At 36.1% G+C, this 61,630-nt stretch overlaps 3 protein-coding genes and 1 long non-coding RNA gene across 9 annotated transcripts in view; 1 reads left to right on the top strand and 3 right to left on the bottom strand.

Moving 5' to 3' along the window:
* Positions 1 to 9,837: 9,837 nt before the first annotated feature.
* On the bottom strand, positions 9,838 to 43,265 carry LOC127975870 (antimicrobial peptide NK-lysin). 6 transcript variants are annotated; one of them, XM_052579890.1, is made up of 5 exons: positions 43,140 to 43,262; positions 10,679 to 10,743; positions 10,342 to 10,440; positions 10,104 to 10,261; positions 9,838 to 9,980 (listed from the first exon to the last, which is right to left on the bottom strand). In XM_052579890.1, the coding sequence occupies exons 1-5, from the start codon at positions 43,180 to 43,182 to the stop codon at positions 9,920 to 9,922; spliced, it is 426 nt and encodes a 141-aa protein (XP_052435850.1). In that variant the 5' UTR covers positions 43,183 to 43,262; the 3' UTR covers positions 9,838 to 9,919. The 6 variants fall into 6 exon arrangements, with proteins under 6 accessions (XP_052435850.1, XP_052435849.1, XP_052435848.1 ...); XM_052579889.1 differs by lacking the exon at positions 43,140 to 43,262 and adding an exon at positions 22,923 to 23,064; XM_052579888.1 differs by lacking the exon at positions 43,140 to 43,262 and adding an exon at positions 10,873 to 11,016.
* Positions 43,266 to 48,848: 5,583 nt separating this feature from the next.
* Positions 48,849 to 50,365, bottom strand: LOC127976666 (uncharacterized). Its single transcript, XR_008157906.1, has 3 exons — positions 49,932 to 50,365; positions 49,564 to 49,656; positions 48,849 to 49,314 (listed from the first exon to the last, which is right to left on the bottom strand). It is a non-coding gene; the product is annotated as an uncharacterized LOC127976666 (long non-coding RNA).
* A 121-nt stretch (positions 50,366 to 50,486) lies between these two features.
* Positions 50,487 to 57,862, top strand: psmc1a (proteasome 26S subunit, ATPase 1a). The gene is made up of 11 exons (XM_052581006.1): positions 50,487 to 50,594; positions 51,219 to 51,272; positions 51,502 to 51,598; positions 52,818 to 52,942; positions 53,066 to 53,251; positions 53,476 to 53,604; positions 54,303 to 54,399; positions 54,490 to 54,679; positions 55,771 to 55,922; positions 56,649 to 56,803; positions 57,558 to 57,862. The coding sequence occupies exons 1-11, from the start codon at positions 50,592 to 50,594 to the stop codon at positions 57,690 to 57,692; spliced, it is 1,323 nt and encodes a 440-aa protein (XP_052436966.1). The 5' UTR covers positions 50,487 to 50,591; the 3' UTR covers positions 57,693 to 57,862.
* Positions 57,863 to 59,004: 1,142 nt separating this feature from the next.
* LOC127976424 (ubiquitin thioesterase zranb1-B) overlaps positions 59,005 to 61,630 on the bottom strand; it is a 12,229-nt gene continuing 9,603 nt past the window's right edge. The window contains exons 9-10 of the mRNA XM_052580830.1: positions 61,452 to 61,630; positions 59,005 to 60,408 (exon numbers count right to left, since the gene is read on the bottom strand). The exon at positions 61,452 to 61,630 is cut by the window's right edge and continues 51 nt beyond it. Coding sequence (XP_052436790.1) covers positions 60,190 to 60,408; positions 61,452 to 61,630 — 398 coding nt within the window. The 3' untranslated portion in view covers positions 59,005 to 60,189. The remainder of the gene's footprint in view (positions 60,409 to 61,451) is intronic.

The following is a 61,630-nucleotide window of genomic DNA, read 5'->3' as shown; positions in this document are numbered from 1 at the left end:
TGCCCCGTTACATCTGGGGTGAATCCAGCACAGCATTTCATAAAAAGAACATCATACCAACAGTCAAACATTGTGGTGGAGGTGTGATGGTCTGGGGCTGCTATACAGCTTCAGGACTTGGACGACTTTACATAATTGATGGAATCATGAACTCTGCACTCTATCAGAAAATCCTGCAGGAGAATGATCTGAAACACACCAGCAAGTCCACCTCTGAATGGCTCAAGAAAAACAAAATGAAGGTTTTGAAGTGGATCAAAGACCAGAGTAAAACATTATTTATTTATTTTTTTGCTTAAATTTTGATGATTAGAGCTTACAGCTCGTGAATGTTAAAAATCCAGTATCTCAAAATAATTACAATATTTCAACCAAAAAGTGCAAAACAGAAAGTTATTTAAAATATGTTCATTTATGCACTCAATACTTGGTCAGGCTCCTTTAACATTGCAATATAGTGGACATTTTTTGTAAATTTAGTAATTTAAGTAAGAATCAAACATTTAATGTGTCCAATATATTACATTTAATAATAATGTAGATGGTTTAAAAGCAGCTGTCTCCTGAATCTAAATGAGGTGAGCTCTGAGCATTTGATTTGTGTGATTAACTACCCAAACAGAAACAAAGCAGGAGGAGTTTGAAAATAAAGACACAAGACATAAAAGCTGTTGGGAAGTTTAGTTGGAAAGAAACTTTTCAACATTTTTGTCTTAATAAATCTGTAAATAAATAAAACATATCTTTGTTAGGAAACTTGTAAATTTATGCATGACTGTATAAATAGTTTCTGTTAATAACTTAATTGCTGTTAATATCTTCTCATTCACTGCAACAATTCTACAAACTATAGTATTAAATTAAGTCTGAGTGGCCAAAAAAAACAAACAAAACAAAAAAAAAATATCAAAGCACATTACACAATCAGAGAAGGTAACAGACCGGTTAAATGCCATTCTTTACTTCCTCCTATATTGTAATATTTCCAATGAACCACAGTGGTCAAACCAGCTTGAGAATGGTAACTGTTCTCATGCACGTACATAAAAAAAAAAAAAAAAAAAAAGGAAGTGTAACACTAAACAACTCTCTTACCTCAACAAGTTGTCAACATGTACATTAAAAAAGTAACCATAACACTAAACAAACCTTCCTTACCTCAACTAGTTGTTAAATTTTTTAAGATATGTATGAGTAGGCTCTTAATAATTACATTTACATAACAAGGATACAAAAAGATAATGAAGATAATTTAATGCCGGTCTTTTCTTCTTCATTTAATTGTTGTCTACCACATATGAAACCATAGACCAAGGTGGTAAAACTAACTTGAGGATGGCAAATGTTCCCACTCATATACATATATACACAGATCAGGCATAACATTATGACTACTGACAGGTGAAGTGAATAACACTGATTGTCTCTTTATCATGGCACCTGTTAGTGTGTGGGATAGATTTGGCATCGAGTGCAGATTTTGTCCTCAAAGTTAGGGGGTAAAAACAGGATTTGTAAGTGTAAGGATTTGAATGAGTTTGACAAGGGCCAAATTGAGATGGCTAGATGACTGTATTGGAGCAACTCTAAAACTGCAACTCTTGTGGGGTGTTCCTGATCTGCAGTGGTTAGTATCTATCAAAAGTGGTCAAAGGAAGGAACAGAAGTGAACTGGTGACATGGTCATGGTTCACTGATGCACGTGGAGAGTGAAGGAGGGCCCATGTGGTCTGATCCAACAGTTGAGCTAGGTTTGTTTGGTGTGTTCCTCTTGTTGGACTCATATTGGCTGGGGTTTGCCCGATTAAGCATGTTGAATTGGCATGGGGAAAGTGTGTTCAAGTGCAGCTTTTTGATCCGACACTGCTGACGCAAGGCGGCAACTCCATCTGCTTTCGTCACCACTAGTTAGTTGAAGTTGGCTTAGTGTGTCCTGGCCAGCAGATGTACTATAGCAAGCCAGTGGAGGCATTGTGATGCTTTGGGCAATGTTCTGCTGAGAAATCTTGGTTCCTGCCATCCATCCACTTTGACACATATCATCTACCTAAGCGTTGCTACAGACCATGTACACCCTTTCATGGAAACAGTATTCCCTGGTGGCTGTGGCCTTTTTAAATAGATAGATAGATAGATACTTTATTAATCCCAAAGGAAAATTGAAAAATCCAGTAGCAACATTAAAAACAGACACTCAACGGATGATGGACATTGTCCAAGATGGACAATAACTTGCTAAGAATCCTTTTCTCAGCTACCGATGTTAAGCCTAGCTCAACACCCACCACCCGACCACACTTTCTCACCAATTTATCCAGCTGTGTGACAACGCTTTTTCTAATGCTGCTCTCCTGTCAGAATGACTGAGTGGATTTAGGCGCCAGACTCATGAAGTTTCGTCCTTCTCAGTTGATGAGGTTTCTGGTCTCCAAATGGAGACGTGGGTTCAAATCTCATCCCCTTCACTAAGTTCCCTCATTATGAACTGCATCCAGTGATAGTTTCATGTCATGCCACACCTCCCTTATGCTGTTTTTTCTGTAACTTCTACTTCACTTTCCTTTTGTATTTATATTTAGCTTTTTTTAGCTGGACTTTGAGATTTCTTTGTAATCTTTCTTTGTAAGAAAATAAGAGACATAACTATTTGAAATTTAACAGCCAATTTCTTTTGAAAAACATTTATCTGAATTGATTTGCTTTGAATTCACCCCCTTTTAAATTATTTTACTTTGGAAACCATGTATCTGAATTTATTTGATGAATTTTTTTTCATTGCTAACAAATTCAGATAAAAAAAAATCTACTTACAGAATTTCAGATAAAATACATTCAAGTTGATCAAATTTGATTGCTCAAATTCAGATCTCAAATTTCAAGTTAATATTTTTCAAAGGAAACATCAGTCTTATTCGACTGCTCAAATTCAGGTAAAAAATTTCAAGTTAAATATTCACATGGTAACAAAAGGTTACCCAGTTGAGTGCCCATCAGAGCACGATGATCATGTGCGCAAGGTATACAGTAGGTGGCGGTAATACTCCTAATCAGTGAACGGACATGAATAATGTTTGGAACACAAAGCTATGGTTTGTGTGACTCGTCTCTATGTAGGTAAGTCAAATAGGCAACAATACATGTTTTCTTATGCAATGCTGGAATATGTTGTGTATGTGGATGTGTATGTGTGTGTGTGTGTGTGTGTGTGTGTGTGCTCTTGTTTTTGTGATGTATCAGGACACAACTCTGTATAATGACATGGGTATGACACAGGTATTACAAGGAGAGGGTGACTTATGAAAACATAACCCATGTCCCAAAATCCAAAAATGCATGAAGTATCCTATAGGGTTAGGTTTAGGGGTAGGGTTGGTTAATGGCAATAGAATATACAGTTTGTACAGTATAAAAACCATTACTCTCCATAGGCGTAATGGGTTTTATTCCGTACAAAATGTATTTTCTATTGCCCTACCCCTACCCTACACCTAAACCTGACCCTCACAGGAAACTTTGTGCATTTTTGGATTTTCAAAATAACTAATTCTGTATGATTTATAGATGTGTCCTCGTTAACCACATAAACAAGCTCACACACACACACACACACACACACACACACACAGTTTAAAAGCAAAACATATTTATCCAACCCCATTTGAAAACAGTCTGTTGGTGCCATCTTTTAGACATTCATCATATTGCATTGGTTTTCATTTCTTGTCCTCAAACAGAGCACAGATCTGTTTATTTTTCAGTTAATCGTTCTACATTGAAAGAAAATCAAATGTGTTTTTAATGGTAGTATTATTTTATACAGAAATAAATGATTTATAATTAAGATGAGAATAAAGTTAGCGTTAAGGAAAACAAATATATTGATTTGAAATGTAGCAAATTAATTTTAAATTCATTCAGGTACAATTACCAAACATATCTCAAGGTCTTTTTGTCTTTTTATTAATTTAATGAATAAACTAATTGGATAAAACAACTGTCAATGCACTACAAATAAACTTTACATTATTAATAAATCCTATTTAGAAAATTCAAGGCTTAAGCCATTTATTTTCCTTTGGTGGTACAGCCTGAGACATGCACAATAATAAAAAAAATGCCTTCTGCATTTTTGTTTTGCTTTTTCCTCCGTTTTGTTTTTTCAAGTCACCTCAAGCAGGTGATAAATATGCTGTGATAATTGACATAGCATTTATTACAGTATAGAAACTCTCTTGCCTTAGTATGTGATAAAAAAGTGCTTGTAGTATATAAACAAATCATTATTATTTGTTACTGTCCAGCAGTTATAGATTTCTAAGCCAATTAAAAGCTGGAAATTAGAGAAAAATTAAAGTTGCCTATAGTGTCCACTACCAGTCAAAAGTTTTTGAAAAGTAAGCTTGTTATTGTTTTTACAAAAATCTCTTCTGTTAACAAAGCCTGCATTTATTTGATCCAAAGTAAAGCAAAACAGTAACATTTCTAAATATATTTACTAGTCTATTTTAAATAACTGTTTTCTATTTGAAAATATTACACAATATATTTATTGAGATTTCAAAGCTGAATTTTAGCATCATTATTCCAGTCACACGATCCTTCAGAAATAATTCTGATATTCTGATTTGCTGCTGCTAAAAAAAAAAATAATAATAATAATGCTGAAAAGAGCTGAGTAGACTTTTTTCAGATTTCTTTGATGAATAGAAAGTTCAGAAGCATATCTGAAATAGAAATCTCTTGTAAAATAATGTCTTCATCATCACTTTTGATCAATTTAAAGATTCCTTACTAAACAAAAGTATTAATTTCTATAAATTTATTCTAAGCTTTTGAATGATACAGTAATGTTGCAAAAGCTTTTTATTTCACATAAATGCTGATCTTTGGATCCTTCTATTCATCAAAGAATACATTTTTTTTAAATACTGATCAGCAAATCAACATATTAGAATGATTTCTGAATGATGCTGAAAATTCAGATTTGATTACAGGAATAAATACAATTTTAAAATGTATTCAAATAGAAAACAGTTATTTTAAATAGTAAAAATATTTCACAATATTACTGCTTTTGCTGTACCATGGATCAAATAAATGCAGTATGGTGAGCAGAAGAGACTTCTATAATTTCTAATGTAATTTCTGTCCCCCTCACTCCTGAAAAGTGCATGGCCTTCGTAACTAGATATGAATATATGATCAATATGATGAGTCTGTGACATTGTGATCCTGTGTGCTAGTCGGGGAGTATAATTTTAACAGGCCTAATTGGTTACTCCAGCCCAAAATGAAAATGTTGTCGTTAATCAACCTCATGTCGTTCCAAACGTGTAAAAGCTTTGTTCATCTTCGTAACACAATTTAAGATATTTTGGATAAAAACCGGGAGGCTTGTGACTGTCCCATTGACCGCCAAGTTATTTACACTGTCATCGTCCAGAAAAGAATAGTCCATCTGCCATCAGTGGTTGAACCGTAACATTACGATGTGATGAAAATACTTTTTGTACATGAATAAAACTAAAATTATGATTTTATTGAACCGTATCACCATTTTGGATGATTTTCACCAATTTATATAAATTCTACTATTCTACTATTATAATACTATTATAGATCAGTGGCTCCAAACCTTGTCACAATGTACTTCCACTTTACTGAATTCAACCTATTAAAATATTTTGTGTTACAAAAAATAAAAGTAAGTCATACAGGTCTGGAATGACATGATAGTGAGTGAATGATGAGTCTGTGTGAATTGTTTATCTTCACCAGCGCCTACACACATCATTCACACCCCTGCCACAACAACCAGACAACCTACACAGCTCCATTTGACAACCAACCCACAAATGCACACTGATACTACACAAACCCCTCCACACAACACTTCTTGCTCATTTTAGTTACTTTAAAGGCTTTAGCCAATCATCTTTGATAAAGTAATATCATGTCTTGAGATCATGAAATGCAGGATAGGGAGCACTCATTATTTTTTTTCCTGGTCTATAATGATAAGAATTACAATAAATAGCTTTTGCTTCTGATTGTCATCTTTTAAAACTGTTGTGTTTGAAAGGATGTAAAGATGCTCTGAACATATCAGTTACTGTGAGAAATACATGATGGCTTGTGTGGTTGTGTTGATCTCACGACCTCACTTTATCTTCTGATCGTCAGCCTTTTTGGATCTTAAGCAATATTAAATCCTACTGACCAGAACTTATATTTTCTGCATATGTAAAATACTTCACATTAAGTGAAATTCATCCCCCACATATCCTACTCTGTTACTGAGGTCGTCCAGAAACTAGTAAACTGAAACAGAAACTGAAAAATGGTCAATAAAAATTATTATTATTGGTGAAAAAATAATTAGCAAAAATAACTACCAACATCATCAGGAAATCATTATGATCACTTAAAAATTATTTTGTCATTATTATTTTCTAAAATATATATATATGTATATCTGATCAATGACAGGGTGTCCAGGTATGAGTAACCACAGTTACGACCCTATAGTTTTGTGTGTGTGTTTGGGTTTGTTGGTTTGTGTGTCTGCCCAGGTTGCTGTTGATTGGTTCCTGCAGACTCATTGCTGTTGTCCTCTGATTGGTCTTCTCTCCCTTAAAAGATACGACATCATTTCCTTTAAGGAGGGCACCATTTTGTGAGCCATGCTGTTTGTGCTGTGCTTGTGCTGATTTACCCCTTTTGTATAATTAGATGGAGATTGTTTGGATATTTGTTATATTTTTAACCGTCCTCTGACTTACTCGACCCCTGCCTGTTGTACGATTTTGATTTTGAATATTCCTCTGAACTTAATTTTTCTTTGTTATTATTTATTGTGAATATTGTAAATAGTTTTGGGAAAGTAAGGAACCAGATGCCATCTTTTGTTTTGTTAATGCATGGATCTCTGTTTTTTGGATTAGGTAGTTTAGGTAGTAGGTCAGAGATTTTTGTTTTGTTTGTTTCTTTTTTTTTTTTGGATAGGTAATTTAGAGAGTTTAATATTTAGAACATTTTGTTTATTATTTTGGCACTGTCAGCTCCTGAAAGTGGACTCCCAAACAAAAATTCACTTTTTTTTTTTCATGATAAGCTCTACCCTTAGACAGGGCAAAACACCACACACACACACACCCACAAAGAATTAAAATCATAAAAATATGATTATTACAAAAATAATTAGCAAAAATTACTATCAAAACCATCCCGAATCATTAAGATCATCTTTAGAATAATTTTGTCAAACTAATTTCTGTTAAAAAATAAAAATATTGCACTAATAATAATTATTAACACCATCATGAAATCAAGATACTTTTTATTTTGTATTTATTTTGTCAAAAATCTTTTGTGAAGAAATAAAGCATGCATCAAAATAAGATATCACAGTAATATGAAAGTGAGATATTATGTTCACTTAAGCTAAAGATCACAACTAACCAATCACAAATAACGTATAATGAAAACATAAATGAAAATGTAAATAACTCTGTATATTAATAATGATTATTGTAATGGCACTGACATAATAATATGGTATAGCAATTGCTTTGACAAAATCATTTCATTTAATGCATCTGTTTAGCACATGAGTAGCCTATTATTTTATCAGGGATGTGTTGGGTGAGGATGTATAAAGGTGGGTTTTGAGTGTGAATGTGGGAACTGTTGGTCTAAATAGCCGCATTCCTGTTAGATGGCCTCATTAGATGGTGACATGTAGGTAATCGGTCATACTTAAGTGTGTTTAGTTTTTCTTCTGAAACTCTGTAGTGGTCGGGCATGGTTGCATATTTTTATCTGGAAGAACTAACTCAGCCTTATGGTATTAGAGCCTTTTAACATTTTATAGGGCTAAGTTTCAAATTTGTGCTGGTTAGCATGGTTGTTTGGCTGGCCACTGTTGGTTGTAGTTGTAAACTACAGACTTTGGCTGGACAGAGCATCTTCCTCCATTGACATCCTTTGAAAATTAGCCATTGTTCAAAAGTTGGGTGCATGGGTAAGATTTCTTTTTTTGAAAGAAGTTTCTTATGCTTACCAAGGCTGCATTTATTTGACTAATAATACAATATAAACAGTATCATTGTGGAATATTAGTACAAAGACAACTTTTTTCTATTTATATTTTAAAATGTAATTTATTCCTGTGATGCACAGCTGTATTTTCAGCATCATTACTCCAGTCTTCAGTGTCACATGATCCTTCAGAAATCATTCCAATATGCTGATTTGCTTGCCTAGAAACATTTATAATTATTATCAATGTTGAAAACTTTTTGTGGAAACCATGTGTAACAAGGCTGACGAGTCGTGAGAGTCATGCGGATCTATGTGCGAGCTTTTATTACACAGAGACTTGGTCCTAACAGGCATGGTTCAAACATAGGCGAACAGGTATATAGTGAGCGTTACACAAGAATAGTCCTAGGACAAGCGTGGGTCTTCAATGAATGAACAATATCCAAAGGGCTAAGCAAGAGGGGAATCCAGTATCCAGGGAAAAGTGTCAAAACACAAGTAACGGGGCAAGGCAAGAAAAAGACTAAACTATAAAAACGATATAGAAAAACGAAGATAAGTCTAACTGAAACGAGACTAAGAAAACTATAAATGAAATAAGTTTATGAAAACAAACACAGAATTGCTTGGAATCGCGAATATCGATAGGAGAGGGATATGTGCAGAACAATACTCAGCAGCATGTAAGAGGAAGTCCAATGCTTATAAAGCATGTCTGATGATTGTGCTGCGTGTGTAAAAGGTGGCAGCTGTTGGTGATAGTTAACAGGTGAATGTGATTGGTGCGATGGAGCATGGGAAATGTAGTCCAGGGTGTACTGTGTAGTGTGAGAGTCTGTGTTGTGGATGATGACCTCATGACACCATTATACATTTTCTTTCATGATTATTTGATGAACAGACAATCTAAAACAAACATTTTATAAAATAGAAATCTTTTGTGAAATTACAAATGTCTTTACTTTCACTTTTGATTAATTTAATGGATTCTTGCTGAATAAAATAACCAGTAGATAACTAATATACATGACTCAAAAAGCAACATTTAAATCTTAAATATCGCATTACACTCTTAAAAATAAAGGTGCTTCATGGTGCCACAGAGGAACCTTTTTGTCTAAATGGTTCCACAAAAAAACTTTAACAGCTGAAGAATTTTCTGTTTGACAAAAGGTTATTTGTGGTGAAAGAAGCTTCTTCAGATTACAAAAATGTAAGACAGAGATGGTTCTTTAAAGAACTTTTGACTGAATGGTAAGTGGAACCAAAAATTGTTCTTCTATGGCATCGCTTGAAGAACCTTTTGATGCAGTGTAGTAGATGTTATAGTAGATGGTAGCATAATAGTATAGTTTAACAAGTTCCTGATTTTATAGGGGCGCATAAAAGCATGAAATTCAAAATCAAGCATGCCACTTTAAATATGATCTGTCCTAGATATGACAGAACTCTTTTGATTAGCCACAAGTGTCTTTAATTTAACTTCAACTATGTACTGTACAAATCCCTTTCACAGCTAATATATATTCTGCAAGCAACATAGTTGACTTAAGATGTAAACATACTTTTCTGTTTAATTTGATTAATTTAAAAGGAGTGAGTTATCCAAAAGTCATCTGTAGTCATTGGTGGAAACATAAGCTTGATGTGAAATGGATCTGGTAAAATGATTATTATTGTCTCTTTATATTTGAATACCATTTTATTCAGTTTTTTTTTTTTTTATTATTTTATGTTCTAAACACTTGATTAAGCTTAATAATTATTAAACAAAAATAAAAGAAAACACAAATAATCATTTAAATCATGCTTTAATTTTGTATTCAATGTTATGCATATACTGTTATACTTTCAATGCAATCATTTAGTTTTTCGTTCAGAAATTGTCATGAGCCTGATCAAGTACAAAATTGAACTCCTTTATGGGTGATTTTGACCTGGAACAAGACAAAAAAAGTTTAAACGAAGTAAAATCTCTTCATTTAATCATATCACCATATTAACTGTGGGAAAAAAGACATGATTGTAAACTTTTGGCATGGGTATTTCTTTGTACTTACATGCAGACATTAATTTTTTTACAGATGGTATTTGGCCCGTCTTTCGTCATCAGCTCATCAATTATAGAATGCAGATACGTCTTAACAAGTTCCTTGCACCGGCCACTCCCCCATATTAAGTTATCACAGAGGTTTTCCAGCTTTGTTTTAATTTCCTCCTGAGGGAAATGATGGATTTAGTCAAAGACTGTGAGATGCATGGTCAGTTCAGTAATTTAAAATTAATCAGGACACCCACCGCTGTTGCATTAGCGGGGAGTTTCTTTTTCACTGCCTTCATGATGCCTTTGCATATTCCGCATATTATAAATGCCTGCTGTTTCTGCATGCCGTCAGCCTGAAAAACATTACAATATGAAATATAAAAATACAGCAGAATTCAATCTCCAAATCTCTCTGCACATAAAAAGACAATGCAATAAACTGTGCTGCTTAATTAGTCATCAATCACCTGTTAATCACATGCAAATGAGTGAAAAGTTGTTCCGCAGTCTTATTAAACAGATATGTGCATCGGTCATTATTTTAAAACTATACACTTAATTAATAAACTGTTGTAATCAGGAGATGCTTACAGAGATCTCTTCATCTTGGTCCTCAGCAGAGTCCACCTCACGGATCTCCAAATGAGCAGCACAGACTACAAATAGATGGACAGTAATTCATTAAATCAAACGATTTAACACGAATATATTACAATCATAAGACTAAAAATTATCCCTAACACAAAATAGAAGTCATATTAGAACTGAACTGGTGATTATTTTACCTGCATATATGAGCAAGCTGACAAGAAAGATGTTGCGGAGCATCTTAGCAGACGATCTCTAACCAGTGTGAAGATGAAGCTTTCAGAATCAAGGTTCAGATGTGCTCCTCAGAGACATGTGGAGCTCTTTTATAGAGGTCTGCATCAACTGCAAGTGAGCGTTTCTTTCCAACCACAAACCACAAATGTCTTGATCATGTTTAACAAAATGATCCTGGGGACCTGTGAGTAATATTCTAATTAAAAACGCTCTCTTGCGGTTGATGCTTGTGAAGCCTAAAGTTATAGTGTTACCCATTAGGATTTTATCTGCACAGGTCATTAATAAATTGTACATGTAAAATATAACTTCAAAACAATGCATTATTATTTTGTACATACAAATCTTATTTATGGACATATCACTAAAAAAGTGCAAATACACAGCTGTTCAAAAGTTGTTGTTGCTTTTTTAATTCAGCTTTTGAACTTTATATTCATCAAAGAATCATAAATAATCAGACTTGGAGAGCATAAGAGAATTCTTTCACAAAAAAAGAAGAAAAAACAAAAGAATTCTTAACAACCCCAAACATTTGAACTCCACTGTACAATAGAGAGAATCTTAACATTAGTGATTATCTTCAACTGAAACAAACAAGAACAAAAACTATGATAAAATTCCCAAGATCACTTGTGTCAAATTGCTCTTTTAATAACCAGCAAGCTACTTTTTCAGGAAAGCAAAGGAAAATGACCCCACTCGACCTGAGGGTTTGATACATCATTCTTGTTATTTCTGAAGAACGGGAGAAATTACAACTCTAAATACCACATGTACTACAATTATTGCACATAATTAAAGCATTTTAATGACAAAAATTTTTACAACCACAAATCATGATGAACTTTTTTGGATTGGAAGTGGTTCTGGGTGTCCGGCGGATGCTGAACACATTTTCATTTTTGAATGGTGGTGCATATAGGAAAGGTAAAGAATGTCATCATGGGGAGTGTGTTGCCTTATATCTTCTAACAGATCCGAAATGTGATAGGTTACTGAACCTAGAAACATCCCATCCCATCCTGAGATTCTCCCAACTCCAGCCAGGAACTAAGGTAAAACCAGCACAGAAATGCTGGCATGGGAGAAGACGTCTCTGAAGATCGTCTTTTCCAAAGTTCACCTGCGGTTTTTCCTGGTAAGTTTGATTCTGAACACTGAAGGCGTTCTCTCCAGCAGATGTTATGTCACTCGCAGCGATTCTTGGTGCCTTTTCATGATTTGTAGAGCCATAGTTCTTGGTCTGTCTCTTTAGTGCTCACACTAAACCACACTAAGAAACTGTCACTATCAAAAAATAAATAAATAAACTAAAAGGGTTCACTTTCATTCAGCAAAATGTATTATTTTATTTCTTTATTTAGGCTAGGGGTAAAATATGAGTGTTGCCAAATGACTTTCTACAACAGTCCAGTTCTAACTTTTGATATGACCTCCAAGGAAGTCTCTCATAATGGCTACTAGGCTCGATGTCTCTTGAGGTATGAATGCTTCAGAACATCCTTCAACACCTTTATTTTTAAAAGCAAACACATTCAGGTTCTCATCACCGAACACATTCACCCATTTCTAGATCAGGAAATAGAAGAGCATAACTTGTGTCATACTAGTTTTTACACTTGCATCATTACTGATTAATAACAGAACAGACAACAAAATAACACGCTCACATCTGCATAAACAAGCGATGTGCTGATGAACCATTGTAACTAACTCTAAGGAAAGAGTAAATAAGTAATAATTACTTTTGAAATTTATTTTATTAGTCTCCTCTGTTAATGTAATGAGTCATTTATTTCCGCCTCTATAGTGGAACGTTAATTTCGTGTCTAGAAAGGTGGGTTTAGACGGAAGAAAGGAGGAAATAGTGGGTGTATCCGAAAACTGGAAATTCTCCCTTCGAACGTCGCATTCCAAGGTAGGAAGGTATCAAGGCACATCCGAAATCAATGTCAGCTTCATTTCCTGTCTTCTGAGATGCCTTCATCTGGCCGTTTTTTGAAAGCAGCATAGATGTATCCTTTGCTGCCTTTGATACCCCACAATCCTGTGCGTTCCATTCTGCGACGGTTAAGCCAAAAAATAAAAATGGCATCTGAAAGTTGCCGCCGGTGGTCAGTTTGTGTATAAATGTATGTTTCTGAACAACGTTTTCCACTTTTTATGTAATTTCTAGCGAGAAATTAATATTGCGGTAATGAAATCTGGTTATTACCAAAGCTCTCTATATTTTGCTGTAGATTATTAAACCATTACTCCGCCTCAGAAGCCGGTCCGAAATCCGTTTCATGAAGTGCCTTCGGGCAAAAACGCTGCCTGCGAAGTCATTGCCTGATTAGACAGCAAGGCAGCAAGTCACCTGCCTAAGTTTTTGGATGCAGCCTGTCTCATGTCCAGGGGGGGCAGGGTTTCATATTTTTTTGAAGCACCTGCTGTTAGCATTCCATTGACTCCCATTTATTTTGGCGTCACTTTGACAGCGAATAACTTTACATCTGAGGCTTTTAAATACTCCGTTTGTCCATTAATTATTTCTAAAGAAACACAAAAATGTATAGAAGGCTCCATTACCTTGTATCTTATGTTATGGTCCCGTAGAAGCAGTTTTTGTAAAAAAATTGGCTAACGATTGCATCATAACCAGGGACTCTCTGTCGCACAGTAGAGAAATTACCGTATGGACAGGAGGAGAAGCTTGCAGGCAATCTTTTACTGTTTATGAGGCTTTCGGGGGGACGTGGAGGCATTAAGTCAAGGGAGATAATTAATCATAATACTTACCAAAATTTGCTCCTGTTCATGCTCGCTTTCTCTGCAAGATTTGGTGGGTCATTCAGATTTCTCTTGACACAGCGATTAGAAGACTTACATGTTGCTCACGTGACATCTATGTCATCAAGCTCAGTTTGAGTCTGCGCAGTACGCCCGACCCCCAGGAAGTGCGTGCTTCTAATTGACTTCATTTTTCTCCCTTGAATCCAATGGGGTCGCTGTGTCCATTTCTTTTACTGTCTATGCTCATGTCGCTCTAAAACGTTCTGAAATCGTCAAGTTCTAAAGGAAAGGAGGGGATAATTTAAGCACCTAGCTGGAACGGGAACAAGGTATTGTGTTTAGTTTGTTTAATGTTTATGTGCATTAATATGAAGGTTAATTTATTCGACTTGAAGAAGTGTTTAAATGTGCATAAGCTTTTCAGCATTGTTAATTAATTTATGCATTTAGCAGACGCTTTTATCCATGGCGACTTACATTGCATTCAAGTTAACAACTTTCTCCTAACATGTGTTCCCTGGGATTCGAACCCCAAACCTTGTGCTTGTTAACGCAATGCTCTACCACTTGAGCTACAGGCACACAGTTTTGAATGTAATAAAAACATTTCTGCAACATAAAACATCAATCAGTGTTCAAAAGTTTGGGGTTGGTAAGATTTTAAAATGGCTTTGATTGAAAGAAATCTGTTCTGTTCACTAAGGCTGCATTTATTTGATCAAAATAGAAGATCGATACTATTACAGATAAAATTGTAACCATGCAGACGTCAGCTACAATATCGCATCAGACAGTGCACTATAGATCCCCTGAGGAACAGTTTTCCCTTCATACTCTATAAACAAAGGATGAATTGTATAAACTTGTTAAATCATCTAAACCAACAACATGTATATTACACCCTATTACATCTAAGCTCCTAAAAGAGGTGCTTCCAGAAGTCATAGATCCTCTTCTGACTATTTTAATTAGTCATTGTCATGAGGATATGTCCCCAAAACCTTCAAACTGGCTGTTATTAAGCCTCTCATCAAAAAACCACAACTTGACCCCAAAGAACTAGTTAATTATAGACCGACCTCGAATCTCCCTTTTCTGTCCAAGATACAAGAAAAGGTAGTATCTTCACAATTATATTCCTTCTTAAGCCCCTTTCACACTGCGATTCCGGCAAATACACGGGTAAAGTGTTCCGGCAATTGTTCCCGGGTCGCTAGATTTTGCACTTTCACACTGCCAGTGATTACCTGGGATATGTGCGTTCACACACAACCCGTAAAGGTCCCGTGATGACACGTGACACCAGGGCATGACGTGTAATGTACGAGTCGAATACGTTAGGCACGTTAACTTTCACTTAAGCTGGTGAACGATGTAAGCGCCAGCGCGGAAAGTGAGGAACTAACTGATCTCTGCTTCATTACAGTTTGCAGATATTTTATCAATGAACGTTATTCAGCCTTCAAACACCTGGTAAAAGAGTCGCGCGATAACCCTTTACGGCATTAGTTCAAACTTTTTTTTCACACAGTGCACGTTCCGGGACTGAACCAGGCAATGTTACTAGGTCCCCGACCCGGGGTCAATCCCAGCAGGTGTCTGCGTTCACACAATGTTCTGGCCTGCAAATTCACATGACATTTTTACTGAATTACTGACCAAAAGGCAGATCATTAAATTTTAGGTGTATTATTATTGTTTATGTGTTGAATTGAATTTTTTTAAAAGATGCTGCAGAGCATGACATTATGTCACGACCGTTGCAGCGTCCAAACTAATTTTGCATGCTCGAAGTTTAATGTATTCGTGGCTCTGTGGCATCGTTAATTCTGACTGGTGAACCGGTGTGTAGTGACAGTTTGGTGATTTTCCCTTTCCAAATCATGTGAAGTGATGTATAGATGTTATTCCGTTATTCCCTATTCCATTCGCAATGCCCTTTCGAACTAAACAGCCCCCCCCCCTCTCAGAATGGAATTTCACTTAAAATGGCAGAATACCCTGTGAAGTCCACTTCGCAGTCCACAAATTTACAAGATTTGAACTTCTTCCTGAACCAGTCTGGACAAAGAGGCTTTCAGACATCATCAATGACGACATTGCTCTAAAGCAATACAAGCTGCAATATGCGCTTCATTGAATGCTTCCTGGATTTCTCTACACACTCCGAAGCCTTTGAACACCACTAATTGCTAATGTTAATGTACTTGTTCTTGCAAATAAAAACATTGACCCAATGATAAACAACAAAGTTACAAAATGTGCTCTGAAGAGCAGTTTGTCTGTTTAGGGCTACTGTAGAAATGTGGTGGCCACCATGAAAAGGGGCCTGCAGTGTATGTAGATAGAAATTGCACAATCTAAGCTAGTAAAAACATAATGGTTCATTAATTAAGGTCTTTATACACCTCTGAAAACATAGTTTTGCATATTATATTGCATTTCTGTCAATAGATCTTTGTAAATACTACACATTGCACCTTTAAAGATGGGTAACCAAACACCATACAGATTTGGAAAAACTCAAAGGGTTAGTTTCTTCATTTTGTATCAACTTTTTTCCCCTCTAAATTTAACAACATTTTTTCTCATAATTTAATGACTTAATTCTCAACATTTTATCAGGACATTTTCCACTTTAAATAAAAAAAATAGCATTTTCATAATAGCAAATAGCATTTCAAATAGCATTTTTAGCATTAAGATAGCATTTTCAGTGCTCCAGACTGTGACTAAAATGGTCGCCTTTGCAGTTAAAAATATTATTTTGCAAGCTAAGTTTTTGCTGAGGTCGCTACTGGTGACTATAGAAATTTACATGTTATGATTAAAAAAATTGCATGTAATAACTTTTTTCTGATTGTTTTAGTGTTTAGTGGAAAAAAAAACTTTAAAGGGGTCATATAATGCCCATTTTCCACAAGTTGATATGATTCTTTAGGGTCTTAATGAAAAGTCTGTAAAATAGTTTGTTTAAAATTTCTCAATGTTAGTGTAAAAAACATCTTTTTTACCCTGTCAAAAACAGCTCTTTTCAAAACAGGCTAGTTTTTGGATTCTCCTTTAATGCTAATGAGCTCTGCTGACCCTGCCCCCTCTTCTGACCTGCTCTCTGAGAGACTGTTTACTTTAGCCACATTCATAGTGAAACTTGCTAATTAGCACATTATTAGGAAAGGCATTTTCAATGATTCATTTAAATACATTATACTCAGTGTGTAATTATTTTTTTCTTTTAAATCCCAGCATGGAAAACCAACCACAGGTAAGCCATTGAAAATGATTTTTAGTTAAGTACATTGGTATTTATAGTTATAATAGTTATATAGTTATACAAGATATTTATTTTAAATATGTTTGTACATCTAAACTAAAATCCCTTTCCAGTTAAATACAGCTGAGACACAGGAGAGGGCACGGCAGCTACTAATAACAATTAGTGTTCTAAATCTATGGTGTTAAGTTAACTAATTGGTTCTAGAACCAACAAAATGTCTGTTCAGTGTGATAACTTTTTTTTCTGTCAGATCATTTATTTTCTCGCATGTAATAAAGACACAAATCTAGCTCAATAGGGTCTGAGGTAAGACACAAGTCCAGTCTGTGCTGAAACGCTGCTGTCAATCAAACAATCATGGGAGGGGCCTCCGACCCTGTGACGTCAAAAGGGAAAAACATTTAAAGAGATTACAGAAAAACCATTTGGTGGATTTTTATCATTATAGGGTGTTTGTGTACACACACTGCCAACACAAATTTCAGTTCAAACAACTTGTAAATGTATGTAGCATTATATGACCCCTTTAAATCACACCTCATCTCTGTCGAACAACATGAAAAAGCAAACATGCTGAAAGCTGTGTTGTGGTGGCATGAGAGAGCGGAGACACGTGAAATAAAAGTGCAAGAAAGCAGTGTCTTATTAATGCACAACTTGAACAAACAACAACTGGTAAAACTGTCAGCTGTGTAGAATAAATAGGAGCATGTTGGTAAAATGATGCACTATACTGCATATTCATATTTTTACTTAACCTTTTTAACATGATAAGAAAGAATGCAAGAATGCATATGTAAAATTCAACACATCCTATATAATTGCATGTTACTTATAAATAATAACATACTGGACAACATTTATAGAATGCATTGAGGAGGAGCCCAAACTACACTCAAGGGCCAAGTAATGCTGAAATAGTTATGGTCAATGAAATTGGCACAGATTCTGAGTAATAAACTGTTCTTTGTGACTGAATATTGTTTCTAAGTTGGAAAAGATGTTTAGTTCCCAATTTAAGCAACCTTAGTTTCCTAACATCTATAAAATGCATTAAAATGCTGATAAAGACAAGCAAAGATGAGACAAAAACACATGACAGTATAGGTGTGAAATTGTTAAAAATAAACATCATTTTCGGATGTCAGTCATACTTTGCTTGGTTTTTCTTCTAGTACTTGGGTGTGGTTGCATTGTTTTGTATTTGGTACTTTACTCAGCCTTTTCTGGTATCTGGGCAAAAAAACTTTTCAACATTTAACCATTTCCAGTTCAGTGCCCAGATAGCAATTTATAGGTTTGTTTAATATTCAGGATCGTACTGGCCAAGTTTCAAGGTTGGGCTAGTTAAGCATAGTTATTTGACCCCTGCAGTCGTAAACAACCCATTCTCACTCCCAAGGCATCAAAAACTGGTCAAGCACCTCTAGCATGAAGACGGCAAAGGTGCCCCTCAGCGTCACAATATTGACAAACTAGGACCTACATTTCTTTCAGTGGGAAACTATTGGCATCTATGGAAAACCATTGTAACATTTAATCTATAAGCCCTACTAGTATCTTTTTCATGGTACTAGTGCTTATTCTTTAGGTACTAGTGTTTATTCTTTATACTAGAGTCTTTTGTACAGGTACTTACTTATTAGATACTAATACTTAATCATTAGATAGTAGTACTTATTCCAGTAGTGACTATAGTATTTACTTGACTTAGTATTTACTCTTCTTGTTAAGAAAAATAGAACTAGTACTTATTTTTAGTTACTAGTAACTTTTTAAAACAGAGATATCCTGAAATTAATAGATAGTAGTACTTTTTAAATTGGCATTTCTGCCCAGTATGGTAATCGTATGTTGAATATTAATGAGCCAGCAACATATAGGAGAGAGATAAGACAGGAAAAAAGGAGATGAAACAAGAAGATGGATATACTTTTTTGAGAAAACCAAAAAGAAATGAAACAATTATTTGTAAACAAGCACATAGAAAACGTATTTTTGTCAGTTTTGTAACTGTAATTTCTTAAATAGAGTAGCCTAATGTGTTTGTTGGTCATCGAGTGGCCTCTTGTGGCAGGATGGAGATAAAACACAAATTTAAATATCTGTTATTTTCCTATTTTCCCTCCAGTAATATATATATATCATATCCATATATATATAATATATATGTATCATACCAGAGCTGTATGTTAACCTTTTTATTATTATTATTATTATTATTATTTTTTTTTTTTTTTTTTTTTTTTTTCATATAGCAAACACTGAATGTTTTTACATTAATATTCTGTACAGGGCACCGTGAAGACACTGAATGTTTCTACATTAATGTCCCGTACAGGGCACCCAAAATCCAAACCTTGTGGTTTTCAGACAAACATTTTCTTTATTTGAAAAAATGGCCAACAGATATTCATTTAAATAAATAAATAAATAAAAAACACCAGGTTTGTTGTACTTGTAGGGCTGCACAGTTTGGCTAAAATAATAATAAAATAAAAAATAAAACTAATAATGATTATGGTTATTATTTCTAAATAAAAACATTAAACAAAATAAGCAATATTACTATTTCCCTATAATATGCAAAACTGAGGATTTAAGAATAATTATAATAATAAATATAGCTCCAATTAAAAACACACACTTCTTAACCCGGGAGAAGAATGTAAGGAATTGCAAATGTTTACCTCAAAGTTCTTAATTATTTTAGCTATTTTGACTCGAATTAGGTTTTTGTGAGCAATACTCAATTCATATATTTTTCATTCATACTCGTCGCCAGAGGGCGCCAGAGGGCAGAAACTCCACAAGTGAGACTCACTGATGAAGTTCCAGGACATTAATTTTTCACTGTAGATGTAGAACGTTTCCAAAACATGATGCATGATGGCATACACTAAGCATTAAATAGCGCTCCGGAACAGTATTGGAGATAGTGTTGGTTTAGTGTGCGTTAAGGCTACGCTTTGGCATTATTAAGATCGGGGACAGTCTTGTGCACACACTGTCATGTACACATGATCTCAAGTGACCAAAAACGCAGGTGTGGGTCCCATTATTAAAAACCCTAAACACAGTTGCACATCAAAGTCTTAATAAGCCAGTAATTCAATTTAACACTGTCAAACACTGGAAAGCAGTCAGATGACCAACACACGGTCAAAAATGTTATATTGTCCATTGGCTTCTTAAAATATTACTTAAAAAATAAGCCCCATCAGTTCATGTTACAACTATACATGATATCTCTCTGCACCTCGTCATATATGTTTACCACGAGTGGAAATGTTATGTGTGTACTGGTATGTGTGTATTGAAGCAATGCTGTGTTGTGTTTTACAGCACTTTATGATGATCTCTCACAGGACTGTTCATGTCATGCAGCACTGGCCAAGAAATCACAGCAGCGTCTTTACTTCCTCCACAAACTGAGAAGAGCTAGAGCCCCCCATCATGTACACCTTCTACAGAGGCACCATCGAGAGCATCCTGTCGAGCTGCATCACTTTGTGGTATGGCGCCTGCAACGCATACTGCCGAAAGACTCTGCAGCGCATAGTGAGGGCAGCTGAGAAGATCATTGGTGTCTCTCTCCCTTCCCTCCAGGACATTTATGGAACCCGTCTCACTCGCAAAGCCTCCTGCATTGCAGGTGATCCCAACCACCCATCACACAGCCTCTTCAGTCTGCTGCCATCAGGGAGGAGACTGCGGAGTCTCCAGGCCAGGACACCAGCAGACTGAAGGACAGCTTCATCCATCAGGCTGTCAGGAAGCTGAACTCACTCCCGAACTTGCCCCCCGTCCCTATTCTGCCCCACTGAACTATGAAACCTGCCCCCCAGAACCAACATCCCCAGGTCCTTCCAACCCAGCCCCCCCCCCCCCCCCCCAATAATATAAGATGACATGCACCAGTCACTTTGTGCAGCATTGGTCTGCTCACCCTCATTCACAATGGAACTGACGTCATTCTACTACTTCATCAGTCAGTTAAACAAAATAACTGCTCTTGAGCCCTTTGTCAATTTAATCAGACTGAATAAGCTTCTTTTTTTGCAGTAAAAATTGTTTATCTGAACTGTTCGTTCACTTCACTGATTTGCACTCTATCTGCCATGTGCCTTGCGCTGCTTTATTTAACTTTATTTGTAATTTTATTATATGTCTTTTTTTACATTCTCTTATTGTATAGTTGTATCTACATTTTATATTTGATCTAGATTTTAAGGCTCTACTGTTAATGTTATCTGTATGCATCGGGGTTCTGAGTGTAACTCAATTTCGATTCTATGTATGTATCTACTGTTCTGTACATGTGGAAGAATTGACAATAAAGCAGACTTGACTTGATGTCAGCCTTGATTATTCTAATATGTTATTTTCCAATTATAATTATAGCATGTTAGAAAGTGTGACTGGAACATTTTTAACACCACCTTTTTTAAATAAATCAGACAGGTGTCATGAAATTGGTTTAGTTGTTTTGTAAATGTTGCGTGTGTTATAAGTTGTGGATTGATAGTTGAATTTTATTTGTCTTGTATTTATCAACATTATAGTCTTTACTTCAATAAAATGAGTATGGTGAATATTGTGTATTGAAAATTATTGGTAAATGCATCATTTTACTAGGTAGGCTCATATTTGTTTATTTTATACTTGACAAACTATATATTGTTAATTACCGGGATTATTTTATACATTAAATTAGTTTTAACAGTAGTGTAACAGTAGTGTATGACTGATATAAGTGACAGAATTTTTTTTTTTGTGCAAGCAATGTTATAGTATTAAAATGATGATTATTTTATTTATTTATTTTGCTTTTGAGCTGATGTTCAAAATATTGTCTGCATATTTGAACATTTATTCTGTTTAGATTTTATTTACTTTATATTTAAACATGTTTGATTTAGCTTAATAATTAGACAATAATAAAAAGACAACACAGATAATTGATTGCTTTATTAATTTTTTTTTTTTTTTTCACTGTGATGCAGGGATCTCCAAATGTATTCTCATTCAGAAATTGTCATGAGCTTGATCATGTAGAAAAATGATCTCCTTTATGGTTCTGACCTGCAACAAATAAAAAGGGTAATTTTTTAAAAAAATATATCCTCATTTAACCATTATCACCATATTGCTGTGGGAAAAAAAAGACATGATTGTACATTTTTAGCATGGGTTTTTCTGTACCTTTTAGCAGATAAGAATTTTAGAACAGACTTTGTTTGGGGCGTCATCTGTCATCAGCTCATCGACCAGCTTGTTCATATACTTCTCAATGAAGTGCTTGCATGGATCTTTCCTCTGATTTAACAGATTACAGCCCTTTTTCAGCTTGGTTTTGATTTCATCCTGAGGGAAATTATAAATTTTGTCAAAGTTGTTATGAGATGTATGGTCAGGTCAATTATTTAATATTAAACATGACACCCACCACCGTTGGTTTATGGGAGAGTAATGTTTTCACCGCCTTTACGATCAATTTGCATATTATGCACTCACTAGATGACTGCTGTGTTGGCATGCCGTCAGCCTGAAAAACATTGCGATATGAACCAAACATAAATCATATGCATCTTCAAATCTCTCTGCATTCATAGAGACAATGTAATAACCTATGCTGCTTAGCCAGTCAACGATCACCTGTTAATCACATGCAAATGAGTGAAAAGTTTCCTCCCTAGTCTAGTTGAACAGATATGTGCATCGTCATTATTTTAAAGTATACACTTATTTAATAAACTGTTGTAATCAGGAGATGCTTACAGAGATCTCTTCATCTTGGTCCTCAGCAGAGTCCACCTCACTGATATCCCAATGAGCTGCACAAACTACAAATAAATGGACAATAATTCATTTTAAAACAAATGTTTCAAGCATAAAACAAATATTTAACACAAAATAGAAGTCATATTAGAACTGAACTGGTGATTATTTTACCTGCATATATGAGCAAGCTGACAAGAAAGATGTTGCGGAGCATCTTAGCAGACGATCTCTAACCAGTGTGAAGATGAAGCTTTCAGAATCAAGGTTCAGATGTGATCCTCAGAGACATGTGGAGCTCTTTTATAGAGGTCTGCATCAACTGCAAGTGAACGTTTCTTTCCAACCACAAACCACAGATGTCTTGACCAGGAGAAAAATTTGCACTTCCATAATGTACTTATAGTGCTCTATTTTCATGTGCTAATATTGTACTTATATATACTAATAATTATTCTTTAGTACTTTTAAACATAATCTTAAGAACATCTAAGTGTGGATCAGGCTTTGAATAAAGTGACAACTACAACAGAAGGACCTTCTTAAAAAGAAAAGCAAGAAGACACAACAATATTTCGTTATGGATTATAGTACAGTGTCACATGAAATCAAACATATAATTAATCGAAACTGGGAGATCAATCGTAGTTTATGTGAGATTTTTCAACCTCCAAAAGTGAGCTAGAGAAAACCTCCCTTGATCAATGATAAAGTTGTGAGAAGTTTATGTTGGATAGATGAATATAAGGGATGTTTAAGTGTGGATGTTGTGATCATTGTGACAATATAATTTGAACTAAATCATAGGTAGATGTCCGCGCAAAGAAAATTTATTCAATCAGATTATTTATACATTGTAAGAGTACGTACAGCTATGTAATCTATAGACCTTGATGTACTTGTAACTTTTTCCATGTTAGTCACACTAAATGTAAGGTGCAAGGAATTTTTTAAATGAGCCTTGGTCCAGAGAAAACGCCTGTGCTTCTGGATCATGTTTAGATATGGCTTCTTTTTTTACCTATAGAGTTTTAGCCGGCAACGGCGAATGGCACGGTGGATTGTGTTCACCGATAATGTTTTCTGTAAGTATTCCTGAGCCCATGTTGTGATTTCCATTAGAGTAGCATTCCTGTATGTGATGCAGTGCCGTCTAAGGGCCCGAAGATCACGGCATCCAGTATGGTTTTCCGGCTTTGACCCTTATGCACAGAGATTGTTCCAGATTTTCTGAATCTTTGGATGATATTATGCACTGTAGATGATGATAACTTCAAAATCTTTGAAATTTTTCTCTGAGAAACTTTCTGATATTGCTCCACTATTTCTCGCCGCAGCATTGGGGGAATTGGTGATCCTCTGCCCATCTTGACTTCTGAGAGACACTGCCACTCTGAGAGGCTCTTTTTATCCCCAATCATGTTTCCAATTGACCTAATAAGTTGCAAATTGGTCCTCCAGCTGTTCATTATATGTACATTTAACTTTTCTGGCTTTTTATTGCTACCTGTCCCAACCTTTTTTGGATTGTGTAGCACCTTCAACATTTGATATGTTATCTATATTCTATGGTGAATAAAATATAGGTTTATGAGATTTGTAAATTGTTCCATTCCTTTTTTACTCACAATTTGTACAGTGTCCCATCTTTTTTGGAATTGGGTTTGTAGATTATGGGATCCAAGAAATGCAGTTCGTTCAAGAAACAGAGATTATCCTATGTCAGTGCATTATGTGTCTGTTCATGATTCTAATCCCTCCACTTAAAAAAATTATTGGTTTGGAAACATGCGCTCTTCTTGGAAAGAAATCAGTTAGAAATGTCATATTGTCCATTGGCTTCTTAATAAATTACTTCAAATAAGCCCCATCAGTTCATGTTCCAACTGTATATGATATCTCTCTGCACCTCGTCATTTATGTTTCCACGACTGGAAATGCTAGTTCGATGTGTCACGTGATATATCAATTCTTTGATTAATTTGCCATAACCAGATCAATTACACTACTGATAACAGTGCTGTTAGCTTGCTATTAATGACTTGCTTTTAATAATGGATGCATTTAACATTTAATTATACAGCATCTTTACAGAGGCTGCTTTTATAGTCTAACCCCCCCCCCCCCCAGTAATGTATAAGTTGCATTTAATGTAATGTAATAATATTTCTTTCCTTTCTGTCTTATAGGATTTCTTTCAGATAATGATGTCCTTCTTTTTCAGGTGTACAATATCGAGCTCAACAGCTCTTTTAAGAGCCAACCCTCTCAAACCTTCCTTAAAATGAAAAGAATTGATACAGAGTCTCAGCGAATCTTGCTATGATCAACCCTTCCCAGATACATTTGTTTAGAATTTTTCTTTAATCAACATTTAAACATCAAATGTTCTGGTCTGAATCTTATTTTAAATTAATTTAATTGTATGTTTAAGGAGCAATATTAATTGCCCACAGAGTAAGTAGAGATTATCTCTACTCTACAGAAGAGAAGGAAGACCAAGGAAATTATTTGCTCAGGATGAGGAATGAAGATGGCCATCTTGTCCTGAGCCCAAACAAAGACAGAAAGGTCCACTGGTGTGTATTGAAGCAATGCTGTGTTGTTACAGCACTTTATCTCTTACAGGACTGTTCATGTGATCCTTGATTATTCTTTCTAATATGTTTTTTTTTTTTAGATACAGCTACGATTATAGCATGTTACTAAAGCTTGACTGGAACATTTTTTAGTTTTTAAAAACCACACCACTTGTTATTCTTAAATAAAAGCAGACAAGTGTCATGAAATTGGTTTAGTTGTTTTTTAAATATTGCGTGTTATAAATTGTGAATTGATAGTTGATTGGTTTGAAGCCAGGCCTTACACTGCACAGACTAAAACACATTTGTGAGAGAAGCCATTAACTTTGGAGAAAGGTTCTAGAGAAAAAAAGACACATTTGCTGCAACAAAAGATATATTCTAGAGGCAAAAACTCCAGTCTCTGAGAATTACACATGCTAATGGAGTCTCATGTGCAAGTCCTTTGCCTCTGTAACCTTTTCTTAATTTTTGCATAATGAATTTTTATTGCAGTATTTTAACAATTTTACTTTTTACAGATGATCTAATCAGCCAAATTAATGGTTTTGACCAAGTGATGCTCTTGAAAGGAGTGAAAGAAGAGGATGTGGTAAATTTTCTTCAAAGATAAAGCTTCTCAAAAGGTCTTAAAACAGCTTGAAAAATAGTATGTGTACAGTACTTCAAGGGTCATAGTTTCTCAAACTGCTAAAATCACGCAGAACATAAGCTAAGCTGACTGTCCATTAAACAACTTCATGTGAATTGTTTGTGTTTTTTGTTTTACTTTTACCAGGTCTGGGATCTGTCTGAAAATGGGATGTTAGGACTGAGAGATCCTCTGTCTGAGAAAAAGCTGCACCACATCAGTGCTGGACATCAACCACAAACTGTTTCCAGACATGAGAGAAGAAGATCATGATGGGGAAATGAAACCAGTTTAGATGTGATGATAAGGAATCATTATTTTCTGGAACAGTATCAAATGTCTTATATGTATCACATGATCTATATCACAGTTGACTGGATAGAACTGTTTGACTTTTAAGGACATTTCATTACTCATCTGTGAACTGATAAAGGCTTTCTTTTAGGGTGGCATCTGCCACCTTATGCCACCCCGGTAGATCCGCCCCTGATATCAAATGTATAATTAATCAAAACTGGGAGATCAATCATAGTTTATGTGAGCCTTCCTCGATCAATGATAAAGTTACAAGGGATGTTTAAGTGTGGATGTTGCAATCATTGTGACAATGTAATTCAAACTAAATCATATGTAGATGTCTGCACAAAGAAAATGTATTCAATTAAATAATTTATACGTTGTAAGAGTATGTATGTAATCGATAGACCTCAGTGTCCTTGTAACTGTTTCTGTGTGGGTCAAACTAAACATAGGTTGCAAGATAGATTATGAGATCCAAAAAATGCAGTTCGTACAAGAAACAAAGTTTATCCTATGTCAGTGCATTATGTGTCTTTTCATGATTCTAATACCTCTACTTAAAAAACTATTGGTTTGGAAACAGTGACTGGATCTATTAGAAATCTATTGATGGATCTATTGATTCAAATGATTTGTGATCCCCAAACTGACTCAAATGATTCGCGAACCCGCTTTGAACTCCCGAACTGACTCAAATGATCCGCGAAGCCGCTTTGAACTCTCGAACTGATTCAAATGATTCGCGACCCCGCTCCGAACTCCCAATCTGACTCAAATGATTCGCGATCCCGCTCCGAACTTCCAAACTGACTCAAATGATTCGCGATCCCCATAACTGACTCAAATGATTCGCGATTCCGCTACGATCTCCCGAACTGATTCAAATGATTCGCGATCCCCAAACTGACTCAAATGATTCGCGAAACCACTACGAACTCCCGAACTGACTCAAATGATTCGCGAACCCGCTCCGAACTCCCGAACTGATTCAAATGGTTTGCGATCCCCAAACTGACTCAAATGATTCGCGAACCCGCTTTGAACTCCCGAACTGACTCAAATGATTCGCGATCCTGCTCCGAACTCCCAAACTGACTCAAATGATTCGCGATCCCCATAACTGACTCAAATGATTCACGATCCCGCTACGAACTCCCGAACTGATTCAAATGATTCGCAATCCCCAAACTGACACAAATGATTCGCAATTCCGCTTTGAACTCCCGAACTGACTCAAATGTTTCCCGAAACCGCTCCGAGCTCCCGAACTGATTCAAATGATTTGCGATCCCCAAACTCTAATAATTTACAAAGTATTATGTAATATTTTTGTTGTTGTTGTTGTTATAAAAACAGACTTAAGCCATCAATAGCCTTTAAAATGGCTTAAAATGCATTATATAAAAAAAATAATGGGGAAATAATGATTGGTTAATAATAACACTGTTAAAATACATAATATAGGCAAATACAAAATAAACAATTTATGTACATGTTATTACAAATGCCATGTGATTGCTGCTGTTACATTTACAGGACGATCAAATCCTTGTTTAGGCTACTGATCAAACATTTCATTCAAATATTCACTTAATCTTTCATTTTTGGCCACCTTTTTGCTATAGATGACACAGTCTTTATAATTTCTTCAACAAAAAACGTGCATATCACAAACCTTACAAAAATAAACCATGGTTTTATCATAGTAAAACTGCTTAGTTTCCTTTTGCATAATTTCTGAATGCTTGAGACTATAAAATAAATTTGAGTCATAATAAAGTTAAAGCCACAGGTAAATGTCGAGAGCTACAATTGTGATTTGTAAATAATAAAATTTATTCATTTAGTATTTTATTTGATTAAAGTTATTTTTTCACCTCTATAGTAGTTTTTTTTCCCATCATCAAATTTGAGGAAGGGGGGCAACAACAATACAATCCTGCTTATGGGCACCCATTTGGCCAACAGCGGCCCTGAAAGTGTTGTTATACACGTCTCTGGGAATGTGTGCTCTACTACACACACACACACACACACACACACACACACACACACACACACACACACACACACTGAAGCACGTGTGGTGTTTTCAGCTCTTCACTATATTGATGCATGATGTATTCTACACATGTGCACGTCAGTGCGCTATGAGAGGATTTCACCGTTTCATTTGATAAAACTATCGTCATTCATTCGTATCGTATACACAGACTGACAAAAACGGCAATGTCTTTATGACAACCTGTCAAAATGAAATTTCTGTATAACTTGAAGAAATTCAAACAGAATTATAGTAATATTGCACAGCAGAGTATGCTATACTTCAAGAAGGCCTATTAACTAATAATAATAATAATAAAAAACACAGAAACTCTGTCTACATCTCACCAAAGTAAAAGTTTGGTCTAACTCAAAGAAATTATGTAAGAAATTGCACAGTAAAATATACTTAAAAAAGGATATCACACAAGTTTTCATAGAAGTTTTAATTTAAGCTTGCCAAAACAATAACACCATATTTTCCAAAAACAATTTCTAAAAGTACATTTGTATTTGTACCTATAATGTTTATTTATTTATTATTATTGTCAGCTAATAAAACCTATTCTTCGGAGACCATATTCATATAGCATCTAAGGCTAAATGTAGCTCTTGACTAATTGAGTTAGATGTGATTAACACTGAACAGTAGAAAATCAGTCTCCCCATCTGTAAAAGTCTTGTGTTACTTATAATAAATTGACATATTGATAACACTGAACCTTTTATAATGCTCTTAATTACATGTTGATGCATACTGTATGCATTAGTGTGGTGGTGCTTATGGGGTATGGTCACTTATTCCTTATATGTTTGTTATAACTGTTTCAAATGCAAGACATTGATTGCATGAGATTAAGTTTGTGAATGATAGCCTGTGTCCTTTTGTAGTGTGCACATATATTTACCATCAAACTGTGATAACTGTGACTAAATTCAGTATATATACGGCTGCCATATGTTGTCACCCCTCAGAAATTCCTGCCCCCTTCTCGCCACCCCATCAATATTTTTCTAGATCCGCCCCTGGTGATAGACTACAAAGACATTTACAAAGGGAAGCTTATTGGATATTTTAGTAGAGAGCTAACATATTTCCTGGGTTGAATGAAGAATAAGATTTTAATCAATTTTTGTGAAACCATTATAAGTGTGCCGCCCTCACCCCCTTAATCATTATTATCAGAATCTGAATGAGCTTTATTGACAAGTATGTTTACAAATATGAAAAGAGAGAGAGAAAAAAAGTACCATATGCGCTGATCACACGCTTCAGGAGGATGCGAAAACGGGGAAAAAGAGCTGGCGCGCTCGTGAGACTCAGAAAACGCAGGTTTCCTAGCATCCATCTGGCAAATCTACAAGATATTGTAATACCAGACTGTAACGTAACGCCAGCAGAGGGAGCCCTCACCTGAATACTGACTGTTCACCGCTCCATCTGCTTCTACAGTTATTTTCTGTTTGACACTATTTAACACGAGTCAGCATGTTCACACATTGTGAAGTATTGCCAGTTTACCTGTCTTACCAAGCGTTTTCCCATTAATTATTCTGACTGCCTGTTTGTGTATGATTCTACCTGTTTTCAGGTACTTGCTTCTTGGATTGCCCCATTGGATTTACTGCACGATTGGAATGATGTTTGCCTTTTGGATTCCCCTTATGTTTGTGGAAAAATCGGACTGCCATTACGGTACTGACTCTCTGCCTGGTTTAACCACTCTATCTTTAAGATCTTTCCTTAATAATCTTCTGCAAATGGATTCTAATACTTCCTCAGTCTCCTTGTTACACAGACAAATAGATCGGTAAAAAAAAAACAATATTAATAAATAATAAATACAACTGATATGAATAATATTAATATTATGATATAAATATACTAATATTAATGACAATAAGGTTAAAAAGGTTGTTTATAACACCATTAAGGTATATATATATATATATATATATATATATATATATATATATATATATATATATAATTATATATAATTTCCAAGGCATTATTCTTTATGTTACCCTACAAAAAGGGTTCTATTCAGCACCAAAAAGGGTTCTGCTATTGTTACAAGTGCACCTGTGCCGTGATACACTTTGTGTTTAAATTGTTAAAAAAGGGCCATAAGTCCCTAAACGTATTCTCTCCAGCCACCCTACCACCTGTCCTCTACATCCAATCACCTCACATCTACTACAAGCTATTTCCCTTGGACTTATGCATTCACACACACACACATCATCAACACAGCTATCACTGGCATTTTCCCCACCGCATTCAGTTGGGCTCTGGTTAACCTCATTGCTTAAAAAACAACAACCCTCAGCCTCACTTGAGAACTACAGGCCCATGTTTCGCCACCCTTTCATAACAAAATCACTTGAACCAAGTGATTCTGGATCTTGAACCAATCTGGATTTAAAAGACACCACCTTGCTGTCAGTCACTGAAGATTATTATTTATTAGTCATAATCTTCAGTTCTCATTCTGCTAGAACTATCTGCTGCATTCGACACTTAATCATCAAATCCTTCTGTCCTTCCCTCTCATTGCTGGGCATCACCGGAACTCCACTCCACTGGCTTGAGACTTAGCTCACAGTTGGGTCCTTCAGGGTGTCTTGGGGAGGAGAGGTGTCTAAATCACTGGGGTTCTTCAGGGATCAGTTCTTGCACCCCTCCTGTTCTCTATATACACTAGATCATGGGACCCATCATTCAGGCACATGGTTTCTCCTGCTACTGCTATGACGATAACACAGAGCTCTATCTCCCATTTCAACCAGATGATCCAATGGTACCTGCTCAGATCTCAAACTGCCTGACAGACATCACAGCATGGATGAAAGAGCATCACATGCAACTCATCCTCCTCATTTTCCCAGCCACCCTATTACTGTTGCTATTAGTGTACCTATTACACTATTACAGTTTCCAGTCCAGGTACATTTATAGGCTGGAATATTGCAATGCTCTTCTGGCTGGACTTCCAACATGTGCAATCAGACCTCTGCAAATGATAAAAAATGCGGCAAAACATTTTTTTTTTTTCAGTTAGCCGAAGAGGGCCCATTTTACACCACTTCTCTCTGCACTGGCTTCCAGTATTGGCTAGCATCAAGTTAATGTCATTGGTTCTTGCCTATAGAAGAGCTACGGGGTCCCTACCTCTGCTCTTTTCTATGTGTCTACATCCCCTCCAGAAATTTGCCATTCACACCATGCTCGCTTGGTATGACCAAAAGGCGCTACTTCCAAATTGCTGATCAAGTTCTCGTTTTTCTTCCTGTGGCTGGTTCAGCACTTCAAGCTAAATTTACTGGTCCCTATGTGATTAAAGGAAAAACTGAATAACACTGATTATGTTAGGATATGATAGGAGAAAATCATGTGTTTGTCATCTTAATATGCTGAAGGCATATGTGATATGCTCTGAGATTAAGACCCCTGTCGTTACTGTTGCTTCAGTAGTTGTACCACACTCTGAATATTCTCCAGAAATTGATGGGTTGAAGATGAATAGTGCAACCTTTACCTTTGCTCGTTTGTCCAATTCAGATATTTTGTGAAACTTTTCAGCAAAATTGTCCCACTTATCCTTGTCTGCCCAGGCTGATATCAAAAGTATGATTAAGAGAGATCCGACTTTGTTCTGTGATTTCCCCCCACCCCACTACACAAATATTCACATACGACATTGATGTTTGTTCACATGCACCCATTAAACAACGGGCTTATCGTGTAAATCCACTCAAAGAATTGATGAGGGAAGAAACCCAGTATCTACCTGAATATAACTTGGCAGTCTCTAGTTTTAGCCCGTGGTTTTCCCCATGTCTTCTTTTCCCCAAGCAATATGGTGCTTCCAGGTTCTGTACAGATTACAGAAAAGTTAATGCATTAACCAAAGATGATGCCTATCCTATGCAGCGCATGGAAGATTTTGTAGACCATGTGGGTAATGCTAAATTTGTGACAAAACTCGACCTACTAAAAGGATATTGGCGGGTGCCGCTCACTGAGCGTGCATTTGAAATATCTGCCGATATCTACGATTCTGATTCTGCTTTGTGTACGCCCTGAAACTTTGTAAATAACTTTGTAAATATTCTTGTAAATACTAGTTTGCCATACAAAGGGGCGTAGGGGGTTAGATGCCATTTTGTTTATGTATCTTTTTCTCACTTTGTTTATGGTTGAGGGAGGTAGGTAAGTTGGTCTGTATTTAGTTTTCTTTATTTCCATTTGAGGTTATTTAGTTTCAAAGAAAAGTTTTTGTGTATTGTTTTGGCCTTGTCTGCCCTTGAAAAGAAAGTAATAACAAAAAGAAAATAAAAAGTTTATTTGGCATCTCTCTGGTGTGATCTCAGTTCTCTTTTTCTGTTACAGCTAACCCCTAGAGGTCATAACAATATCTATAACAATAGCAAAATTGTCGCATATAAGGCTGGCGGTTAGAACTAAATTGGCTGAAAGAAAAGTTCTCCTATCAATAGCTTCAATGGATGAGTTGGAGCCTAAAGGTGCTTAAACGCCACAGGCAAGTCTGGGTGAGTCTCGCAGTAATTTTGGTCTTACCTTTGAACAACTAAAAGAGCTGTTAGAAATGCAACAAAGAGAGAAGCTGAACATCGAGAGAGAGAAGCTGAACGTCAACTAGAATATAATAAAATGAAAAGTGATCGAGAAATTTTACTTTAAAATTACTTTTTATTTACTTTAGTGATACCGGTGGCGATGTCCCGACTGGACCAGCGCGCACCCCTGATATCCCTAATATGGCCAGATTGCTACCAAGGTTTAATGAGAAAGATCCGGATGTGTTCTTTTCACTGTTTGAAAGTGTGGCAGAGGATTGTGGTTGGAGTGATCCTGAACAAACGTTGTTACTCCAGAGCGTTCTAGTTGGAAAAGCGCAGGAGGCGTTTATTGCTTTGTCGGTGCCTGAAAGAAAGATTTATAAAAGCACGAAAGATGCTGTGCTTAAAGTATATGAGTTAATTCCAGAAGCATATAGACTGCGATTTCATAATTGGAATCGAGAAAAGCAGACTTATACAGATCTAGTAAGAGAGCTGAATTGTCATTTCAATCATTGGTGTGCTGCAGTAGGCGTCTCTACCTTTAAAGAATTGTGTAATTTAATTGTTTTAGAGCATTTTAGAAACATCCTCCCTGATCGAAGTCAGTCTGGTGCTTTGTCTGTTTCTCTCTCTCTCTCCGGTATATCCCATCACCCATCTCTTTCTCTGACTAGTCTACTTAAAATTGGCTGTCCAGGTACCGGGACTTGCTGGAGCCTTGAGTTTGAGGGAGGGTGGTCGGAACTAGTGGGGAGTGGAGGGAGGGGGCAGGTGTGCTGGATTCAAGTAACAATTTTGCATCTGCTTTGCAGGCTTGGGCAGAGTGTCCAAGCCATAACCCCTAGACCAAGTTGAGTGTTTTTAACATTTGATGTTTCTTTATAATTTCGTATATATAAATTGAGAGGTAAGATGTATGTTAGTTATTTGATATGTTTGCGTGCTGGGGGGGAGGTGTGTGTGTAAAAAAGTTTTTTTTTTTCCAGAGTCTCTCTTTGAGAGGCCTCTGTCGTAAGGGGGGTGGGGGTTGTCACGGCTTTGCCTGGCTCCTCCTCCTGTCTGTGTGCTGTGTCTGTCTCCTACAGGTGAGCTGGGTGCAGGTGTTTGGAGTTGTGCTAATCTGTTCCTGGTCTGGGCCTTTAAAGACACTGTAGATGAGACCGGGAAGGGGGGACTGCCACTGTTCCATCTCTCATCTTCATTACTGACTATATAAAATCTATTCTGTTAAATTATATTTACTTAGTAAATCTAGTATCTATTGCTATTCCACAGGTGGTCTTTCCCTACTCCGTTGCTTGCATTGAGCCAGGCTTGTAATAGATAAAAAAAAAAATTACCCAGAAAAAATACCAAAGCAAATTGCACAATCACAGAAGGTAACAGACCTCTTAAGTTCCATTCTTTACTTCGTAATTTATTTCTAATATTTCCAAGGAACCACAGTGTAAAACCAGCGTGAGAATGGTAACTGTTCTCATGCATGTACAGTTTCTTTTTTTAGAAAGGAAGTGTAACACTAAACAACTCTCTTACCTCAAGTTGTCAACATGTACATTTAAAAAGGAAGCATAACACTAAACAACTCTTCCTTACCTCAACAAGTTGTCAAATTTTGTAAGATATGAATGAGTAGGCTCCTAATAATGAAATTTACATAACCAGAATACAGACCTGTTTTAAAGATAATTTAATGCTTGTCTTTATTTTTTTTTATCTACCACATATGAAACCATAAACCAAAGTGGTAAAACTAACTTGAGGATGGCAAATGTTCTCATGCGTATACATGACTACTGACAGGTCAAGAGAATAACACTGATTGTCTCTTTATCATGGCACCTGTTAGTGTGTGGGATAGATTAGGCAACAAGTGAACATTTTGTCCTCTAAGTATGTGTTAAAAACAGGAAAAATGGGCAAGTGTAAGGATTTGAATGAGTTTGAAAAGGCCCAAATTGAGATGGCTAAATGACTGGATTGGAGCATCTCAAAAACTGCAACTCTTGTGGGGTGTTCCTGATCTGCAGTGGTTAGTATCTATCAAAAGTGGTCAAAGGAAGGAACAGAGGTGAACTGGCAGTGTATTCATGGCTCACTGATGCACGTGGAGAGTAAAGGAGGGCCCATGTGGTCCGATCCAACAGTTGTGCTATGGTCGGGCAAGTTTGTTTGGTGTGTTCCTCTTGTCGGACTCACGTTGGTGGGTATTTACTAGAGTTGTTCCGATTCCGATACTAGTATCGGAAATATCTCCGATACCACAACAAATTCTGGCATCGGCATCGGCGAGTACATGAACCCATATACCGATCCGATACCATTTTCTTAAAAAAGACCTAGTTATGACCGCAAGCTTTGCCTAACCGCTGCACGGTTCTTCTTCGCTGCTCAAAATGCATTGAAAACACAGGAAGTTGTGCTGTGTTGCCACAAGCAACCCCTGTTTAGAGCAGCGAAGAAGAAATGAAAACGCGTTAGCAGCCCTTATCTATATATGACTGGATCACTCATCACATTCTAAACTGCCAAAAGACAGTGAAGCCGCTACTATATTATAGATCAGTGGTTAGCAGTATGTCTCTGTAGTACCGGTAGTTACAGACTCTCGAGTATATTCAGTACCGGCAGCTGCGTTCAGTCGCTTCCGTGTAAGTCAAAACGCAGGGCTCCAGACAGTAGCCGAATATATACTAGTGTCTGTGAATATTAAACTGCAAAATACTATTTAAATATTACTCCCGCAAAATCTACATCTCTGTGGGTGACTGGCACAGATGCGCGAGAGCTCGCTGTTTTGTAGTCTCTGCTGTGTGTCATGAGGACACGAACGCATAAACCGTCACTTCATGAGAATTTACCGTTTCATTTGAGAATACTGTCATATCATAAACACAGACACTCAAAGATCTTCATGGCAGCCCATTAAAATAAATGTTTGGTTTACATGAGTAAATTGACAATATATAAAGCTACTGTTGTAGCCTACAGTAATAATAATACATCTCTATAATAATAATAATTATGCCTAGATGGTTGCTTGTTTTTTACTTGTTTTGTTGTAAAGAGATTATCTGATTAATAGATCTTTTTTTATATTCCTAGACTTATTTGTTGCAGTTTTTTTATACAGTTATATTGTAAAACTTAAATACCTTTTTTAGTTTGCGGTGTTAGATTTTTGGCTGCATTTGAAGTTCTTTTTTGCATAAGAAAATAAATAATACTGTCAAATTCATGTTAGATAATAAAAATACTGTAATAAATACAGTAGTTCACCATGTATTTGTTCATGTTTTATTGAGGGATCTGTCTGAAGCACACCATAAAAAAATTCTAGCAATTTACACAGGGCTAGTAGTATATACAGCTGTATATACAGATATACACCCAGGTATCGGATCAGTACTCGGTATCGGCCGATACCCTGAGCCCAGGTATCGGAATCGGTATCGGGAAGAGAAAAAGGGTATCGGAACATCTCTAGTATTTACCTGATTTAGCATGTTGAATTGGTATGGGGAAAGTGTGTTCTAGTGCAGCTTTTTGATCCGATGCTACTGACACAAGGCAACTACTCCGTCTGCTTTCATCACCACTAGTTAGTTGAAGTTGGCTTGGTGTGTCCCTGGTGGCTGTGGACTTTTTAGATAGATAGATAGATAGATAGATAGATAGATAGATAGATAGATAGATACCAAAGGAAAATTAGAAAATCAAGTAGCAAAATTAAAAAACAGACACTCAGCGGATGATGGACATTGTCCAAGATGGACAAAAACTGACTAAGAATCTCCCCACTATCTCCCCACTCCTTTTCTGTAACTTCTACTTCACTTTTCTTCTGTATTTATCTTTAGCTTTTTTTTTCAGCTGGACTTTTTGTATACATCTTATCTCCTCCAAGTCACCCTTCTTAAAAGCCCTCTTCTTCTGGTTGACGAGGTCTTTCATGTCACTAGTAATCCAGGGTTTATTGTTGGGAAAACAGCAAACGACTCCCACACGACTCTTGTAGCATTCCCAAGTAAGTAGACTGGAAAAAAGTCCTGCAGGGCCTCCTCAGCTCCCATAGTCCATTTCCTAAAGGAGCGTGTGATGATAGGAATGCTCACTACTTAAGGCTTATAATGAGGCTGGAGCAAATCCAAACTATGTTCTGATCTCTCCAAGGGTGGCAGAGAAATGGTAGAAGATGCATCCTTAACATTATCATACAGTAGATCTAGTGAAAAAGTCCACATTCCAAGAGAAAGCAGACAGTGAAGAGTCCACTGTGACTTGATTAAAATCCAATAAAAAATAAACGTGAAGGCTATTGAATGCTGTTTCTGCAGTCTCGCTTTGACCGAATGAATACCTTCACACCTGGCTTCAGCTTACACATTTTGGGGGGGGGGGGGGGTGTAAATATAAAACTGCGATGGTGTGTCATCTTCACAGTAACACCCCTAGGATTACACTTAATAAACCTTGCAAGGCCCCCATCTTTAATCTTTACACACACCTTTGTGTCTCTGTCTGCTCTGACTGTGATGAAGCCAGGTAAGTCCACGTTAGCGTCCGGGATGTCAGTGGTTAGCCAAGGCTCAGTGAAACACAGCAAACTACACCACCTGTAGCTCATCACAGTCTTCACCAATGCAGCCAGTTCATCTATTTTTGCCGCGTTTCCACCGAAATTACGGAACATTTGTACCAGGAACTTTTTTCCCCTCAGACCTGTTGCTTTCTGCATTTCCGCCACGGTGTAAAGAACCAGGAGGATTAGGCAAATAGACTGGTGACATAGGTCTGTGTGCGTTTCTCAATACAAAGTATGCTGATTTTGGACGTGCATCCTCGGTAGTTCAGACTTTGTGCATTTGACTCAAACTTGGAGATGGATCAGTCCTGTTATGGGGTTTCTTTACTGTAGAAGGAAGTGGAAATCATGACTGTATGAAGGACATCATGGATTCTTTAAAGTGTCAGGCCATTTTGACAAGAATTGTGATGCCTTTGGTGCAAAAACTGAAGCTGATGATCAATGGACTTTCCTGCAGGCCAGTCATCCCAAAGTACACATCCAAATCTACTACTGCTTGGTTCAGGGATCAGTCATAGAATGTACTTGAGTGACCTGTTCAGTCTCCAGGCTTCATTCTCATTTGAAATATCTGGTTGAATTTTAAGAAAGCAGTGGCAATGTGAAAACCAAAGATTATCAGTGATCTGAAAGCTTTTTCATGTTTCAGGTTCTAAACACTAACAGATAGCGTTTATTGGAGATTTTAAAGAATAAAAGATTCTGCACAAAATAATTTTGAACATGAATGTTTAGAGCCAATTCGAATTTTATCATGATTCATCAATGTTCCATTCTCAGAATCACTCAAAAGTGTATTAACAATCTTTCTCTAATACTTTACTGATGCCTTTGTTAAATTGATTTCATAAAATGTTATCCTCCACAGCAAATTGTCTTGCAAGTCAAGGGGGTTGAATAATTTTGATTGCAACTGTATATACAGCCATTACAGTGAAACAAATATTATATCAATTTGCCTTTTATTTTCCTTTTAACATACAGATAAATTGAATACAGACCAAAGATAACCTGTTAGATTTACCCACTAATCGTGTGGACCCTATTAAAATAATTTTGTGTTCCAAAAAAGAAAGTAAGTCATACAGGTCTGGAATGACATGATAGTGAGTGAATGATGAGTCTGTGTGAATTGTTCATCTTCTCCAGCACACACATCATACAGACCACCTGATCAGCAGGCCGTTTTCACACCCCTGCCACAACAACCAGACAACTTGCACAGCGCCATTTGACAACCAACCCACAAAATGCACACTGATACTACACAAACCCCTCCACACAACACTTCTTGCTCATTTTTACTTACTTTAAAGGCTTTAGACAATCATTTTAAAAATTTTGTTTTTGAAAGGATGTATAGATGCTCTGATGCTATCAGGTCTCTGATCATATCAGTTACTGTGAGAAATACATGACAGTGGAGGAAATGGCTTGTGTGGTTGTGTTGATCTCACGACCTCACTTTGTCTTCAGATCTTTAGCCTTTTTGCATCTTAAACAATATTAAATCCTACTGACCAGAACTTATATTTTCAGCATATGTACTTTTATAAAATACTTCACATTGAGTGAAATTAATCCCCCATATATCCTACTCTGTTACTGAGGTCGTCCAGAAACGAATAAACTGAAACTGAAAATTGATCAATAAAAATAGTAAAAATAACTACCAACATAATCATGAAATAATTAAGATCACTTTAAAAATTATTTTGTCTAACTAATTTATGTAAATTAGTAAATACAATATATGCATAACAAAATGAACACAAATGGCAATATTGCACTAAACGTTAAAATTAATATTAAATATATTTGTTCTTAAAAGTATATATGTAAATCTGATCAGGGACAGGGTGTCCAGATATCAGTAACCACACACACATACACTCAAAGAATCTTATCAAAAAAAAAAATATATTATTGTTAAATATATTTTAATACAAAAATAATTTGCAAAAATTACAACCGAAACCATAATGAAATTAGATCACCTTTCAAATAATTTTGTCAAAGTAATTTCTGTAAAAAATGCAAACTTGCACTAATAATAATTACTATTATTATTAACATTATCATGAAATCAAGATACTTTTTATTTTGTATTTATTGTCTAATTTATTGTGAACAAATAAAATACAATATCACAGTAATATAAAAAGTAATATTATGTTAACTTAAGCTAAAGATCACAACTAACTGATCGTAAAGTAATGAAAAATGAAAATAAATGAAAATGTAAATGACTCTGTATATCAATAATGATTATTTTAATGGCACTGATATAATAATATGGTATAGCAATTGCTTTGACTAAATAATTTCATTTAATGCATTTGTTTACCACATGAGTAGCCTATTATTTTATCAGGGATGTATTGGTGGAGGATGTATAAAGAGGGGGTTTGTGCTAAAACTAAATGACTGATGAGTGTGAATGTGGGAACTGTTGGTCTAAATAGACACATTTATGTTAGATGGCCTCATTAGATGGTGCCATGCAGGTAATCAGTCATACTTGAGTTTGTTTACTATTTGTTTTGAAACTCTGTAACCGTCGGTTGTGGTTTTATCTGGTACTTACTCAGCCTTACTCTGTATCTGGTTTGACAAGCCTCTCAAAATCTGATAGGGCTAATATAAGTTTCCACCGAAATTACCCTGAACATTTGTACCAGGAACTTTTTTCCCCCCAGACCTGTTGCTTTCTGCGTTTCCACCATGGGGTAAAGTACCGGGAAGATTAAGCAAATAGACTGGTGACGTAGGTCTGCGCACGTTTCTCAATACAAAGTACGCTGATTTTGGACGTGCTTCCTCGGTAGTTCAGACTTTGTGCATTCGACTCGGGAGTGTGATGTCCGCAACGACGCAAATCCACGTTGCGTACTTGATAACTTCAGTCAGCTGACCATGGCTACTGCAATTTTCCTCTCTGTACATTTACAATAAAACTAAATAGGATATCAAATACCACTGTCTCCTTTCGGTTTCATTTAAACATAATAACAGCTGCAGAAATGTACTTAGTTCAGGGATATGTGTACTGTATATATACAGCCATTACAATGAAACAAAATATTATATAAATTTGCCTTTTATTTTCATTTTAACTTACAGATAAATTGAATATAGACTAAAGATAACCTGTTATATTTACCCACTGATCGCGTGAAGCTCACGTCTTCGAGATGGGCGAAACACATTTTTAAATAGGCGCTGTCTTTAAAAATAAACCACAGATTTGAGTTTTAAACAACTACATTCTCGCCTGAAATACTTTTAAAATTACATTTCATGACACAATAACAGTAATATTTTGCAATGATCCGAATAAATGGTGGTTGAACTCAACCAATTCTGTGTGAACTCAACTAATCAGGATGTTTAGCGTCCAAGTCCCGCCCCCGAAAGTTCTGGAACTTTGAAAAAGTACTACCAAAGTCCTTTTAGGCAAGTCGTGCCACTTGGCCGCCTTCTTGGCAATGCTTCCGGGCAGCTATTTCAGACTAACAAAACCAGGCTCCTATCTAAATGAATGGGCATAGAGTCCAAACTGCACTTTCACTGGTCACGGGGACATAAAAACTGCATGTATAGAAACAGCAGTAAAATATGATAAAAATCGATTAAAAAAATGTATGACTTTGCCCCAAAATAAGGTTTAAAATGCCTTTTTCCCACAGGTTATACTTTTACTACGCATGCGCAAGAGCTCCTCAAGAGTTCCTCAGTGGAACCAGATGATAGGCTTAAATGTTTCCGGGCTTGACTGTTACAAGCAGATGATTGGCTTTCCAGCGTGAGGGGCAGGACATGTGCATACAACCGCCATCTTTGCCATTACGGGTTTTCCTTATATAGTTGTATGGAGGATTGAGGAAGTGGCATGTCTCTTATAAACTGTCTCTGGTACTACCTCGCCAGCAGGGACTTTACTGAGGGACATTTTTTTACCCGGAACTTTATTTAGTTCCTGGTTCCTGTGGTGGAAACACACCAAATACCAGGCCAAAGTCCCTAGTTCCTGGGTAATGTTCCTGTGGTGGAAACATTGGGCTGGTTAGCATGGTTATTTGCCTCTGTTGGTTAACGGGTTGAAACTACACACTTTGGCTGGAAAGAGCATCTTCCTCCATTGGGTAAGATGGGTAAGATTTCTATGCTTGCCAAAGCTACATTTACTTGCTATTTATATTTTGAAATGTAATTTATTCCTGTGATGCAAAGCTGAATTTTCAGCCTCATTACTGCAGTCTTCAGTGTCACATGATCTTCAGAAATCATTCTAATATGCTGATCGTGGTATAATAGGGTGGTTTAACAAGTGCCTGATTTTATAGGGGTGCATAAACGTGTGAAATTATATTTTACTCTCGGCATAGTCGTACAAGTCAAGCTCTGTAAGACTTCATTCAGAAATAGCATCATCAAAAGGCATCCTATTTTAAATGTCTCGTGGTTAGCCACAAGAGCCTTTCATTAACTGCAACTATGTACAAATGCTGTTCACATCTGTCATAATCACAGTCAACAAATATATATTCTGCCAGCAACATAATTGACTTTATGATGTAAACATTTGGTGGAAACATTAGCTTGTTAGAAGGAAAATGATGTGAAATAGATCTGGTAAAACAATGATTAATATTTTCTCTGAATATTTGGATACCATTTTATGTGGATTATTTAAAAATTTAGCGTAATAGTTAAACAATAAAAAAAGAACACAGATAATTGTTTTATTCATGTTTTATTTTGTTTTCACTGTAATACATATACTGTTATGCTTTCAATGCAATAATTTATTTTCATTCAGAAATTGTCATGAGCTTGATCATGTACAAAAATGAACTCCTTTATTGGTGGGTTTGACCTGGAACAAAAGTTTAAAAAATTCCTTAATTGAATCATATTATCACCGTATTACTGTGGGAAAAAATACATGATTGTAAACTTTTGGCATGGGTATTTCTGTGTACTTACTTGCAGGCATGAATTTTAGTACAGATGGTGTTTGGCCCATCCTCCGTCATCAGCTCATCAATTATAGCGTGTAGATACTTCTGAACAAGTTTCTTGCACTGACCACTCACCAGCTTCAATTTATTACAGGCGTTGTTCAGCTTTTCTTTAATTTCATGCTGAGGGAAATTTAGTCAATGTTAAATGGATTTAGTCAAAGTTGTGAGATGCATGGTCAGTTCAGTAATGTAACATTAATCATGACACCCACCGGTGTTGCATTAGCGGAGAGTTTCTTTTTCACTGCCTTCATGATTTTTTTGCATATATCGCACTTATTAAATATCTGCTGTGTCGACATGCTGTCAGCCTGAAAAACATCACAATACGAAACAAACATGAATCATATAATAATCACCTGTTAATCAATTGCAAATGCATACCCCCCACCCAGTGTTTTTATGTGCATCAGTAAAACTTATTTAAAAAACGAATGCCACCAGTTGATGCTTACAGAAATCTCTTCGTCTTGGTCCTCAGCAGAGTCCACCTCACGGATCTCCCAATGAGCTGCACAGACTACAAATAAATGGACAATAATTCATTAAAACAAATTATTCAAGCTTATGACGAATATTTAGAATCATAAGACAAAAGTGATATTAGAATTGAACTGGTGATTATTTTACCTGCATATATGAGCAAGCTGACAAGAAAGATGTTGCGGAGCATCTTAGCAGAGGATCTCTAACCAGTGTGAAGATGAAGCTTTCAGAATCAAGGTTCAGATGTGCTCCTCAGAAGCATGTGGAGCTCTTTTATAGAGGTCTGCATCCACCACATGAACGTTTCTTTCCAACCACAAACCACAAATGTCTTGATCATGTTTAACAAAATGATCCTGGGGACCTGTGAGTAATATTCTGAATAAAAACACTTTCTTGCGGTTGATGCTTGTGAAAACTATACGTTGTAGTGTTAGGAGTTTATCTACACAGGTCATAAATAAAATGTATATGTAAAATAAACTAAAAACAATGCATTATTATTTTTATAACTCCTAAAGATCTGTACTGAAAAAGTGCAAATACACAGCTGTTCAAAAGTTGTTTTTAATACAGAAGTTTTGGTTCAGACTTTGAACTTTATATTCATCAAAGAATCCTAAATAATCTTAAATATGAAGCAGCTATAATAATAAGAAATGATTAATGAGCAGCAAATCAGTATACAGTCTATTAGAATGATTTCTAAAGGATCATGTGATCATGTTTCAATAATAATGCTGAAAATTCAGCTTTTTATCACATAGGAATAAATTACATTTTATAATATTCACATAGAAAATTGCTTTTTAAACTATAATATTTCACAATATTACTGTTTTTACTGTATTTTTTAAACAATCAACTGTGGACTAGGTGAGCATGAGAGAATTCTTTTAAAAATTAAAAAAAATATCTTAAAAACACCAACTCTGTACAATACAGAGAATCTTCACAGTGATTATCTCCAACTAAAACAAGAACAAAAACCATGACAAAATTCCCATCACTTGTGTCAAATTGCTCTTTCAATAACCAGCAAGCTACTTTTGTCAGAAAAGCAGAGGAAAATGACCCCACTCGACCTGAGGGTTTGATCAACCATGTTATTTTTTGGAAAACAGGAGAATTTATGACTCGGATTACCACACATACTAAAACTATTACACAAAATAAAAGCATTTTAATGACAAAAATGTTTACAACCACAAATCATGAATGAGGGAAGTGACACCTTAAAGTCGGCATGAAATCAAAATGGACAAGTCTTATTTTTTAATGGAATACTGTAGTCTTTATTATAAATAACTTATCTATGCACTTAATTTTTTTTATGTGCCCTCATAATCTTTAATCAAAAATGTAAACCTCCCCTCCCCCTCAAAACGACTAATCTTCTCTTCCAGTCACAAGCGTTGGCATGAGGGGGTGGCTATCGTGTCTGCCTCCCTGCCTCTTCAGAAACCTGTCACTGAGAAGATTGCAGCAATTAGCAATTGACAGTATGGTGTTTAGGTCGATTTTTGGTAGTGCTCTTCCTCAAGTCATTTTCCCTATTCCCAAACAACCCAATCTGTGTGCCTGCTAGCTTGAATTCTTGCACTTTGAAGGAGGAGGAATAACGGGAAATTTGAGTATGTGTGCGAGGCATTAAAATCTGCATCCATTTTGTTAGCAACAGCCATCTTCCAACGATCCAATCAATTACCGAAGGACGAAATCAAGCCCTGCCCTACATTTTTTTTCCCTTTTCAGAAGCCATTTCGGTTTCACTCGGAAATACGTCACAAGGATAATAGGACAATCTTACATTCTGTTTCATGCCAACTTTAAAAATGTAGCTCAAAAGTCACTTGTAGGGGTTGCCGTCATCAACTAATCCAGATATGAAACATCTTTGGGGGTTTGGAAGTGGTTGGAATTGAATTGGAACTGCATTCTCGTTGTCCTCATTGGGGTCTCGACCAGACTGCAGTTTTGTCATCCTATCGACTTGAGTGGGCAAAAGCTCATATTCAATGGTGTCTGGAACTTTGGAACGGTGTTCTCTTCATGGATGAATCCCGGTTTTCACTGTAGAGGGCAGATGGCAGACAGCGTGTATGGCGTCATGTGGATGAGCAGTTTGCTGATGTCAATGTTGAAGATTGAGTGGCCCATGGTGGCAGGTGTATGTTATGGACAACGAACACAGGTGCAGTTAATTGATAGCATTTTGAATGTACAGAGATACCATAAAGAGATCCTGAGGTCCATTGTTGTGTCATTCATCCACGACCTTCACCTCATGTTGCTGAATGATAATGCATGGCCCCATGTTGCAAGGATCTGTACACAATTCCTGGAAGCATTCTGGCCAGCATACTCACCGGACATGTCAACCATTGAGCATATTTGGGATGCTCTGGATCGGTGTATACGACAGCGTGTTCCAGTTCCTGCCGATATCCAGCAACTTCACACAGCCATTGCAGAGGAGTGGACCAACAGGCCACAGGCCACAATCAGCAACCTGATCAACTCTATGTGAAGGAGATGTGTTGCACTGCGTGAGGCAAATGGTATTCACACCAGATACTGACTATTTTAACCTTTTGTGTTGAAATAGGCCTTTTGTGTAAATAGAAGTTGAGTTCAGCTCATGAAAAATAGGGGGAAAAGATGTTGCGTTTATAATTTTGTTTAGTTTATACGCACACACACACACACACACACACACACATGTCACTTATATGTATATGTGTGTGTGTGTGTGTGTGTGTGTACATGAGTTCCTTGTTTGTTCTGAACATTAAAACGGAGCACTGTTCTTCTTCTTCAGAAATCCTCAATGTCTTGCAGGTTTTTCAGTTTTCCAGCATCATTGGCATATTTGAACCCTTCCCAGCAGTCACTGTATGATTTTGAGATCCATCTATTTTCACACTGAGGACAATTGAGGGACTCAAACACAACTATTAAAAAAGTTTCAAATATTCACTGATGCTCCAGAAGGAAACAAGATGCATTAAGAGCCAGGGAGTGAAAACTTTTGAACATGAAGATGTCCTTATTTTGTAGAAATATATATATATTTTCCATTTCATTATTGCCCCTTGGAAGCAACAGAAGATACTTGCATTTTTTTTTTTTTATATATTTTTCTTACATTTTTGTCAATGTGTTGGTTTTTTGGGGGGATAATCTCACACACACACAAAAAAAAACCTGTCACTATCCAAAATACTAAAAGGCTTCACTTTCATTCAGCAAAATGTATTATTTTATTTCTTTATTTAGGCTAGGGATAAATATGAATGATGCCCAATTACTTTCTAAAACAGTCCAGTTCTTACTTTTGATTGTGATCTTGGCAGGAAGTCCCTCATAATGGCTACTAGGCCTACTATAGAACAGCTTTTCAACACCTATATTTTTAAAAGCAACCACATTCAGGTTCTCATTTTTTAACACATTCGCCCACTTCTAGTTCAAGAAATAGAAGAGCATTACTTGTGTCATACTAGTTTTTACACTTTCATCATTACTGATTAATAACTGAATGGACAACAAGATAACACCCTCACCAAAGACCCATTTTAAGCTGATGACACTAATCCATTTTTTGTGCATGCACTTTTAAACTTTAAAGCAAATTTGGTTTGGAATGTCATTTTTTGTTGACTTTTGTTAACAGCATCTCAATCATCTCAATCTTTACCTGTAGATCATGATGGTCTGCAATGAACTTCCTGTTTCCCGCCATGAATTTTTAATGATGGAATCAAAATGTCACTTGATTACTGCAGGTTCAAGCAGAAAAAAAATGGTTATAGTACTGTTCAAAAGTTTGGGGTTGGTAAGATTTTGAAATGGTTTTGATTTAAAAGAAGTCTGTTCTGCTCACTAAGGCTGCATTTATTTGATCAAAAATACAGTACAAAAAAACCCTGTTATATTTTTAAATATTATTACAATTTAAAATAACTTTTCTTTTTGAATATATTTTAAAATTTAATTTATTTTTGTGATCAAAGCTGAATTTCCACCATATGTCCTCCAATCGTGCGTCACATGATCCTTCAAAAATAATTTTATTATGCTGATTTGCTGCTCAAGAAACATTTCTGATTATCATCAATTTTGACACCCATTGCGCTGCTTAATATATTTGTGGAAACTGTCATATATGTATGTGTGTGTGTGTGTGTGTGTGTGTGTGTGTGTAGATCTACATGAGTTCCTTGTTTGTTCTGAACATTAAAACGGAGCACTGTTCTTTAGAAATCCTCAATGTCTTGCAGATTCTTCAGTTTTCCAGCATTGTTGGCATATTTGAACCCTTCCCAGCAGTGACTGTATGATTTTGAGATCCATCTATTCACACTGAGGACAATTGAGGGACTAAAACACAACTATTAAAAAAGGTTCAAATATTCACAGATTCTCCAGGAGGAAACACAATGCATTAAGAGCCAGGGAGTGAACAATTTTGAACAGGATTAAGATGTCCTTATTTTATAGAAATTTCCCTTGGAAGCAACAGAAGATACTTGCAACCCCCCCAAAAAAAACCCAGTACAATTGACCTTGATCTTCAAATTCGACAAGTTTAAATATTTTTCTTACTTTTTTGTCAATGTGTTGTTTTTTTTAGGGAGATAATCATACACACACACACACACAAAAAAGCTTCACTTTCATTCAGCAAAATGCATTATTTTATTTCTTTATTGAGGCTTGGGATAAATATGAATGATGCTAAATTACTTGCAGTTTTACTTTGTAAAATATGCATTTTTCCAATATTTACTTTGTAAAACTGCATTTTTCCATTTCAAAAATATATCTAAATTACGGCCTATGTTCTCAATGTCAAACGCAGAAATGTTAATCCATGCATTTATGACCTCAAGGTGAGATTATTGTAATGCTTTATTGGGTGGTTGTTCTGCACGCTTAGTAAACAAACTACAGCTAGTCCAAAATGCAGCAGCAAGAGTTCTTACTAGAACCAGGAAGTATGACCATATTAGCCCAGTCCTGTCATCGCTGCACTGGCTCCCTATCAAACATCGTACAGATTTTAAAATATTGCTTATTACTTATAAAGCCCTGAATGGTTTAGCACCTCAGTATTTGAATGAGCTCTTTTTACATTATACTCCTCTACGTCCGCTACGTTCTCAAAACTCAGGCAATTTGATAATAGAATATCAAAATCAACTGCGGGCGGCAGATCCTCTTCCTATTTGGCGCCTAAACTCTGGAATAACCTACCTAATATTGTTCGGGAGGCAGACACACTCTTGCAGTTTAAATCTAGATTAAAGACCCATCTCTTTAACCTGGCATACACATAACACACTAATATGCTTTTAATATCCAAATCTGTTAAAGGATTTTTAGGCTGCATTAATTAGGTAAACCGGAACCGGAAACACTTCCCATAACACCCGATACACCCGATACTAACACTAGAACGACCAGACATAGGACCAGTTTCTTCCCTCAGGCAATCCATCTTATGAACAGCTGACAATAATGGCGAACACACTACACTTTATATTTATATACACACACACTTTATTTATCTAACACACATACTTAGTATACACTTAAATTTTGCACACAATATATATGTACATACATAACTTCACTTTGTAATATACCTGCCTACAATTGTCATTTGTATATTGTCATTCACTGTCTACATATTTGTATTTTTTATTCTTTTATTATGTGTTTTATGTTCTGTCGCTGTCATTCTGTTGTACTGCGGAGCTTCTGTCACGAAAACAAATTCCTCGTATGTGTAAACATACCTGGCAATAAAGCTCATTCTGATTCTGATTCTGATTCTGATGTACTTGCTACATCATTAGAAGAATGGCATTTACGCTAATATTTGTCTGTTTCTCTCTTGTTCCGAGGTCACCGTGGCCACCAGATCCAGTCTGTGTCCAGATCAGAGGGTCACTGCAGTCACCCGGATCCAGTACATATCCAGACCAGATGGTGGATCAGCACCTAGAAAGGACCTCTACTGCCCTGAAAGACAGCAGAGACCAGGACAACTAGAGCCCCAGATACAGATCCCCTGTAAAGACCTTGTCTCAGAGGAGCACTAGGACAAGACCACAGGAAACAGATGATTCTTCTGCACAATCTGACTTTGCTGCAGTCTGGAATTGAACTACTGGTTTCGTCTGGTCAGAGGAGAACTGGCCCCCCAACTGAGGCTGGTTTCTCCCAAGGTTTTTTTCTCCATTCTGTCACCGATGGAGTTTCGGTTCCTTGCCGCTGTCGCCTCTGGCTTGCTTAGTTGGGGTCACTTCATCTACAGTGATATCATTGACTTGATTGCAAATAAATCCACAGACACTATTTAAACTGAACAGATATGACATCACTGAATTCAATGATGAACTGCCTTTAACTATCAATTTGCATTATTGACACAATGTTTTCCAAATGAATGTTGTTCAGTGCTTTGACCCAATGTATTTTGTTTAAAGCACTATATAAATAAAGGTGATTGATTGATTGATTGATTGATTGATACTTTCTATAACAGTCAAGTTCTTACTTTTGATTATGATCTTGGCAGGGGGTCTCTCATAATGGCTACTAGGCTCGATGTCTCTTGAGGTATGAATGCTTCAGAACATCCTTTCAACACCTTTATTTTTAAAAGCAACCACAATCAGGTTCTTATTTCCAAACACATTCGCCCACTTCTAGTTCAGGAAATAGAAGACCATAACTTGTGATATACTGATTAATAACAGAATGGACAACAAAATAACACGCTCACCAATGTCCCATTTTAAGCTGGCGACACTAATACATTTTTTGTGCACATTTTTAAACTTTAAAATGCATCATATTACAGAAGCAAAGCTGGTTTTGAATGTAATTTTTTGTTGACATTTTTAACAGCCTTTCAATCTTTACCTGTAGATTATGATGGTCTGCACTGGACTTCCTGATTCCCGCCTTGACTTTTTTAATGATAGAATCAAAATGTCTCTTGATTCCTGCAGGTTCAAGCAGAAAAAAATGGTTACAGTACTGTTCAAAAGTTTGGGGTTGGTAAGATTTTGAAGTGGTTTTGATTTAAAGAAGTCTGTTCTGCTCGCTGCATTTATTTGATTAAAAATACAGTAAAAAACTAAAAAAAAAAAAAGAAAAAAAAAAAAGTACTTATCCAAAGATAATAAATCCCATGCGGAATTGTATAAAACCACCAATGAGTCACTTTCCTTTTAGGACTGGTAAGATTTTGTGCCTTTTATTTTATTTTTATTTTTTATTTTTCCTCTCCTTGCAACCCCCAGAAATTTTTAAAGAATGTTTGTTTTGTTTGTTGTTATTGTATGTAGCGGAGCTGCAAGATGGTAACCTTCATTCTGTGAAAGTCTCGCGAGAATTTAACTACTGCCCTTCGTTGCACACAGTGTAATCGCGCGATATTTTAATCTCGTAAACCCCACTTGTGTGGACAAATCTTTAAATATAACAGCAAATCAATGTGCCCTTTTCTCCAGAAGGTGGCGGACGCGACACACTTTGCTTGATCTGTTAGTGCAGAAGAAGAAACAGAATCAAACGACGATGGTGAGACAGCAGATTTTGCTTCTTCTATTTTTTAAAAAGTGTCTTTTCTTTATCTTCTTTAAAATATGCCTATGTATTTGTGGTTTAGAAATGAATTATGAATATTTAGAACTGTTAGACATTTGCCTCTATTTGAGTGTTTGTTAGACTGTAAAGCAGGAAAGTTAGCTTGTTGTGTTAGCTAGCGTATACGTTACTCAATCAATGCATATAAAACGAAAATAAATGCATGATTAATAATGTCAACACGTTATCCTTATTATATTCACTTATTATTAAACATTGGTACTGGTTTTAAAGAACAATTAGATAAATAGATGGCAAATTGTTAAATGCATGGTCGTGTAAATGCGTGTATGTGTAAACAAATGAGATGAATTATTTTAAAACCATTTACTAATGTTATTACCGTTTTGAATGTAAATGAGCCATTTTGTACTGTATGTGTGATCTATCTATCTATTTATCAATTTATCTCTCTGTATTTATAAAGAGAGATTTATTGAATTATTGTCATAAATTCATGAAACGAAGCAAAATACGAACTGTAATTAGTTCATAAGTCTCTGTAGGTGATAGACATAATCAAAACAAAAGGTGAAATAAATTTTTGGATTTTCACAGGGTCAAAGTCAGAGTGGAGGACAAGGACCTGGTGGAGGAAAGAAAGATGACAAAGTGAGTATCATTCTCACACACACACACACACACACAGAACCTCATTACTATTAAGTAATATATATATATATATATATATATATATATATATATATATATATATATATATATATATATATATATATAAAACATGTATGAATCTCTGAGGTGATTGATCTTAGAGAAATTTAGTAGTGAAAAAATTGACATTTACCTTACTGATCATTCATTTCTGTGCATTGAATTTCAGGATAAGAAAAAGAAGTATGAGCCACCCATTCCCACAAGAGTTGGGAAAAAGAAGAAGAAAGTGAAGGGACCAGATGCTGCAAGCAAACTCCCCCTGGGTAAGAAAAACCTAATTATACCAAACCTTTTGAGAGGCTGTTACATAGATGGAAGTGATTAGGGATGCACCGGTTGACCGGCCATAAACCGTAACCTGGCGGTTTTTGCTTAAAATACGTGATTGGCAATTGGCCGGTTTTTGGTATTTTTCCAGAAATGCGCCCACGTGCAAAGACTAAATTGTAATCATTCGGTATCATGCCATTTGTGTGGAAGTATTTTGAAATCTGTGCGCAGGACATGGGCAGCCGTTCAGCACTGGAAGTGCAGAGCTACATGTCTGAGGCACAGATAGCAGGAAGCGAACAGCTGTTGGTGTACTGGCACACAAATAAGAGCCTTTCCTGCGCTCACTGAAGCTGCGCGAGCGTACTGTACCTGTCCTGCACAAGCGCAGACAGTGAAGGGATGTTCAGCTCGACTTCACACGTCCTGGATGAGAAACCAAACAGACTAAACTGTGAAAAAACAGATATTATTTTGTTTTTTGTAAAGTAGAACTTGCATACATGTTTGAAGAGCCAGAAGTTACCGTCAGTTCTGTATAGGATGATTCTTTTTATTTTACCTTAAAATAACAGTCTTAATTTGATTTAAAAATCACCTGCTGTAGCACACTGAAAAAAGTGGATAGATTCATCCAATTAAACCATTTTAGGGTAATGATTCAATGAGCATACTTTTATTTAGTCTCACTGGCCAGACCTTTTTTTATTTAAAACCAAATGTAAAAACTACAACAAATACTGAATGCTGATTAAGAAACATCTTATTGAATATGTGTTGATTGTGGTGTTTGGATTGTAGAACTATGCAGTTATTACCTTTTGATTTCACATGGTTACAGTTAATCTTTTAATTTAAGGCCAGTTCTATGTATTTTCAATCCAATTCAAAAACAAAAGCTAAATGCTGATGTCTGTACCATCTATGTCTCTATAGAATGTAGGCTACTTACTGTGCAGATTCTGCCGTTGATATCAGATGGTTATGGTTATTGTTTTCACTAGCCAAAAAACTGTTTTGTTTACATCTTGTTTATGCGCACTTTCCTTCTTTCTTGTTTGTTGCTTAAAAAAAAACTGAAATCGGTATAGAAATCAGCCAGTTTGCTTGTAAAAGAATCAGTATCGGAATAGGCCATGAAAAATCATGATCTGTGCATCCCTAGGAGTGATCTGTAAAATCATGAGCTGTCATTGTCTCTTCCTTCCTCAGTCACTCCACACACACAGTGCAGACTGAAACTCCTCAAACAAGAGCGAATCAAAGACTATCTGCTGATGGAGGAGGAGTTCATCAGGAACCAGGAGCAGATGAAGCCTCTGGAGGAGAAACAAGAGGTCAGCACATTATTGTCATCATTTTATATTATATTGCATTTGTAAATTTAACATTTGTTTTTATTTTGAATCAGAAGAACCACAGTTTGGTTCAAAGCACTAATCGTGGTGTTTTGTTTACAGGAGGAGAGATCTAAAGTGGATGACCTCAGAGGGACGCCCATGTCTGTGGGCACTCTGGAGGAGATCATTGACGATAATCACGCCATCGTCTCGACATCAGTGGGCTCAGAACATTATGTCAGTATTCTGTCATTTGTAGATAAAGACCTTCTAGAGCCCGGCTGCTCTGTGTTACTGAACCACAAGGTTAGTGAGCCTCGAAAATAACTTAACTGGCCTAAGATAAACTGGAAGATAAATAGACATTGATGTTGATTCACTTGACTTAATTTTACTACAGAAGTAAATTTTATTCCTGAATTTTGAATGTTAGAGTTGTCAAAAATAACGTTATGAAATTGTTTTATTTATGTATTCCGTTTGAATTATAGGAATGATGCTTTGTTATTAATTTAAGTAAATGTTTGCAGGTTCATGCAGTAATCGGGGTGCTGATGGATGACACAGACCCTCTGGTGACTGTAATGAAAGTAGAGAAAGCCCCGCAGGAGACCTATGCAGACATCGGAGGTCTGGACAACCAGATTCAAGAGATCAAGGTAATCGATTTAGTCATCCTTAAAATTAATTGAATTTCAAAGTGCAAAAAAGTGTTTATTTTATTTTTGATTGGTTTATAAAAAAAGGACATATATTGTATTCATTAAAGTAGTTTATTGAAATAAGATTTTTTTTATTTATAATTTTTTTTTTATCACGATTAATCAAATGATTGTCCTCGATTAATCGCATTATTATGCACAAAAGTAATAACACTTGATGGGCAGGTACAGACTCGGGTGTGTGGGATGCTGAAGAATAATTAGGGCAAAATTAACCCCCAAAGCCTGGTTCGTTTGACTAGTGTGATCGCTCCATTTGGCAGTCCCTGACTCGGTTGGACAAGAGCTCGGTTCAGTTATATATAGATATATAGATAGAGAGGGACGTGTGTTACCGCATCCCATATGACTCAAAATAATAAACCATGAAGTTAACAAAACTATTCACTCCACTGTGCTCCGCAAACACTTCTCTGCTCTCCTCACATGCCATCGGAAACTTGCTATTTCTCATTCATGATTATGAGCTCATTGCATTCTTTTGTTAAAAATAAAAGTGGACAGTGGTTTGTGACTGCTGATGCTTTGCATGAACTGATACTGATCGTATCCTGCACAAGAACATTAATCAGGACATTGCATGAAATCAAAATTAATTCTAAAGCATGATCAACCTTGTGCATTTATTATTTTAGGAATCTGTGGAGCTTCCCCTTACACATCCAGAGTATTATGAAGAGATGGGAATAAAGCCGCCTAAAGGAGTCATTCTGTATGGTGCACCGGGAACAGGTCAATCTGAGTCTTAAAAACCAGTTTGTTGTATGTTGTCATTTTCTTAGCATAGGGTTTGTGTTGATGTTATTTATTACTGGTGTGCAGGCAAAACTCTTCTGGCAAAGGCAGTTGCAAACCAGACGTCTGCCACCTTCCTGAGGGTGGTGGGCTCAGAGCTTATTCAGAAGTACCTGGGTGATGGTCCCAAACTGGTGCGAGAGCTCTTCAGAGTGGCTGAGGAACATGCTCCGTCCATTGTCTTCATAGATGAGATTGACGCTATCGGCACAAAGAGGTAAGTATTGGGGGTTTTGTTAAAATGTCATTAATCCTGTGGCGCAAAGCTGAGGTTTCAGCATCATTACTCCAGTCTTCAGTGTAACATGATCCTTCAGAAATCATACTATGCTAATTTGCTTTTCAAAAACATTTCTTGTAATTATCAATGGTCATATTTTTTTATAGAATGTCTATACTATCTTTACTGTCGCTTTTGTTGAATTTAATACATCCTTTAATAGATTGCACTTCCTCTCTCAGACAATTCTTGCTTCTGCAAGTGTCGTTACTTGCACTTTTTTTTTTACCTCTCAACATATGACAAGAGTAGCCAGGTAAACTAAATTACAATGTCACTTGCAGTTGTCACTTGCACTCTACGCTACCTGCAACATCAATTGCAATCCACAGAAATGGTGCATGTTGCCAATGGAGATTAAATGATTAAAACTAATTGAGTACTATAACGCACAGGGTCCTGCAAGAAAAAGACAAAGACCTGCAAATCTGTGACCACAATGAGTATGAACACAATGAGTTTAAGAGTTTTCCTCCAGTAGAAATCCACAAACACTTCATATGGCTTAATGTATTAAGATGCATGCTATTAAAATATCAAATTCAATATACAGTTTATTAATATAATAAGGATAAAAACCAAACTCAATGTGCTCCTCTTGATTATTAAAATATACATAACTAGTATGTGCATGTGAGCTCAGAATAAATGAAACATGCAAAGCTCTTTTATATCATTGTCTTTGTACATTAAGCTATATTACGTGTTTGGAGCAAGACCCTTTTGGGTTTTGGCAGCAAAAGTATAACTTTTTTTATATTTACACATTACATACCCTTATTTACCCAATATTCACTCATAATAATAATAATAATAAAAAAGCTGTTGGTAGATTTCTAGACTAACATTGACAGAATATGTTATGCTGTATGAATTATAGTAGCCATGCGATATATAATTCCACTATTAAAAAAAAACAAACCTTTATCTGTGGCCTCAGGTGTGTGTGTGTGTATATTGTGTACAGACTAGATTGTTTTTATTATAAACTGTGAAAACACTGACATTTGGATGATGTTTCTCTGCAGGTATGACTCTAATTCAGGAGGAGAGCGTGAGATTCAGAGAACAATGTTGGAGCTGTTAAACCAGTTGGATGGATTTGACTCCCGCGGAGACGTTAAAGTCATCATGGCCACTAATAGGATTGATACACTCGACCCAGCTCTCATTAGACCAGGTGAATTAGTCAGCTTACCGTTTATTTCTGGTGTGCGTTTCACATGCTAATTGAATCAAAGTGGACTAACAGGCCAGACACAAACGTCTGATGTCACAAACATTAGTGTGAGGGTTTCCTTTGTTTTAAAATGCACATAATTGAATGAAGCACATAACTTAAGCCTTGTCCAAATACCCACACTTGCGGTCTTTGCACTTAACTACTTGATTACTACTATGATGTATTTCCTGGATTTGGCACATGTGTTGAAGACCACAAGTGTATGTCAAACTTTTCATTACCTGATGAGACACACTTCTAGTATTGTAAAAATGCAAGTGTAGGTTTATTTTAATTGTAAATACTTTGCATTTTAAAATCAACTTCTAAATGTCTGTTCAGTAGTCCCTGTGGTGCTTCTAAATAAAGTGATAAAAAGCAGTTCCAAATGTTGTACAAAATAAATATACTTATCTATGCAGCAATACAATGTGTAGAACTTTGTTTCATTATTAAATTATAAGTAATATCTAATTATTATTAATATTTAACTTGCATTAATTCTTGTGATTTATCTACACAACATGATTCATGATGGGATACTTTAGTGTTTTTTAAGATCTAGATAGTCTTGCGCACTTCCTGTCGCACGCACATGCTCTCAAGTGGTCAAGACTGCAGGTGAGGGTATTTGGACAAGGCATTTTTAGACTAAAATTAGGTTTCCTTTTTGTGTTTCCACAGGAAGAATCGATCGCAAGATTGAGTTTCCACTGCCAGATGAGAAGACGAAGCGCAGAATCTTTCAGATCCACACCAGCAGGATGACTGTTGCAGATGACGTGACTTTGGACGACCTCATCCTGGCTAAAGACGACCTCTCCGGTGCTGACATCAAGGTAGCATCAGAGGGCCCTTTACTTAAATAGATGCATAATCTTATGCAATTTGACTACACAGAAAAACATTGTCTTGCAGAACAAGATAATGTGGTTCATTTGACCTTTTCTGACTAATTTACAATTTTAATTCAGGTTTAATAGACCCCAAAACTGAACATTTCTTCCATTTATTTATTGACCCTAATCTTGTTCTAACCTGTATGATGATTGTTGGTAAACAAATACTGTATTTTCCGCACTATAGGGTGCACCAGATTATAAGGCGCATAGAACAGAAGATACTGCAGTCAAACGTTTGACTGGGTTTGCGTTATGCATCCACTAGATGGAGCTGTGCTAAAGGGAATATCAACATTTTGACAGAGGGCCTTGATCCATATATAAGGCGCTCCAGATTATAAGGCGCACTGTCGTTGTTGAGAAAATTAAAGGCTTTAAATACGCATTATAGTGCGGAAAAAAACGGTAGTTTTTTTTTTTCCCTACAATAGAAGTCATTGAGAACCAAAGCTGTTTGGTTACCAAAATTCTTCAAAATGTCTTTTTGTATGTTGCACCGAAGAAAGTCATACAGGTTTAGAGCAATTAAACATTAGAGTGAGTAAACAATGGAAGAATTTTCATTTTTGGCTGGACTATTCCTTCAGTGCCTCTAAATATTTATTAAAACATGAACAAAGGCCATGGATGATTGAACAAGTTTGTACATGCACTTCATTGTATTTAATGTTGAATTTGTGTTTTTTTCCAGGCCATTTGCACCGAGGCAGGGCTGATGGCTCTGAGGGAACGCAGAATGAAAGTTACTAATGAAGACTTCAAGAAGTCTAAAGAGAATGTCCTGTACAAGAAGCAGGAGGGGACACCAGAGGGGCTCTACCTTTAAAAACAAGTCATTATACAGTCTTACACTTTTCGTTTTTGTTACGTTAACTCTGATTCATGACTTAACCCTCTGTTAATTTGTGCTGAATGCCAATTAAATATTTCAGTACCCCTTGTTTCTCTGAGCCTTTACTGAATTCTCTGACGATTAAAGCCTGAGATCTACCTGTCCTTGGTTTGGATTATTTTGTGGACCGTTTCATACCTATTTTCTACTGATGAACTTAAATTATTATAGAATAATTACAGAGGCCAAAAATGTATTTTAGTTTGGTCCGAAATAGTTTAAAAAAAAAAGTCTAGTCATTGGCTGTAACCTTCACGTTTAATTAGTGATTTTCCTATGGCACGTTGGGATGGTGTCATTAGTGTCTTTTTTTATTTTTGTGTATGCAACACACAAGTTAAAAAAGATAAGCAGCTGTGAGACACAGGGCTGATAATATAGATTTCTTTTATATATATATATATATATATATATATATACTCTCGTTTTAATGATCTGGAATTTTATAGTCCGTGCCTTTTTTCATACTGTTTTACACAGTTTATAATTTCCCCTGGGTTAGTAATAAAAAAAAAAATAGTTGTCAGGTTTTGAAACTTCACTATTTAAAATCTTTAAAACCTGGATTAATGTAAGCATTTGCATATTTATTGCCTAATAATTGATTTATTGAAGGCTATAACTTAATTCCATATGTCTCTTAAAGGGATAGTTCATGAAAAAATTAAAACAATTTGAAAACCTCAAAAGTTTGTGTAACGCAAAAGAAAAATTTATAATCGAACAGTTGCTGGTTCCCATTTTTATTTTTAATTTCTATTTTTTTTCTCTCCAAACCAAGGAAGTCAAAGGAGACCAGCAACTGTTTGGTTACCCACATTCTTCAAAAAGAACTTATTTTGCATTCAGCACAAGAAAGAAACTCATACAGGTTTGCGACAAACATTAGGCTACACTATACCGCTATAAAAAAAAAAAGCACATTGACAGGAGAAGTAATAGAAATCCTGTACAAAGTGTACACTAGTTAATGAAGCATACATGCATTGTTTTAGCAGGTTCTGTGTTGCTAAACATCTTACCGTGTCATTTCTAGCAGCATATAGTTTGACTTGTAATGCTTTGGCATGAGTGCGTTTAGTTTTCTTTTCAGGGTTTACGTGTAGTCTAAAAATGTCTAATTTGAATTGCAAATAGACAAGGTATAGCACTGACTTTGCTATTGCAACATCCTCACAAAAAACAAACCGCTGCAATGAGCATTTCTCATCTGAGCATATGTACTTTGTATGTAGGAAATCACACGTTTTGTTTTGAAGTTTTATAATGGTTTCATAGTTGGACATTCAAAACACTTAGGTCTTCAATATCACCAAGTTTGGTCTCCACCTTATATATATCAAATATACCATAGTGTAGCAGAACTATCACATAATTTAAAAAAGAAAATAAAACATGAGGATGTGAGAAGGACTGGACACAAATACAGGTGGTGATGAGATGAAAACTGGGAAACAAAGCAAATTAACCGGTTATATTAGCACTGCAAAAACACTCCACAGATCTCTCCTAATGTTCACTTTGGTCTACATCAAGTCTTTGAATGTGATGACAAGAGTTTTGGAAACGGTAGAAAAAAAAAACATGCACTGAAAAATCTGTAGTAGACACTTAGTAAAAGACAAACGGCACACACAAATACACAACTGAAAGAGTGAAAGGACCACATTAAAAAAAAAAAAAGCTGAAATAATGTTCCCTTCCAAAAAGGGCATAAAATCTCATCCAACGGACACAGTAAACTGACACATGCCTTTTTCTTTGCAGTGTAGTTCAAAGATGGGACAACAAGAGACGACAATGTGAGTGGAAAGCATTCATTTCTATGGCTCACAAACTATTATTCAGATAAATACAGAAAATCTGTTAGAAATAGAGTTAAAATGTCCACTTGCGTTCTCCTCGTAACGACCAGGTGAGGAACGATGGCTTCATTTAGAAAAGCAATCGTCACAGTCATACGTGTGATTCGTATATAATGCTCATTTTCAAACGTATAGTGAATTATGTTTTAGTAATCTCAGTCTAGAGTCACGCTACACAAATAGAAATAGACATCTGCTTCGGTTCTGTTACAAACTGAACCGGACGTTTTAAAAAGGGTGCTTGCTGCAATTGACCTATTTAAATATCTTTTTCTCTCCTGCTTATTCCTCTTTTTCGTAAATCACTACAAGCTTTGAAACAGCAAATTTAAATCAACACAAACAAAAGCAAATAACATAATCTGTAATGACAAATACAATCATGATGCATTCCTTTATTTTGCAACAAACCCAAATTAATTGGCGTATTAGAGACAAAAACCAAAAAGGAAATCTGGGGTTCATCTTTCGGTCGGGGTTAGAGGTGTGTGTTTGTGTGTTTCTGTGTGTTGGGGAACGCAAGAGGGACGTATTGTATGTTAGTGTCCAGTACTGCAGACTGCTCTTCACTCGTCTTCATCCTCCTCTTCCTCCTCTCCGTCGGAGAGAGTTGGACAAGCGGCAAGCTGCCGGTAACCATCCAGCCACTTCTCCACCATCTGAGTGACAAGCGGGTGGTTCCGCCTCCTGGAGCTCTTCTGCATGGCCACCAGAACCCCGCCCTCTGTAACACAGCAGTCCATCCACTGCCGCAGCATCCGCTCCTGCTGCTCCTCCGTCCCCATCTGACGGACAAGCAGAGTAACCAATCAGAGAACACCTCAAGGTACATCAACAGCAGCTTACAAACACATGCATTTTCCATTCAGTACAGAAAGGTGGCGATGAAAACAAACTAATTACCCATTTTCTTGGCAGCATAAAAAAATATGATGTTGACCTTTCTCTTTGGAGTGTTACAAGTTGTTCGTGAATAGATAAGATCCCTAAAGTTGTGATGACTTAAGTCTCAAACCCAAAGAGATATTATTTATAAAAGTTAAGACTCGTCCACTCCCCCCTAAAAAGGCTTGTTGTAACACGCCCAGGTTTTTTTTCATACACTGGTCAATTTCGAGATTTTGGGCTATTTTGTTTCAACAATTGTCCTCTTTTAGACTAGTGAAAAAAAAAATACACATTTAAGTGTTAACTTTTGCCTCTGTAGATTTAAATGACAATCAGTGCTGTTTTACTATTATGTAGAGACTATAATAGATTTTATTAATATTTAGAATTTTTATTTTTATATTTTAGATTTTAGTTGTTTTGGTAACACTTTACAGTAAGTGTACAACAGTGTTTTTTCTTTTTTTTTTTGGGCTGTTGACAGTATTTTATGATTATTTATGGAGTGATAAAAAGAGAAATCCAAAATATCCTCTCTCTCTAAAAAAAAAAAAAAAAAAAAAAAGAAAAGAATACGCCAACAAAATGAAACCCAAATTTTGGCTTTATCAAAAAGATTCAGATTTCTGTTCTGGAAATATATGACAATAAGCCCATACTTAATTAGTCAATGCATCATTTGCGTATTTAAACAACATTTTAGAAAACTTGTTATGCAAAACAATTTTCTTAATGTATTATAATTAATCAGCTGGGGAAAATATCTGTTAAATGCTTTACCTTATTCACCTGCGATGTCTTAAATATATATAAAAAACGGCTAAAAAACAACCCAGCCTCCACACACAATAAAAAAGACAACCCATTTGTATATGTAAACAGACCTTAATAACTATTCATGTTCTACAGAGTGCATTGATGTCAGCAGAGCTGTTCTCACCTCTTGTGCTGACAGAAAGTGAATGTGCAACAGTTTTCGCTCGCTGTCAACCAGCGGCAGGAAAGTGACCGTGACATCATCGTCTGTGTTCAAGTTGGCGCCCGCGCCTCGATTATCGTAGCCATCGTTCTCCATGGCAACCAAGGCGGAAAAGTGTCCGCGCGTGTAACCCAAGGCGA

Source organism: Carassius gibelio, chromosome B17 (genome assembly GCF_023724105.1).
Source record: "Carassius gibelio isolate Cgi1373 ecotype wild population from Czech Republic chromosome B17, carGib1.2-hapl.c, whole genome shotgun sequence".
Lineage (NCBI taxonomy): Eukaryota > Metazoa > Chordata > Actinopteri > Cypriniformes > Cyprinidae > Carassius > Carassius gibelio.
Note: the sequence above shows the minus strand (reverse complement) of the source record. Positions and strands in the feature narration are given on the sequence as shown.

Excerpts from the sequence above, each read along its gene's own strand:
- LOC127975870 (XM_052579891.1), bottom strand. The coding sequence starts at position 43,182 with ATGCTCCGCAACATCTTTCTTGTCAGCTTGCTCATATATGCAG. Across the intron at positions 43,030-43,139 it reads CAGCTTGCTCATATATGCAG|TCTGTGCAGCTCATTGGGAG; the intron begins GTAAAATAATCA and ends ATTTATTTGTAG. Across the intron at positions 42,362-42,471 it reads ACTAAAATTCATGCCTGCAA|GTCAAACCCACCAATAAAGG; the intron begins GTAAGTACACAG and ends CTTTTGTTCCAG.
- psmc1a (XM_052581006.1), top strand. Across the intron at positions 51,599-52,817 it reads TGCAAGCAAACTCCCCCTGG|TCACTCCACACACACAGTGC; the intron begins GTAAGAAAAACC and ends TTCCTTCCTCAG. Across the intron at positions 54,680-55,770 it reads GACGCTATCGGCACAAAGAG|GTATGACTCTAATTCAGGAG; the intron begins GTAAGTATTGGG and ends GTTTCTCTGCAG.